Here is a 55,048-nt window from a genome sequence, read left to right on the forward strand (position 1 = left end):
GTAATTCTTTTGGTGTTCAAATTGCATAAAAAGTCCTTTCTCTGGCTACTTCTTTACAGAGGGTCTCTAAACGCGTGTTGGAACTAGGAGAGGCCTCAAAAGCCAGAATATAGCTCACTGCAATGTGGGAGGCTGTGTGACTGCAGAACTCGTATCACATCGTTTCCTTTTACATGATTTTTGAGGAATCGGAAGTTTTAGTTCTTGAAACCTAGGACAAAAGCCATTTAAGATTGGAAAGATTAAGCTTTGCCGACCCGGCGGAACCCTAACCTTCAATCTTTTGAAGTCCCACACTTCTCCATTGCGCCATCGGGGTTTTAGACTTAAAAAAAGATCATCACTTGATACATTTAGCTATTAGCTTAGAATATCCGTGGAAGATCTAGGCGTCAGTCAGTTTGAAAGTGCGAAAGATACGAAAGAAATAATACAACCCCAGGAAAAGTGAACATCCGAAATGGAGATTTCCTGCGGCTGCAGGAGATTCCTTGCACTTGTCTGGGGTGAATGCGGACACCTGACCAAGGCCCGAGAAGCCCATGTTTCTTATTCCGGCCTCCCCAACCCCATGCTCGGGAGCCTGGGCTTCGCAGACGGAATCTGAGCGTTGAGCGGCACCCAGCGTTTCCTTTCGGGTTTCCTTTCGGGTGAGAACTTCATACTGAGCCGGGGGCACCGCAGCCTTGCAGTCCCCACACCTCCTTCCTCACACAACACGCGGGATTTACTCTGCCTTGCAGACGGGGGGCAGCCCCTGCTCGGACCTTGCAGGGCGTCTGCACCTCGCCGAGGGCTGCGGGGCTCGCGGCTCCTTCCTCACCCCGTCTCCTCGGTCCGGCTGTGGCGCTGCTTTGAACCAACTGGAAACTAGTAGGTCATCACGTTACAAGTCATTGAAGAGAAATCTGCAATTTGCAATCCAGGAACCAGACATGCCTCTACAAAGGGGACGATTTGATTTTACTCACGACCGAAAATTCTGTTAAGTGCCTTCTCCACGGAGAAGCTGTGCCCAGCAACAGAACGAAAAATTTCTCCATACGTTTTCTGGCCCAAATCCGAAAAATTGAAATAGTGTGAAGTCTCTCTTTTTTTTATTATTAATTAAAAAAATTAACTAACACAACATTTAGAAATCATTCCATTCTACATATGCAATCAGTAATTCTTAATATCATCACATAGATGTATGATCATCATTTCTTAGTACATTTGCATCGATTTAGAAAAAGAAATAGCAAGACAACAGAAAAAGAAATAAAATGATAATATAGAGAAAAAAATAAAAAATACAAAAAATATATATAAAAAACAACCAAACAAGCAAACAAAAAAAAACTATAGCTCAGATGCAGCTTCATTCAGTGTTTTAACATAATTACATTACAATTAGGTAGTATTGTGCTGTCCATTTTTGAGTTTTTGTATCTAGTCCTGTTGCACAGTCTGTATCCCTTCAGCTCCAATTGTGAAGTCTCTTCTTGAAGGCTTTGAGTATGACTTAAATTTAGATTGCTTTTAGGGGAAGGGGAAGAGGAAACCCCTGTTAGGTAAACAGGACGAACTTATTTCTTTCTTAAACTCAGAACTAGTTTGCGGCCGACTAGTTAAGCTGCTTAGACTCGTTAACGGCGCCAAGGTCGCGGCATTTGATTCTCTTTGTTTGATTTCCAAAGTTTCCAACTCATGCGCCTGCAGCCCAAGATCGTCACTACTGAAAGTTAAGATTTAGGTTTCCATTTTTCTCCTTTTCAGAACGGGGTGTTTTTGTTTTGCTTTTAATTTTTAAATTTAAAAAAAAAGCAACAAACAAACGCAAACATTCTTAACTTATGATCATTCCATTCTACATATACAATCAGTAATTCACAATATCATCACATAGTTGTATATCATCATCATGATCATTTCTTAGAACATTTGCATCAATTCAGAAAAAGAAATAAAAAGAAAACAGAAAAAAAAACATACATACGATACCCCTTACCCCTCCCTTTCATTGACCACTAGCATTTCAATCTAAATTTATTTTAACATTCGTTCCCCTTATTATTTATTTTTATACCATATATTTTACTTGTCTGTTGATAAGGTAGATAAAAGGAACATCAGACACAAGGTTTTCACAATCACACAGTCACAATGCGAAAGCTATATCATTATACAATCATCTTCAAGAACATGGCTACTGGAACACAGCTCTACATTTTCAGGCAGTTCCCTCCAGCCTCTCTGTTACATCTTGAACAACAAGATGATATCTACTTAATGCTTAAGAATAACCTCCAGGATAACCTCTCAACTCTGAAATCTCTCAGCCACTGGCACTTTATTTTGTCTCATTTCACTCTTCTCCCTTTTGGTCAAGAAGATTTTCTCAATCCCTTGATGCTGAGTCCCAGCTCATTCTAGGATTTCTTCTCACATTGCCAGGAAGGTTTACACCCCTGGGAGTCAAGTCCCACGTAGACAGGGGGAGGGTGGTGAGTTTGCTTGCTGTGTTGGCTGAGAGAGAGAGGCCACATCTGAGCAACAGAAGAGGTTCTCTTGGGAGTGGCTCTTAGGCCTAATTTTAAGTAGGCTTAGCCTATCCTTTGCGGATATGGACAAACGCCAAGAGTGGAGGCTCCCGCCTATTGCTTTGGCTGTCCCCACTGCCTGTGAGAATATCAAGAATTCTCCACTTGGGGAAGTTGCATTTTCCCCCTTTCTCACCACAGAATGGGGGTTTGAAGAAATGTAATTTTGCTCTGTGCTTTTATTCTTTTTAATTAACATGTTAAGTGTTAGGAAGCAGTTACTGAAAATTGGTGGAGTCGTGTGGGGGCGAGGCGGGTGTTTTTTAGGGGAGTATTAAGAGTTAAGATTTGTCTGGTTAATTTTTAGTGAGACTTCAAGAGACGATATTATTTTGGCGCTGTAAGGGTTCCAGTGGAGAAAGGAAAGCAGGGTCAGCTGGTCCCGGGCTTGGTTGGAGGGCAACCAAGGGTTGGTTCTTACGCTTTTCCGTATCTCAGGCAAATTCACAGGTAAATGTCCTCTCCACGTGAGGTTGCCACTTGCCTGCTGTCACCGAAACTCTTCTCTTGCGGTCAAGGGAGTGTATACGAGGCTACACGAACCAAAATCTTCTCATTTCCAACAATTTCCAACAGACTTGGACGACTGGAGGCAGCGCCGCTGGTTTCGTTGGTTCCAGCGCAGCGCGCCTGGTAGGAGCCCGGGGAATCGCAGGAAAAGGGGGCCCGACCTGGCTGTCCAGAGACGCAGCCCCCAAAAGCTGCCTCATGTCGGGTCTACCGCCTCTCCTCGGATTTGCTCTCTCGTGTTTGCTCTTTCTTGCTTGTCTCTGATTCCTTTAGGTTCTCCGATCTCCTGAGAGCCGGTTTCTTGGCCCCTTCCTGTCTCCGGAAGCATATGTTCACTCCCTTGCTCATGACCACAAGAGAAGCGTTTCATTATCATTTTGAAAAAACTACTCAAAAATAGTTTTAAGGAAGAAAAACCGGACAGGTCGAGCCAGCCAGGAGTCGAACCTAGAATCTTCTGATCCGTAGTCAGACGCGTTATCCATTGCGCCACTGGCCCCATCCCTGTAGACAACTTCTCAATATTAGTATTTTATTACCATGAAGAGTTGAAGCTGAAAGAAGTGTTGGTTCTTTGTTCAGATGGAAACTGGAACCAATACTGATTCTGGAAAAGCATGGTCTTTTGATGTGATTTGCTTGCATATCATGCGTTCATGTAAATTGTTTTCACCTTCGAAAACTTTTGTGATAAAATGACTGTCCTTCCCTCAAAGCAATATTCATTCGTGTATATGTTTTATCTCTTTCATGTCTACTTTTGTGCGGTTTATTAATTTTTTCAGTCTATTTATTTGCCTCCACCTGAATTTCATTATGAAAGTACTTGCATTGGACTGAAATGTCTTTCATTTCACAGAGACTGAAATTGTTTGTAAAATATACAAATTCACAAAAAATAGATATATGTCATCTTCAAATCAGAATAAAATTGCACTGAGTAAAATTCATGCATAAGAGAAATTTGTTCTTAAAGAATACTGGATGATGTTGATTTTCAGTACCTACTGTTGCATACTGCTTTAAATTGTCTAAAATGAAATTTCTTAATGATTTAAATTGTTAGTATATTTAAAAACTGAGTCAGTGACTGCTTTTTGTAAAGTGCATGTTTTCAGTGAAATTAAATTTCTCCTGTTGAAAATTAAAAAAAAAATTTCCATTGGGCATTGATTTATGTGGATCAGTTACAAGCAATCGATATTATTTTGGATTTAGAAATAATAAAAAAATAAGTTCTCTGAAGTACATTTCTGGAGGTATTAATCATATTCTTTCCTTCTTGCTTTCTAAGTGAAATTTATTGAGGAAATTTCATTATGAAGAAGTTTATTGAAAATATTATAGCTTAGTGTAGTAGATAAAGGCATACAAGATTTTAAAAATTTTTTATTAATAAAACCAATCAACATGAACATTATCAACCAATATCAACATTCTTTTTTATCACATACTTGTATATTCATCATCGTGATCATTTCTGAGAACATTCGCTTCTATTCAGAAAAAGAAATAAAGAAAACAGAAAAGCAAATTTATACATACCATACTCCTTAACCCTCCCTTTCATTGATCACTAGCATTTCAATCTACTAAATTTATTTTAACATTTGTTCCCCCTATTGTTTATTTATTTTTAGTCCATATGTTTTACACATCTGTCCATAAGGTAGATAAAAGAAGCATCAGACACAAGGTTTTCACAATCACACAATCACGTTGCGAAAGCTATATCATTATACAGTTATCTTCAAGAAACACTGCTCATGTTTTTTTTACATACAACAAAGAGGTAAGAAGTCAATGAAAATACACCTGTTTTTGGAAGGGCACATCTTAAGAATCATATGTGAAAAGGAAAGTTAGAAACCAGGAACTCATTTACCAACAAATATGTAATTGCCTTGAAATTTATTTAGTTACTCAAAGTAGGCAAATAGTTGAAAATGCAAAACTGCTTATGAGAGAGGGGTCTTGTACCTTGAGAGGGAAACGAGGGTTCGTATGAGCTTAAAAATGCAAAGTCAGGAGTCAAAATGTATCATCTTAGTACGGCAATTTCCTTGTTCGGATAAAGCGTATCTAAGAGCATCTGGCAAATATGAGGGATTATTATCACCCTAAATCTTTACAGTTCCCATCACCCAGTGACCTCAGGACAATGCCTTAATCAGAAGGGGAATTTTTATATTTTTCTTTGTCGTTGAGATAACATGAGCTTATTCTCCACGTAACCATCATTTTAATATTTTATATTTTTATTTTTATACTTATTTACTTATTTGTAACCATCATTTTTGAGCGAGCTATGGATACTCACTGGACTTAGGGGTTTACGTGAGCCCAGGCATGAAAGAGCACAATGGAACCTGAAAAGGCAGAGATAACACAATACACTCCCGAATTTGGTTGTAAATTTGAAGAGCCATGATTCCTCCCGTATGAAACTTGGAGCAAGCATCAAGTAGAACCTAAACAGAAAAGGAGAACGCTGTGAACAGGATTTGAACCTGTGCGGGGACCCCCCATTGGATTTCGAGTCCAACGCCTTAACCACTCGGCCATCACAGCTTTCAAAGCAGCATTTGCCCTTTAAACTAAGGACAAATATGAGTCATTTGCCAAAGTGGGAGAGGAGATGGAGTCACATTCCATGCCATAAAGAAATTCTTCGCCAGGAAAGGGTCTCATTTGCGGGTCGGTGCCCAAATGCACACGTACCTCACATACAAGCAAAACTCTACCGGATTCCTCACACCAGCAAGGCAGTAGAACTTTCTCCACTTGCAATGTATGTTTGCTGCATACCTTATATTGTGCTGGGCCCTGTATACGATGCAGGCAAAACAGATATGGTTCCTTCTGTACTAGAACTCAATATCTAGTAGAAAATAAAACCAGTGACTCCTTGGGGCATTAACTACTAGCTAACCATTGCACAGTGGGAAACCTCCCTACAGAGTGAACTTCCCCAGTCTGCTGCAGACTCATGAGATCTTTGCTGCCCTTTCCACCCAGATAGGTAGACAAGTGAGAAAGTGATTGACACAAGCTCTCCAGTCAGCTAATGGTGATCTCCTTCATCTTCAAGAGATTTTCCTTCAAATCTGTCTTTAATCCCATGCCACCTCCCCAGTGACTCATGGAGACTCTGGCCTTCTGCTCATAAGAATTCCCCTTAGGGTCTTTATGTCTCTCTCCATCTTTAAGGCTCCCATAGCAGGTTTTGCCTCCATTTTTGCATTTGCGACTTTTTGTCATTTGTGTACTTACCTCTCCCTTAAAACCAGAAGCTCCTGGGACACGATAGTGTCTTAATTTTCACTTACTCTTTTGCATGTTATTCAACCTCTCCACTTATGCATCCATAAAGCAGGCAAACTATTTTAAATAACAATAGCACCATACTCTTCAGGTTTGCTTTTTAAATTTATATGTTAAAAATCATCCAAATATGTGCTTTAACTGCTAGTAATAAATGGTAGCTACTACTATTGTTGTTATCCTTATTCTAGCTATTTCTTTCTCATTATTAGTTTCAACAACATGACATGGAAATCTTTTGGGGGCTTTGAAAAAGGCATGCTAGTGCCCAATGGTGGATTAAAGAATCTGCATGTCCTGTAGAGTCAGACATAGCCGTGTTTGAATCATAACTTATGTATTCACTCCACACAAATAGGCAAAATAGGCGGTCACTACAAGCTTCAGTATCTCAACTAGAAATTGGGAAGATAACACACTTTCTTGGAAGATCATGAGAAGGGTTCAGTTTTATATTCACCAATATCCACTGAGTGTTGTGTAAGAGGCACTGTGCAAGATTAGTGTGATTCACTGATGAGCAAGAACAGACATTGCTCCCCACTCTCATACAACCTGCATTCCAAAGACAGACATTAAACAAGTTATCACACTAATGAATATAAAGTGTACAAGGAAAGAGAGCACAAGATATGACGAGTAATTCAAGAAAGTCTTCCTAGAGGAAGTAACAATTCAGCTGAAAATAACTTAGCTGAGATCTAAGCATGAGCAAGCGATAACTAGGCAAAGAGACAAGCACAGAGCTTCTCAGTTTGCGGGGGTCTCGCGTGTGCAGAGAGGCTGAGCACACCGAGGTGCCGACTACCCAGCACGACTGCGAAAGACAGCAAGCTGTGACCTGCAGGTGAAGCTCTGGAGCTTCGGACATGCAGGGAGGGCATTTCCGACAGTTGTAATGAGCATTGAGAATATAACATCTATTAAAGGTGTAGCATATATTAGACTCAAAATGCTGGTTTCTGCCTCCCCTTCCTTTTATTCCGTCAAAATACCCGGACAGGTATGGTGAGACACGACCTTTAAGGAAAAGCAAGTTAAATTTCCTTCTACAAGTCTGAGAGGATTCACACTCTAGGAAGGATCACGGGTGGCCTTAGTGGCCTGGGGGGATTTTGGCAAATTCTGACCGCGAACTCCGCATCTGGAGATCCCAGGCTCGGTTACCGTCACTGCACGTGAGGATGTTAACTGAGATTTAACACTAGGCGTCAAGGTGATGAACTAATTTCCTTGAACGTGGGTTAGAAAATGGGGAGTTTCCTCCAAACTGTCTTCACAAAGTTCGTGGTTAAAGGATAATATGTAACGAAACACGCACTAACAAGTCATCATCAAACTTTTAAATCCTTAAAAGTTAAGCTCTAAACTGATTTTCAGCAATGATCGGATCCTTCCTTCCTCTCGGGAAGGTCTCTACGCGCTGACGCCCACTTGGAGCAGAGCTGCGGGCCAGAGGGGAGTCCGGGGAGGAATTCTCGAGGATCCCAGTGAAAAAGCGGCTCCCCACAGCGAGTGAGCACCCGGATCAGCCCTGCCCCCGGCGCGGCACTGCCCAGCTCCCAGGGCGCTCCCGTCTGCCCGCAGAGGCGCAGCCCGCATTGCCCGCTGCGCGGGAGCGCACTCAAGTTAATGAGTCTAAGATCAAGTCCTGCAGAGAATCAAGTCCCAGTCTAGAGCCCCGGGACGATGGGGGCCAGGGAAAAAAGGGCGATGACGAAGATCAAAAGTGCGTGCTATGCCCAGGACAGACACACCAAGCAGTTTATGAGCACAACAATCTCTTCTTCATCCCTCCAGCCACCTCGTCTCCTCGCAACTCTTTCTCTTCCTCCACGCCTGATTTCTGTAAATATTTGTATAGAAACAGTAGCCACGCAATAATAATTGCAGAGACGACTGTTGGTTCTTTAGCCCACACATTCTATGGCTATCGCCGCTCAGTTTCCCAGGGTAGCCCTTTTCATTCCTAAGAGTTAATTGAAAAATCACTTTGCTGAAAACCCGCAAGCCGCCGCGCGCTCCCGGAACTTCGAGGGAGCGGCCCCACCCGCGCTGGGCAGGAAAGGACGCGGTCTTGGCCTCGCCCCGGCGCGGATGCGGGTAGGGTAGCCTTTCACTTTAAAGTCCCGTAGGACAAAAAGGGGCGCCAAGATCTGTGTTAGTTTTTAAATCCTGGACAACAAAACGACTATAATAGAGAAGTCAAACGGTGTGTTTCCGCCCGGTTTCGAACCGGGGACCTTTCGCGTGTTAGGCGAACGTGATAACCACTACACTACGGAAACGCCTGCCGGCAGTTTGCTCCCTCTGCAGATAGAAATAGATATTGCTTGATGCCCTAGGATTGGTCGCCTTTTTTTTTTAAACTGTTCACATAAGTTACATTAGAAAGTACACTAGCCAAAATATAAATTTTATACCAAATAAATTTTTGTCTTAGTCTCACACACAAGTTAAAGTTTTAAAATATGAATTACAATCTATTTTCAACACCCTTCTGACTGAAATGTTCTTTTCCTCACATTTTCCACTTACTAAATTCAACAATGTCACATACCGATGACTGATATTTACGGCAGAGAGGCGTTCACCAAATATGTCTGCTATAATGTTTACAGCAACCTATTCAGAACAGCCCCACACTGGGTCTCATCAAGAAAAGCTTCTTAGAGAAAATGACACCACATCTGAGACATATTGATGAAAAGAAGAACGATGGTTGTAAAAAAGTTAGGGGAGAGGGGATTTTGCCTTTGTGAAGGAAATGGAGTGATCGTGGTTCTTGGGGGAAATTCAAAGATTTTAAGAAGGAACTGGGAAAAATTAGATCAAATGGGAATGCATGGACAAGATCAGAGAGGAAGGGATGTACCTTCCAAAGAGGGAAATTTTATTTTAATCTGAATGTGATGAGAGAGACTGTAGCAACTGGAGGCTAATCTTTAATTCTTGGAACGTAGAAGTCATCCAGTGACAGTATTTTAGTTGCTATTGTAGTCAGGGTGTAATTTATATGAATTTAAAGTGCAAAAAATCTTAATGGAAGATTAAGAAGCTCAATGGGAAAAAATTATTGTCGTAGGACTGTAAAACACAGTAATTCTAATACACACCATGAACTGTAATCAGTGGTACAATTATTAAATCTTCTTTCATCAGTAGAAACAAATGTATCACACTAATCCAGGATGTTAATAGTGGGGAGTATATTGGAACTCTACATTTATGCATGATAGTTCTGTAAACCTACAGTTTCTCTAATTAAAATATATATGTGTGTGTGTGTTTTGGGGGTATGTATAATCTTTTTTTCTCTGTCATCGTTTTATTTCTTTTTCTGTTTTATTTTTATTTCTTTTTCTAAATCGATGCAAATGTTCTAAGAAATGATGAATATGCAACTATGTGATGATATTAAGAATTACTGATTGTATATGTAGAATGGAATGATATCTTAATGTTTTGTTTGTTAATTTTTTTTAATTAATAAAAAAGTTTAAAAAATGTAAATGAAACAAACACTATAATTAAAAGGCAGAGATTGTTAGGCAGAACAGTAACATAAATTTAAAAACAAAATAGGAAGTATTTGTACCTTGTTTACAAGAAATACATTATTTTTGTTTAATGTTTTTTATTACAAAAGTTGTAGATTTACAGAAAAATCAAGCATAAAATACAGAGTTCCCATATAACAACCTATTATTAATACCTTACATTAGTGTTGTACATTTGTTACAGTTCATGAAAGAACATTTTAATAATTGTACTACTAACTATAGTCCATCATTTACCATAAGGTACACCGTGTGGAACAGTCTATGTTTTGTTTTGTTTTTAACTTTTATTTTAGTAGTATATATGCAACCTTAAATTTTCCCTTTTAAAAACATTCACAAATATAGTTTTTTAATGCAGCCTTTTCAATTTGTTTAAAGTTTTAAAAAATGTAATAATCAAACTAATGCTCCAAACTTTTGATGTTCACATGGGAAACACTACATGAGAAGACACAATAGAGACTGCTTTATAACAAGAGGTATATATTTCTTCTACCGAGACACAGGAATAAAAGGACAAATCTAGTTTTCTGAAGGAAAACTTACTGTACACGTTTTATCTATAGTTTTGTACACTATCTCTTAATATGAATGGGACATTTTTAATCAAAACAAAATAACCCAAGTAATACAAGGTGTTAAAATACAACACAAAGATATAAAAACAGACATTCTAATTCTACTTAAGTATGTAATTATGATGTTAGTTTTTTTAAAAATCCATAATTATGTTAAGGAAATCACACCAAACATAGATCACTGATTTGAATGAAACACATAAATTTGTTGCAAACTTTATAGTTAACAAAAAAAATACCAAAGAATGCACAAAATTAATGTTTATTATACCTTATGTTATATTCTGGGATCCTTCATCAATGTTACATGAAGGAAAAACAAAAGCAATACAAAATTAATAACTGAAATCAGAATAGGACTCCGGCAAAGAATCAATTCTAGATTCTGACTCTATTAGTTTGCTTATTCCAATTATTTCATAATCATGGAGGTCCTACAATATTTGTCTTTTTGTGTCTTGCTTATTTCACTCAACATGAAATTTTCAAGGTTCATCCACGCTGTCACAGGTATCAGAACTTGAGACATGTTTTTTTCTAATTTTTTAATTTTATTTTTTTAAATACCAAAAACACGTAACAAATGCAAACATTCCTCTTTTGATCATTCTGTTCTACATATATAATCAGTAATTCACAATATCATCACATAGTTGCACATTCATCAGCACGATCATTTCTTGGAACATTTACATCTATTCAGAAAAAGAAATAAAATGAAAACAGAAAAATAAATGTATGCATACCACACCCCCTACCCCTCCCTTTCATTGATCACTAGCATTTCAAACTAAATTTATTTTAACATTTATTCCGCCTATTATTTATTTTTATTCCATATGTTCTACTTGTCTGTTCACAAGGTAGATAAAAGGAGCATCAGACACAAGGTTTTCACAATCACACAGTCACATTGCGAAAGCTATATCATTATACAATCATCCTCAAGAAACATGGCTACTGGAACACAGCTCTACACTTTCAGGCAGTTCCCTCCAGCCTCTCCATTACATCTTGAATAACAAGGTGATATCTACTTAATGCATAAGAATAACCTCTCGACTCTGCCCGGAATCTCCCAGCAATTGACACTTTGTCTCATTTCACTCTTACCCCTTTTGGTCAAGAAGATTTTTCTCAATCCGTTGATGCTGAGTATCAGCTCATTCTAGGGTTTTTAAGAGACATGTCTTTAAAATAAGAACACAGGTTGAAAGGAAACACTAACCATAAGAAACTGGTGTGGATATATCAGTAAGTGGCAAAGTAAATTTTAAGGCAAAAAGTAATAGCAGAGAAAAAGAGGAATATTTCATAACCTTAAAATGTTTAATTCTCAAGGAAGACATACTAATTCTTATACGAAGCAAAACCAAAAGAACTAAAGCAAGAAATAGAGAAATCCAAAATTATGGTTGGTGTTTTAAAGGCCTCTCAATAACTGTTAAGAGAAGCTGTCAGAAATGAAAAAGAGAGACAGACATAGAAAATTAGTGATTTAGAAGACTTGAACTATGCCTATTAACCAATTAACTTGACTTGATTGGCCTTTGTAAAATACCACAACCAACTATTGCAGAATACACATTATTTCCAAGAGCACGTGGAAAATTCCCCAAAATAGGACCACAAAGCAAGTCTCAATAAATAGTAAAGGCTTAAATCATAAAGAATATGTTTCCTGACTACAATTACACTAGTAGTCAGTAACAGAGGTAACTAGAAAAATCCCAGTTGTTGGGAAATTTAAGCATCACATGTCTAAATAACTCAGGTCAAAGAAAAAGTACCAATGGAAATTAGAAAATACTTTGAACTGAAAGAGCAAAAATGCAACATTGACCACAAATAAATAAGTCTTCAAGGCACTATCTACTGTTCCTTAAAGCCTTAAGCCATTCAATGGCCCATTCTAAAAAATTATTGAGTGCCAACTGTATTTCAGAGGTAGCAAAAATGATTAAATCTCACCTGAAAACATTTCTAAAGTTATTAAATCTCCCATCACTTGATCGCAAGTGGTTAAAAGTGATCAAAAGGAGCAACCTCACATATACCAGAATATATAAATCCACTGCTGATTTTATTACGTTAGGACAAATGTTTGCTTTTTATGACATCTTTGCACCTTCCACTTCTACTTACCTCTACAAAGAGTCCCAGCTTTCAGAAATTAATTTTATGAGGCCTGCGTATTAGTGGACTATCTGGTGTAAATTCAAATTGTCTCCAACTCTGGCAGTAACACATAGAATGGTATTTTATATAAGGTGTAGCTATAAAACATGGAACTCCAGAGAACACAAGGCCCTGCTGGGATTCGAACCCAGGATCTCCTGTTTACTAGACAGGCGCTTTAACCAGCTAAGCCACAGAGCCAGCTCAGGAGTTGCATTCATCTACATAATATTTAGACATGATTTCATATTTCTGTCAGTGCAATAATGCTAGTAATTGACTAGTCATGCGATTTTAAAAAAGAAAAATAGCCATCTGAGTTACAGTCAAAACAATGTTCTGTTGCAAGCATGAATACAAGGGCCTGGCTTTAGATGGCGGTCTCTGCGCCCTGGAAAATTGTTCCAAGGTCAACTACGCCACTTGATTTTAGACTGCAAGCTCTGGTGGCGGGGCAGGGCCCAAGTGAAGTTGGGAGATCCATTACATTCCCTATGCCTAACAATGCCTCAGCACAATCTCTCCTTTTATTTGTTTATTCAGGCAGAGGGGATATCAGGGGAATGTCACAGATTCTAATTAAATCCCTCTCTCGTGTTCTAATGTGGAAGCCTGCAATTCCATCCCATGGTGTAAGAGAAGACAAGTATTAAGCCATGGACACTTGACATAGACAGCCTGGTACAGCACAGGGAACAGGCAGTCATTTCATTTCCTGAGCCTTTCATAGCATTATGCTAATGCTGTTTCTCTATTTTCACATTTGTAATGTGGGAATACAAATGCCTCCTCACAAAATTTGTTGAGACAATGAAATTTGTTGTGAGGTTTACTGAGATTATGCAAAATGCCTGGCATAATGTAAGTGCAAAAAAGAGTTAGTTTTCTTCTTAGCAAAGCAGGCCATTGTTATTTATCTCAAGGGAAAGAAAGATTTTAAATTTTGTCTAAGGGTCTCAAAAATTTTAGTTTGCCCAATAAAACTCAGGACTATACCTACAAACACATAGTGATGGCTGTGATGTTATGAGAGATGCAGAAGACACAGGTTCTTGACTCTACCTGACCTTTATCCTCCCAACCTCCTAAGGGAAATTGAACCAACATAAGAAGTGTTTCAAAATACATTTTATAATGAGGTATTTTTGTTGTTTAGCACCAAAGTAATACATGCTCTGTTCATAAAAACTAGAAAATACCAAAAAAGCAAGCAGAAGTTTGGAAAACAACAACCCAGAAACCATGCATAATCCTACTTGTCTAGGAGGGAAATTATCACTGTTCACACTTTAGTGTAAGTATGTCCAAGCACTTTTCTGAATGTGTACATGTGTACTTCTTCAAAATGATGTTTCTAAACCAAAACTAATAGCTCTGCTTAGTTGGACATGAGAAAAAAGAAATGATGGACAACCATCATTCAACCACTGAGGCTACAATTCCCGGGTAATACCTTTTACTCCTCTACCTACTCCATTTCTGAGCTCTCTGGTTTTAGATTATGTTAAGAGCTTGCTGTGGAAGATTGGACAGGGAAGACAGTTTAGGGGTCCACAGAAGCTTGGCCTCACTAAGGAAAGACTGCCTCCCACCCGCTTTTCCTGAGACAATCTTGAACTTTTCTTCTTTTTCAAATATATGCATTTACACCCATAAATTTCCCTTGAAGCAATAGCTTAGCTTTTAGTATGTTGTATTTTTGCTCTTTCAGTTCAAAGCATTTTCTAATTTCCATTGTACTTTTCTTTGACTTGAGTTAGTTAAACATGTGATGCTTAAATTTCCCAACACCTGGGAATTTTCTAGCTCCCTCTTTGTTCTTGACTTCTAGTTTAATTGTAGTTAGGAAACATTATTTATGGTTTTAAGCCTTTATCATTTATTGAGACTTGTTTATGGACCTATTGTGCTTTTCCCATGTGCATTTGAAAATAATCTGTACTCTGCAATAGTTGGTTGTGGTGTTTTACAAATAGTCAAGTTGATTGGTTAATAGCCATAGTTCATTTTCTATATCCCTACTTCTTTTTCCCCCTCTCTTTCTGACCTTCTCGTATCATTCAGAAAGGTTCTCTTCTCTATTGTTATGGAGAAGCTGGAATTTCTGGTCAAAGGTTAGTACAGTCTAGCACATGGCTGCTGAAAGAAATTGGATCTCGTGTGCACCTACCAGATCTCCCCTTATCCTCCCTCCCGTGTGGCAGATGCTCAATCGTCACCTGCAGGAATGTTGGCTGCTGAGGGCCCACAGCTGAGCCCCTCTCTGGGTACTGCCCAGCAGTGGAAAGGAGTTTCTGTATTCAAGGCCACATGCAGCATCTGGGGACAGCTGAAACGCAATGACTGATTCTCTGATTGGTCGAGAAATACAAAGACCTGGCTCCATGCCTCATGCTACAGCACTTCTGATGGGCCATTTCAGGTTCAGACGTCTCCGTGAGATTGGCTGAGGGCTCTGTCGCAACTGCATCCCAGTTCAACCTCTGCCTCCTCCCCGCCTCCCTCACCCCTCCCAGGCGTTGATTCTGAGAGCATTCCCAACAAACCTCCTGCCCACAAGTCTCCATCTCAGCGTCCGTTTCCAGGGTAACTGGCCTGGAAGAAAAACAAATGACCGTGTCTACTTTGGTCTCTAGATATCAAAGTAAGTCTGAAATGTGGCCCAGGCGTTCCAAGATCATTTACCATATCATGTCATAACAATGATAACGATGATGATGATGATGATGATGATGGTACATGCTCTACAAACTTTCAGCATTTTTGCCACAGAACTAAATGAAGACACCTACTAGTTGATACAAAAGATGTTACAAAGTTTGTAGAAGATGCTGAAGACCAGAAAATAATTAATAATCTATGATATTAAAAGCAAAGAATTGAAATGGAAAATCAAGAAACAAAGGACAAATTTGGCTAGACGAAGTATATAATTCTCCTACTTCCGGGGGTGGGGGTGGGGAATGTACCTATCAAGTTTTAAATATTTCATATACTACTAGTGTTCATCCCAAAGTAGACTAGATAATACAGAGATATATGCACACCTATGCTTATTAATGGAGCGAGAGAGCATAAGGAAGTCTTTTAAAATGTATTTAGGCCAATTAACTTTCGAAAATATTACTGCTGGCTAGCAAAACGGTCATGGGGGAGAGGAGGGGAAAAGTAGAATCTAGCGAAAGAGCAGAGGGGCATGAGGAAGAAGCTGCTCTTCTGACCCTCCCTGGGTGACATGTGCCTGGAGGTGGATCCCGCCGGCGCTGGGAGGGGCACCTCGCAGCCGCAGGGGTTCCCGCCTCGGTCCTCGAAGTTGCGGGACCTGAGCCTCGGCGCCTAGCAGATCCCGACCTTTCTCCCTGGTCCAGATCACAGCCCTGACTGCGGACCCGGCTGTCCCCGACTTCCCCTTCACGTTGATTTGGGGTCTCGGTTCTTCCCCAGGACCGGGAGGGTCCGAGTTTGCGAGAGGGATTTCCGCCGCTGCGCGCCGGGTGGGTGGGATTTGGGTCGCGGTGTCGCGGATCACCAGAGTCCTCCGAAGCCCTGGGCGGCTCCGGACCAGTTCCGAGATGGCTCACCGCGACCTCGCCCTGGGCCTCTTCCCGGAAGGAGAAAGGAAGCTGAGGGGACATGATCTGAATTTTATCGGGTCAGAATTGCAGGTTTGAGGAAGAATACGTTTCCGCTCAAGAGGCAGAGTTCATTCAGCACGAATGTGAAACCTTTTCCTTTGCTTTTTCTTTTTAAAGTGGCGTGGAAGGGTAGGAGGAAGAGTGGAAAGAATTTTCTCTTCTTTGTAAAATAAAGTTCAAGAAAGCAATGTTATTTGAAGCATATTTTAAAATTCACAAGAGGACATTTGTAACGACTGGCCGGTTAGCTCAGTTGGTTAGAGCGTGGTGCTAATAACGCCAAGGTCGCGGGTTCGATCCCCGTACGGGCCAAGTCGGAGTGGGTGTTTTGTTCCCGCAGACCGAAAGCAACCCAGACTTGTCTGTTCTCTTCTGCTTACTTAAAAAGCAAAATCTGAACTTGACGCAGAGAACATGTTTCGGAATTGGGTCGAACGATCAAGTTTCCCCGCTAGCAAGCGAGCAGAAAGTTAGCTGGACTGAGTCAACTGCGTTCTACTCGAGGTTGCAGTGTTTCGTTTTCCTTCGCCTCGTACCTTCCCTCCCCTCTGGGCACTGCCCTATTCCCCCCTGGCACCTTTTATCTCCCAGTAGGAAACTTCCTTGGAGGGGGGGAAATGGGATTTTTCGGTTGCTGCCTCTGAAAACAAATGTAAAACTACCCACTCTTCATATCATTTCACTCTAAGTCATTCTGCTTTCTTCAGTTCAGTCTAAGAGAAAACAAGATTTAAAAAATGAGTAAGAAAAATTTTCAAACTCTTTGACAGCAAGAATGACTTCATGTTTTAAGATTTTTAAAATATTGAACACTTATTCTAAAAAATATATATAATTGAAATGTTTTCTTAGTTTTTTGCATAAATAATATATTCACATGGTTCAAAAAGCAGAAATTATAAAATGATACATCAAAAAGTTTCTGATTCGTACTTATCCTCCACCAGCCCAGTTCTCCCGGACATCTCACATAGGCCTTAATTTCTGATACATCCTTCGTGACTATCTGTATGCATATACATGTAAACATTTATATTGATTCTTATTTTTCTTCTTTTCCACATAAAATATAGCTATATTTACTCATTGCTTTGCACTTTTAATTTTTTCTTAGTATGTTTTCGATATTTCAAGTTGCACTTTCAATTATGCACAATAATTTTCAAATGAGTTTGTCTCGTCAGCCGGGAGTTGAGTGGGCAAACTTCCTACTCATTGTACAAAGTATAGGCTTTTTCCAACCCTGGGTAGTGGTGGCTGGAGATGATAGCCTTAATTTTTTTCTTTGTAATGTTAACAAAAGTCTTTCTTTTTAAAGACGTTTAATATTCAAAGAGCTCTGAAGCAGGATTCCCAAGCTGCTCTATAATCACTGGGAATTATGTATAATTCCAACAAATATTTATTGATCTCTTTCAATATTCAATATGACAGTATGTTGCCCCATATGAAAATATGTGAAGGAAATATTAAACGGACAAGTTAGGGCACAAAAGATGTGTACATGTGACCAAGATGGTGGTGCAAGGCATTCCCTAACAGAATCTTTGAACAATCAGCACAAGCTGCAAAGTCATCTACCTCAAAATTCTGGAAAACAGTTAAAAAGTTGCAGTAGCTGGCTGAGTAAAGGATCAAGAAAATGCAGCTTGAAAGAAAAGTTGAAGCCCATGGTGCCCTTGCTTTCCCTTCCAAGCACGATGTAATACAAATACTAATAAAGATAATAATAAAAAAATGTATTCATGAATAAGATCTCTCTTTTTTTTTAATGTTCACACATTGTCTGCAACTAACCCCAAAATTATTCAGGAAAAAATCAACTATATATGAAGGAAGAAAGAGAGCCCAAACAAATGAAGAAAAAATAATGTCTTCATATTGCTCAATTGGTGAAATTAGAAGACAAGTATACAGGGACCCTAGTTATTATTTTTGCACTTTCATATGTTCAACATCATGTCAAAATAAAGTCTTAAAAAGGTAAACTCAACGAGCATGTGTATAGACATATCTAGAAAGATATTCAACAAATGTGCTAAATAGTGATTCACTTTAAATGGTGGACTTATGGGCCATGGTTTTTTTTTTTTTTTCCATGTTCTACAATGAGCTCCTATATACTTGTACAATGTAGAAAAAAAAATCTTAAGAAAGAAAAAAGAATTGATCAATTTCTTAGGTGTCTGCGTTCAATATACCTCTTTCCTTATTGGGAAAATAAATAAAAGGAAATAAATTACTAAGTAATTAATGTAGAATCCCTAGAAAGTATCTCCCTGCTACAAAAGTTTAATGGAAGTGAGTGATCCTCAAAGTTCCTTATCCAGGCTTGGAGTTCTCAGACCCACAGTCCATTTACTGATGAGGAAAGAAGTATCAATTGAAAATGGTACAATTAACATCCTCAAGTATAAATCAGGATGCTGTGCATTTGGTTATTTGAATAGAAAGATGCCTCTGACCATAGTCATCTACTGGAAAATGATGACTATGTTTTTATGAAGCAATGTAGAGAGACAGTTAAAAGGAAATTCTCTAGAATTATACTATTAGCATGCTGACTCTGAACTCTGTCCTCAGTTTTTTATCTGCAAAATGAGCATGCTCCTAGTACCCACTTCCTATATTAGGTGTGTTTAAATATAATTGTTCATGTAAAACACATAAACAGTGCCTGGCACATAGTAATTGCTATGTAAGATTTTAACTACAGCTGTTATTTTCTAAATCTACAATATTTTTTTAAAAAACAGAGCTGCATTATTGTGTAACTATGCTGGGATCAGCCCAAAAGACTGGGTAATTTTATCACAACACCACCTTAATTTCCAATTTGAATTTATTTTCTTTTCTACCTACCCTAAGAATCAGCTGATTGTTTCACCTCAGATCTGACTTTCTCATTTGTCCATACAGGGTTTTGTCCATTACCATTTCGTTTTAGAGCTCTTTCAAGGTGAGCTTTTTTCCAGCTCGGTCTCATTATCAACCTCAGAGCTCTCATTTAACATTAACATTAGATTTTCCATTATTCCCTTGTGGAAACCATTTTGCCCAGATATACATTTATTTTTTCACTTTAAATCAATTGTTTCTTTGAAAATGCTGCTCAGCCAACACAACTAGCAGTCTCACCACCCTACCCCTCTCTACATGGGACATGACTCCCAGGGGTGTGGACCTTCCTGCCAACGTGGGACAGAGAATTTGGAATGAATAGAGACTCAGCATCAAGGGATTGAGAAAAACCCTAGAATGGGCTGAGACGTACCATCAAGGGATTGAGAAAACCTACTCGACCAAAAGGGGGAAGAGGGAAATGAGACAAAGTGTCAATGGCTGAGAGATTCCAAACAGAGTTGAGAGGTTATCCTGGAGGTTATTCTTATGCATTAAGTAGATATCCCCTTGTTATTCAAGATGTAGTGGAGAGGCTGGAGGGAACTGCCTGAAAATGTAGAGCTGTGTTCCAGTAGCCATGTTTCTTGAGGATGATTGAATAATGATACAGCTGTCACAATGTGACTGTGTGATTGTGAAAACCTTGTGTCTGATGCTCCTTTTATCTACCTTGTCAACAAAGGAGTAGAACATATGGAATAAAAATCAATAATAGGGGGAACAAATGTCAAAATACATTTAGTTTAAAATGCTAGTGATCAATGAAAGCAAGGGGTAAGGGTATAATCTTTTTTTTTTCTTTCCTGTGTTCGTTTTATTTCTTTTTCTGAATTAATGCAAATGTTCTAAGAAATGATGAATATGCAACTAAGTGATGATATTGTGAATTACTGATTATGTATGTTGTCTTATTTTATTTCTTTTTTTTTAATTAATAAATAAATTTTAAAAAAATACTACTCTTATCTCTTCCAACCACCTGTTCTCATCACTCCCAAGAGTTTGCAACTAAGAAGTCACTTTCCCCATCTCTTCTCATTCTTCAATGTGGCCTCCAAGTTACCAAGTTTATCACTATATATATATATGGCGTTCTAGGTCATGTTTGAGAATTTATATTTCAAATACACGTTATTTTATTTAAAATTACTTTCAATTATTTTCTAACAAGCATTCTCTTCTAACTTTCATTTATTTTCTGAAATTAAGTTTGAGCATTATGTTGATTTTTATTTTTCAAATCGTATGACTTTATCTATAGTTGTATTACTTAAAAGTGAAAGTTAAGACTTTTTTATAAAGTAGGAAGATCACTTTAGGATAATAAAGAGGGAACTACAAAATATTTGCCATAAAAAGAGGACATTGTGAAGGAGTTGAAAAATACCTGGTATAGAAGAGTATATTTATTTATAAAATATTATTTCATTTCTCTGTTACTTCCCACATTTGTTCAATGTTTGAAATTTTTTATCATTTCAATTTCCTCAAGCATTTATCAGATTCTTTTCTAGCTTTTTCTCACTCTTGATCCATTGGCTTATGCTAATGGTTGTTGCAAGAAGCCCTCTACTCTCTGGTCTTCTGCTTTAATTTTGCTAATGACATTTTTTATTTTTGCCATGCACAAAATTGTTGTCTACTTAAGTAGACAAATTTTTAAAATATTTCTTTTGTGGCTTCGGATTTCCTGTCTTTACTCTCCAAGAGCATTAAAAACAAACAAGCAAACAAACCAATCAACAGACAAACAACAATAACCTCTGTATGATTTCTTCTAAAATGTTTTAATTTCTTATATGTAAATTTTCTGTCCAGTTAGAATTTTTTTTTTCTTGCAGTATGTCAGGCATGGATCCAAATATGCATTGTTGTTGTTGTTTTTCCCACTCGGATACCCAGTTTTCCTAACACCATTTATCGGATAATCCATCTTCTCCTTCACTTATTTGAAATGCCAACTTTACCACATAGCCAAATTCTGACTACTTTAAAGTTAAGAGAAGAGTAGCCTGGCGTCTTTAAACGAGAAAAAGCGCATGCACCTGGAGTCCGAGGACCGTCTGAGCCAGTTCTCATTGTGGCTTTTTTATGGACTGTATCTGAACCTCAGTTTCCTCATTTATAAAATGCAGATGTTAATTCCCAGTTCATAGGGCAGAGGTGAGGATTAAAGTCAATGATATCAAGTTTCTAGCAAAGTTCCTGAAAATAGTAAATAAATGCTTGATAAACCTTCCTTTCCTTTAGGAGAAACACCCTCTTTCTTGAAGAGCCCTCTTCCTTATTAGAAACCCAGAAATCAGGTATCGTCCTGACAGTTCACTTGTCTGTGTTTTGAGGGTGTGCTGGTTTGAAAGGAAGTATGTCCCCTAGAAAAGCCATGTTTTAATCAAAATATCATTTAATAAAGGTAGACAATACTGTATGTTTCAAACTGTAATCAGATCATCTCCCTGGATGATGTGATTTAGTCAAGAATGGTTGCTAAACTGGATTAGGGGACGACATGTCTCCACCCATTTGGGTGGGTCTTGATTGGTTTATTGGAGTCCTATAAAGAGGAAATACTTCAGAGAATGAGAGATTCAGAGAGAGCAGAGAATGCTGCAGCACTACAAAGCAGAGTCCACAAGCCAGTGACCTTTGGAGATGAAGAAGGAAAATGCCTCCCGGGGAGCTTCATGAAACAGGAAGCCAGGAGAGAAAGTAGCAAATGATGCCTTGCTTGCCATGTACCCTTCCAACCGAGAGAGAAACTACGACTGTGTTCGCCATGTGCCTTTCCAGATGAGAGAGAAACCCTGAACTTCCTCGGCCTTCTTGAACCAAGGTATCTTTCCCCCGATGCCTCAAATTGGACATTTCTATAGACTTGTTTTGATTGGGACATTTTCTCGGCCTTAGAACTGTAAACTAGCAACTCATTAAATTCTCCTTTTTAAAAGCCATTCCGTTTCTGGAATATTGCATTCCGGCAGCTAGCAAACTAGAACAGAGGGCAAGTTAAAACCGAGAGTTCTTCAAGCCCCGTGGGCTGCAGAGGGGTCAGCCTCCCAGTCTGCCTCCTAAATCCGAAGCTTTGGAGCAGCTTCGCGTTTGTTTCGGGCTTTCTCAGCTAGGAAGAAGGAGCCCATCTCTGGGCCGCACGGGTTAAACATCTCAGGTTGGCAACTGTGCGGGAGGCTTAGAGCACAACCAACCCTGACTGGAGCAGGCTAGAGAACTCAGGAAAGAAGATTTCCCAGAGAGAAGGGGATCATGCAGAGTAGGTTTAATTGAGTGGATGGAAAATATTGATATCAGGATGCATTATTCAACTGCCAATAAAAGGGGGGGGAGGGGTATGGGGGGGCAGGAAGGAGTATGGTACCCCATTCAAATTGTCTGAGAAATATATCTTACTTAACAGGAAGTCCAGAAGTCAGGTAGGAGTTTGATCATAGCTCTGACTCTATTAGTCCATGACTGGCTCTGTTCTATGCCCCTCTGTTGTTGATGTCATCCTTAGACTGTCTAACCTAATATCTATAGCTAAAAGTCGCTGCCAGAAGCACCTGGGACAAAGTGCTTCTTTGTTCATAACTATAAGAAATGTCATAATCCCTCCACCCAATAATGAAACTGATGATGCCAATTCAGTTCAGTTCCCTTGCTCATCTCTGAACTGATAATAGCCAGCAGTGGATGCTTTATGATTATAGGCCTAAGCCTAAATTATTAAATCAATGTCTATAAGGGTGCAGGATTCACATACTTGTCTTACACTAATTAGGAAATAGCTTCTGGAATGGAAAATAGGAGCAGAATCTCCTGATTTATTTAGGTTGTGTGTAGTGAATATCTGAACAAAATCAGGCTTCTGTTAAGGAGGAAGAGTGGAGTGGATATCAGGTAGCAGTATTACTGATAATATAAATTGGCTCACTTTACATCTCTCCAACCCCTTTGTAGTGTGCCTTCCTGAACACTAGAGACTGGACAGGTGAAAGCTAAATTTTCTGGACCTTTGACACTAGGATTCCATATGGGACTTAGCTTAGGCGGGACAGATGCAACTATATGAGACTGGCAGAAATAACTAGTGTGAAGTGAATGCCCGCAGCTAGCTCTCTTGACAAGAATAGTTGTTGGGTATTTAGTTTACATACAACTTCTGTGGCAGAAAGGCAAGGGTTTTGTGGAATAGGCAGTGGCAGCAGTAGAATTTTTATGAAAACAGTTTTATAATGTGATTGGGCATTTCTTCTGGCTGGGTAATTCTAACTGTGTGGTGTCCATGCTTGGGTGTGGCCCTCCCAGAAATTCTGTGAACTTACAAGTTTCTTGATTTACATTAGTTAAAGTGGATTCTGTGTTTTCTGCAACTAAGAGTCATGAGTAGTTATTAACATTGTCTCCTGCAGATATGATAAAAATAAACAGTAGGAAATAAAGGCAAACTGTTTTAGTTAAAAGAAAAAAAAAGAATATATCAAAGCCGTGATCCAAATTTGAAGCAAAGTAAACTTTTAAAAAAGTTTAGGCAATTGATGGAGTATAAGATAATACCTTGACATTAGGAACATTGTAAATGACTCCTGTTTTGAATGACTTACTACTGTCTAATGAGGCTTCCCCACTATAAATCAGCCTGCAAATTTATGATTCTGTTCCACTAATGGTTTCTATTCCACCAGGGATATTGACCTTGTTACTCTTCTATCTGATTGACAACCACCATGTTTCCCTCTTTCCTTTCCTATTCTCCCCCCTCCCCAACCCAGGTGCAGCACAACCACAATGCCAGCATGTGTTAAACTTGCCCTGCCCTTCTTGCTTCCTCCTGGTGCTGGTTGGAGTGGTGGTCAAGGAAGGCACCTTGCTTAACTCAGGCCAGGGCAGAAAGAGAATCTTTGTTAACTAGTAGACAAAATGGGGATGCTCCTCTTAAGCAGGATTGCAGAAAAGGTCATGAACTTTGATTGCCATTTAAAGCAGCATTTTGGGAAAATCCTAAAGGAAAGAAATGATAAGCTAAGTGTAGATGCTGTCCTTAGTCAACACTTGGGAATACATATGAAGAAGAAACCTTATCAGCATAATGATATGGAAAGGCTTTCAATCAGAAGCCAGGGTTTACAGAGTATTCAAAATGGAGTAGGTTTTTACAAATGTAAATAAAATGGAAAAATGGCTTTTTACATAAAAACTATGTCTTGCTGTGCAAGAGGATCTGCTTTGGAAGAAATCTATTAAGTATAAATGAAAGTGGAAATCTTTTCAATCAGAGCTTACCCTCCTTTGACATCAGGGTCTGAAATGCAGAAATGTAACATACCTGTGTCATTTCTGAGAAGCCCAGTGTAACTTTTATACTTGTTTCTCTATCGGTAAGGTGCATCCACCTCCCACCCAATGGCTTCTTTTAAGATATTTCTCCTTCTTTTGGTTTTCTACATTTTGAATATGATTATGCCTAGGTGCAAATCTTTTACTGTTTATTTTGGTTGGTGTTCTTTGTGTTTTATGGTTTTGTGGCTTGGTGTTTGGCATTAATTTTGGACACTTCTCAGTAATAATTGCTTCTAGTATTTCTTCTGTCCCTTTCACTCTTTCTTTTCCTTCTGTTATTCCCATTACACATACGTTACACTTTTGTAATTGTCCTATAGTTCTTAGATATTGTTTCATTTCTTTTCATTTTTTTTCTCTTTGCTTTTCAGTTTGGGAAGTTTCTATTGACGTGTCTTTAAGCTCACTGATTCTTTCCTTGGCCATGTCCAGTCTAATGATGAGCCCATCAAGGGTATTCTTTTGTTACTATTAGCATTTTTTTTATTTTTAGCATCTCCGTTTGATTCTTTCTTAGTGCTTCCATCACTATACTTATGTTACTCCTCTGCACTTGTATGTCATGCACTTTTTCTATTAAAACTCTTAGCATATTAATCATACTAATTTTTTAAAGAAAAATCTATATTTTTTTGTAGTGCAAAAAAATTCCATAATCAAAGTCCAAAGACAAAGAACAACCAGGGAAAACTATTTGCAACACATTGAACAGATTAAAAGACTAAGTTTCTTAATTCATAAAGTGCTCCTATGACTCAATAATATTGGTATATATAAATCAATATAAAAACGAGCCAAGGATATAAACAGACAGTTTATAGAAAGGGATATATAAATAGCTCAGAAACACATTAAAATAGAAATGCAATATAAAATACAATAAGATATTATTTGGTTCAACTGTTGGAAAACTGACAGCTCGATAATTCCAAAATCTCTGTTATATCAGAGTCTGGTTCTGATGTTTGCTTTATCTTTTCAGGCTGCATTTTTTCTTGGCTTTTATTTTTTGGTTGCTGTTGAAAGCCAGAAAATACATTCGGTAATAAGGACTGAGGAAAGTAGGTTCTTGTTATGAGATTTTATGGTTATCTGGCTAGGAATCTGGATGTGTCTAATGTTTGCTGCAACTGTAGGTGTTGGAGGTTACTTTCCCCTCCCTCTGCCAGAAGAATTAGAGGATTTTTCTCCAAACTTCACAGTTGGAACCTAGCAGGGTTTCTGGAGGAAAAATTCACTAAAGGGGGGTGGGGACGGGGTGGACAGGAGTTTTAATGTTTCAAGCTTGTCCACACTCAGTCTCCAGGAATTAGTCAATTAACTTACGTTTTGGTTTGTTAATGCTGCCGAAAATGCAATATACCAGAATTGGGTTGACTTTTTTTGGGGGGGGGGGGGTTGACTTTTATAAACGGAATTTATTAAGTTACAAGTTTACAGTTCTAAGTCATAAAAATGTCCAAACTAAGTGTGCTGGTTTGAAAATATTATGGACCCCAGACAAGTCATGTTTTAATCCTGATTCAATCTTGTAGAGGCAGCCATTTCTTCTAATCCTGATTCAGCTTTGCAGGGTGGAAAGTTTTGATTAGATTATCTCCACGGAGACACTGGGCATGCTCTTTTAATTGGTAATCTAATCAAGACTCATTCTGGGTAGGTGATAACTAGATTACTAGACTCTTTAAAAGGAGAGACATTTGGAGAAACAGCAGAAGCAACAGACTCAACAGAATCAGAAATGACAGAAGCCTCAGAACCAACAGAGCCCAGAGCTGACACAAATGCCAACATTTGGAGAACAGAGACAAGGATGTTCAGAGATGCTTGGAGCCCAGCAGATGTTGCCATGAGACGTTAAGCAAGCCAGAACCTGGAGAGAGCCAAGGAAAAACAAGAGATGAAAGCCAGCACTGGAGAAGCAAAGTGAGGAACCTCCACAGGAACAGAAGCTGAAAGCAATGGAGCCCAGGAGCAAGAGACCAGCAGATGCCAGCCAGGTGGCTTCCAGTTGATAGAACTGTTCTGGACAGTGTCAGCCTTTCTTGAGTGAAGGTGGCCTCTTGTTGGTGCCTTACTTTAGATACTTTCACTTCCTTAGAAATGTAAACTTGTAGCTTATTAAATTCTCTTTCTGCAAAAGCCATTCCAGTTCGGATAAACAGCATTCAGGCAGCTTGCATACTAATATACTAAGGCATCAAGAGAAAGATACCATGACTCAAGAAAGGGCCAATGACATTCAGGGTTTCTCTGTCCACTGGGAAAGTACATGGCAATGTCTGCTAGCTTTCTCCCCTGGCTTCTCCTTTCAAACAGCTTCCCCAGGGGGCGTTTTCTTTCTGCATCTCCTAAGGTCTCTGTCAGTGTCAGCTCTGAAGTTTTTTCCAAAATGCTTCCCTCTTAAAGGACTCCAGTAAGTGACCCCACATTGAAAAGGTGGAGACACATGTCCATGGAAACCATGTAATCAAAAGGCCCCACCCACAACTGGGTGGGTCACATCTCCCTGGAAACAACTTAATGAAAAAGATCCCACCCTGGAATACTGAATCAGGATTAAAGAACAATTTTTCTGGGGTATACAATAGTTTCAAACCGGCACACCATATAAGTGTTGGCTCCAGGAGTTTCAACTCCTGGTAAGCTATGAGTCTCTGTTGTCACTTGTCTCTACAGATTTCAGGGTAGCAGTTTGCCCTTGATCTCAATTTATTGATAGATCTATGAAGAGTTGCTGATTTTCGATTTGTTTGGCCTTTTTTTTTCTGGTTGTGAGGATGAGAATAATGACTAACAAACTATGTGTTGACATGAAGACAGGAGAAGATAATGTTTTTTTGAAAGCAAAATTTCAAAACCAGATTATTTGTTATAGGAAGCTTCACTCTGTTTGGAAATCTTTTATGTCTACAATTTAGCTGCATAAATGGGCATTCGAGGCTTTCCTTCATTCTCTGCCTGTTCCTTCCCTGCAGGTTTTTTCTGGCCGCTGCCTTTGTGGGAGCAGAAGGAGAGACACTTGGCTTCTTTGCCTGTGTGTTGGTGCATAACATTCAGTCAAGTCCCAGAAGTAAATGTTTTCTTTCAAAACCAGCACGTGTAACAATTCTCCAAAGCCAGGGTGAAGTTGTGAACACTGGGGTATCTACCTTCATGCTTTTTTGTCTTCATCCACAGACTTCTTCCGGATGACCATACCTCCTGACTTCTTAAGGAATGTTAATCCTTCTTACCACTTGTACACATATATCAGACTGCCTTCCTATCAGAATTATGCAGGGCCCGGAGCTTGTCCATCGTCTTTGCTGAGGAAACTGAGACTTTCTACTGAGTATACTCATCAGCAAATTGGAAATAATATTTTCCTCCCCATAGAGTTGCTGTGTGGATTAAATGAGCTAATACATGCATGTAATAGTGCTGTCAAGTTGTATAAGAGCCTGAGGTCAAAGATATAATCCGTAATATTAGTCTTATTTTCATTTAAAAGTGTGATGTTTTGTTCTTTGTCAATTTCTTGCATGGATTTAAAAATATATATTCCATTAATGTAGTATTCGTCTCATTTACTAAGTTTTGTGACAGCTTGCTAAATTTTGTGCGTGAGGCAAGTACCTCACTCCCCTCACCCTGATCCCCACTGTATTTAATTTATGGATGATAGATGTGTCTAAGATATACTTCAAACAATGGAGGTAGGCCAAAGAATGAGAGATTAATAAATTGTCCATTAATGATTGTTGAAAGTGTGGGATACCAGATTCATTATAGTATTCTGTCTGCCTTTGTACATGTATATACTTTTGAAATTTTTCCATACAATTTCTCTGGCAAACCTGAACCCGTCGCAGTCATTCCCGTGTCGGAGCCGGGTTGCTGAGGTCTCGTTGAGGTTAGCCACGCACTGATCCCTAGAGCTCCCTTACCACAGAGAGGCAGGCCTCCGAGACTCCTAGAGCAGACCCGGAAGGGGCGTGTGCAGGCAACCATCCTGCTCTTTGCGACAGAGGCCTTCGTACTAGGGAGCTGCTTTTATACGGCCGTGGGCCTCTGCGGTCTTTGTAACCGTCACCCCGAAGCTCCGGAACCCCGGCAGGATCTTCGGGAACTTCGAGCCGATTGGGAGGGGCCGGGCCTCGGAGCCTCAGCCTGCTCGCGAGACTCGGGGAGTTATGGGACGTCTGCGCGGGGGCGGCGGCGACCCTCATTCTCGTCCGGAGACGCCCGTGGCGGGGGTCGGGAGCTGATGAGCCGACACGGAGACTGAGGCGGACACCGCTGGCGCTTTGCCTCTGGGCCGGGTTCGCCCGGCGCGGCGTGTGGGAGCGGAAAAGCCGCCGACCAGAAGCGCTGGCCAGGACACTGCCCGGCCGATGTTACCGGCCCTGTGGACGCGACAGGTCACAAGTGGGACGAAGGACCCGACGCAGAACCGGAGGGAGTCAGGTTCTCCAGCGACAGGTGCGGGGGAGTTTGCCTACCCCGGGGGACAAAATCTCATGGAAGACTGTCGGTGGAAGGCAGAAATATCGTGACTGTTTCTCTCTTTGAAACCCCGGGGTCTCAAGAATTGGTTTTTGAGCGCGTCGGGTGAAAGAATCCATGGCCTTTGTCAGGTAACATCAACAGCCGGATTCTACCTTAGAATCACGTGGAGAACTTTTTAAAATCCTGGGGAATGCTAATGTGCTACAAGATGATAACCACTGGGTCACAGGCAAATCCGAGGGGGTGCATCTCACCCTTTATTCTTCCGGGCGGAAAACATTCTTCTGACAATGTGTTCATTCGAGGCATTGTGGCCTAACTGACGCAGAATTAAAATGAAATTTACCAGCAGCCAACAAAACCTTGGATGATACAAGGAATGAGTGGAGGATAAGCGTTCTCATTACTTCTTTTTGACCCCCATCCACTCTAGCCTTTAATCAGAATCTGCCCTAGCATACGGATTGGCAGTGAACAAGACAGACATCATTCTTGCCCCTAGGGAAGTTACAATCCGGTTGGAGAAATGGGGATTAGAGACAGTTATGAATGCCAGGAGCAATACCAGCAGGGAAAAAAAATCCAGTAGAATCTTTCTAAAGAGCAGAGCAGAGGACAGCGTCAGATGGCCATCAGGAAACTCTTCTACGCCAGGCAGGCAGGAGGGCTGGGGTGCAGTCATCCACCAGTTATTCTTTGCCATCCACATCCCAGCTTGCTGTTTAAGTCCATGGGACAGTGAGGAGTGTTTAGGTTCATTGTGAAACTTCATGAAGGACAGTTTCAGTAGACTGATGAATTTCAGTGTTATTAGATGATGTGCCTGAACTCTGCTTAATAAATGCATTTGATGAGCTAAATGATAATCATCGCATTATTTGTAGTTGGTACCTTGTTAGTTTTTGTCAGAGAAAACTATTTTTGGCTAGTGCTCATCACTGTGAGAGGAGAAAGAATATTGACATGGATTTTTGTTAGTTCGTGGACCTTATTAGCTGAGCTGAGACTCCGTAAACTCTCCCAGCCTCGCTCAATCTCATCATTTGCCCAAAGAAAAGTCTGACTTAGAGGAATCTCAGCGGGTCAGTGTCTCCCTGAAATTATGTATAAAGGATTGTCTCTGTTAGATTCTAAAGTGCGTCCAAGTCATAACATTTATGACTTATTGGACTGCATTTGTAATGCTTCTTACATTGAGCTATACATTGGATTTGAAATGTGGAGATTTAAAATGCTGAGTTCTGACTCCAGATTCAGTTGATCTGAGGAGGGGGCTAAGCACCAGTACTTTTTTGAGCTCCCTAATGATAATGAGGTGCAGCTGGACTGAGAACCACTGCAAACCCCCAACCCCCACGTCCTTTCTGGCACTAATATACCCATTGTGACACCCTCTGCCCTTTAAATCAACGGTACCACAAAGCCGCCAAAATTATCAGCACCATGGCGGGGAGGCTTGTTTAGATCCCTGAGTGTTAAGATTTAAGATAATTGGGGTATGTATTTCAAGAAATTCCCTTTGGTCTTACTGCTGTGTAGGGGCAGGCAGTGGGCTCCTGAGCTTTCTTCCCCACTTCCTCGACCATTACTTGTCGAGCAGGAATCAGCACCCAGGAGTCACTGTAGGGCTTTCAAGACACTGGTAGGAGGGTGCAGCCCAGGAATCCTTCCAGGTGGGTGGGAGCAAGCAAAGGGAAAGGAGCGGCAGTGGGCAGCAGTGAGGTCCCCGACATCTAACGTGAATCTGAAGAGCGAGCCAGTTCACTCAGCTGCATATCCAGAGTCCGGGCCAAAATTGCCTTCTTAGTTGACTCAGCAGTTCACTTTTCAGGGAGTTTTTTTTTTTGTTTTATTTTTGTTTTTTCCTTAAGTGAGCTCCAAAGAATGGCTGCTGGCATGACATCTGTGGTTGCTCTGGCAGATAGCAAGGCACATGGCTGTTGTCTGCTGGTCCTTCACTCCTGGGATCATTGCTTTCAGGTTCTAGTTCTAGTGGTTCTTTCAATTTCTGTGGATCCTCACTTAGCATCTCCAGGGCTTTTTTCCTCAGCTCTCTCTCAGTGTTTGTCTCTGAGTTCTCTGGGATTTTTTTTTTTTTTTGCCTCATTTTATCTTTAAGGAATTCAGCAATATTTCTCCCTATTTAAGCAAATTTTTCTTCAACAAAAAATAAAATCCGTTCAAGGATTTTCTGTCGCTGTCAGGGGCTTAGAGATAAAATTCTTGTTTTTTTTCTGTCAGGAGTTAATGTTAAGATTCAGTGATGCTCTTTAAAGCTCTAATGTTTTGGAAAGTTCCCTCAGTGATATTTGTCCTGTGATCATAATGATTATAATAACATTTACTGAGGAATTATATGCCAGCTAAAATTAAATAACATACAAATGTTATTTATTTCTCACAACCCTAAGTAAGGGGTGCTATCGTTTATTTTTAGCATGGGCAGGCACCAGGAATCAAACCCGGGTTTCCAGCATGGCAGGCGAGAACACTGCCACTGAGCCACCATGGCCCACCCAGGGATGCTATTTTTATATCCATTTTTACAGTGGCAAAGCTGATCTTCAGAGTTAATCTGGTAGCAAGTCCAAGATCACACTGCTTGTAAGTGGCAGAACCAAGGGCTTGAATTCATATTGGTATGACATCAAAGCCTGTGCTTTTGGCTGCTAAGCCAATGAGGTGCTTCTTCCAAAGCTGCTTATCTTAACTTTTTATTACCACGTGAGAAAAGTAAAATTATAGCAAGAGCTGTGACCCAACCATTCCACAGATTCTTGGTTCGTCATTTTCCATTTCCTGCCCAGTGCCTTTAACAATCATTGCAAATGCAGATATCTGAATTTCTAAATTTATTATAAGGATAGGAGAGCTTCAGTGGCATCTGATTTCTAATTCCTACTGATCTAGAAAAGGAGAATGGGATATGATAACCAGATTGCACCAAATTGTCAGTTCATGATAAATATCAACTGGGAATACGATACTAATTTTTGACCAATTGCTTTTGAGTAGACTTGGCTTTAATAGAACAACGTATTCATTTAAACAAAATCGCTGCTCTTGTAGTTTCTCAGGTCGTGGTAAGTACTGTGGAGAAAAATAAAGTAGAGAAGGGCAGTATAGAGTGTGATGATAGGATGGGTTTTGCAGTTATATTTAGAATGTTCTGGGACAGCTTTACTGTTATTTGAGCAAAAACGTGAAGGAGTATCATAAAGAAATAACAAAAGGTGATCATTCCTTTGCCAGTTTGAAGCTATTATGTACCCCAGAAAAGCCATGTCCTTTAATCTTCATTCAGTATTACTGGATGGGATCTTTTAAATTTATTTTTTAACTTTTTAAAAATTGTGTAATATATAAACAGCAAAGAAAGAAAAAAGGAATAGTTTTCAGAGCACTCTTCAACAGGTAGTTACAGGACAGGTCCCAGAGTTTGTCATGGGCTACCATACCATCATATCAAGTTTTTCCTTCTAGCTGCTCCAGAATATAGGAGGCTAAAAGAAATAAATATTTTTTTAATCACAATTGACTTTTTTTCCTTTTTTGTGAAAAATAACATATATACAAAAAAGCAAGACATTTCGAAGCACAGTACAACAAATTAGTTGTAGAACAGATTTCAGAGGTTGACATAGGTTACAATTCCACAATTTTAGGTTTTTACTCCTAGCTGCTCTGAGATATTGAAAACTAAAAGAAATATCAATTTAATGATTCAGCAATCATATTCATTTGTTAAACCTTACCTTCTGTGTATAACTTCACCATCACCTTTGATCTCTCTGTACCACTCTTTAGGGGTATTTGGGCTATGGCCATTCTAACCCTTTCATGTTGAAAGGGGCTGTCAATAATATGGGATTGGGAGATGAAATTAACTAATGTTCTGGAGAGGCTGGGCTTTCTAGGTTTCAGGACTTATCTGGTCCAGGGACCCATTTGGAGGTTGTAGGTTTCTGGAAAGTTATCCTAGTACACGGAACCTTTGCAGAATCCTATATATTGCTCTAGGTATTCTTTAGGATTGGCTGGAAAGGTTTTGGTTGGGGTTTGTCAAGTTATGATAGGTAGCAATGTCTAACTGAAGTTTGCATAAGAGTGACCTCCAGAGTAGCCTCTCAACTCTGTTTGAACTCTCATACACTGATACTCTATTAGTTACACTTCTTTTCCCCTTTTTGGCCAGGATGGAATTGTGGATCCCATGGTGCCAGGGCTGGACTCATCCCTGGGAGTCATCTCTCACGCCACCAGGGAGACTTTCATCCCTGGATGTCATGTCTGGATGGGATCTTTTTTATTATTTCCATGGAGATGTGACCCACCCAATTGTGGATGGTAACTTTTGCTTAGATGGTTTTCATGGGGATCTGTCTCCACCCATTCAAGGTGGGGTTGCTTACTATAGTACTTTAAGAGGGAACCATAAATAAATATTGGGGGAAACAAATGTTAAAATATAGTAGAGGGAAATACTAGTGGTCAATGAGAGGAAGGGGTAAGGGGTATGGTATATATGAGTTTCTTCTTTTTTGTTTTTATTTCTTTTTCTGGAGTGAGGTAAATGTTCTGAAAAATGATCATGGTGATGAATATACAACTATTTTTTTTTTATGATACTGTGAGCCATTGATTGCACACCAAGTCTGCAATATTCATATGTTGAGAATGTTCATGTTGTATGTTGATTGATTTTATTAATTTAAAAAAAAAAAAAAAGGGAACCATTTTGGAAAGAGCCAACAGAACCAACAGAGTCCACACAGCCAGAGACCTCTGGAGATGAAGAGGGAAAATGCCCCCTGGGGGAGCTTCATGAAACAAGAAGCCGGGAGAGAAAGCTAGCAGACGTCACTATCTGCCTTTCCAGCTGACAGAGGTGTTCTGGACCCATTGGCCTTCTTGAGTCAAGGTATCTTTCCCTAGATGCCTTAATTTGGACATTTTTCACAGCCTTAGAATATTCTCTCCCACTCTGTGGTTGTCATTTCATTCTTTTAATGATGTCTTTTGATGGATAGAAATTCTTAATTATATAGTTGGCCTGGTGGATGGCAGAGTGGGAAGAGATCATTCCTCTGGGAAGAAAATGTATCAGGAGCTGGAAAGAGAGGCAGCTGGGTCTGCTCTTCTGGAAGCAGGACCTGGAAGGGGTTTGGCAGTGCCAACCAATTAGGTGGGAGTTCAAGAACACAGTCCCAAGATCAAAATGGATGAGAAAACAAGAAAAAGAGAAAGAGCTTAGCTTTAGAGTCAGACCCAGGACACTAAGGCTTAGCGGGAGGACAGGATTCCTAGGGAACCAGGCATTCCAGGCTCCAATAGGTGGAGAGTCTTGGGCAGCCAGACCCACTCCAGACCTGGCCCTCAGGTGGAGTTGAGCCACATTATGGCTGCCTTTCTTGGGTAGGACCAGTTTAAGTGCTGGTGAGGCTGATCTGCTGTTGAATCTCAGTGGCGCCTAGTTGAGAAGGACTGGGAAGCAGAACCAGAAGTAGATTCTAATAATGGGGTGAAGAGAGTTTCAGGCAAAAGGGAATTGAGTCTTTGAGCCTGGCTCAAGGCCTGAGGTGCAAAGAACAAGGACTCAGTGCCTCTCTTTGGTGAGGGAGGAGGTGTTCCAGATTCCGTTTCCCCAACTTCACTTACAGTTTTCTTCCTAAAAAAAGGTACTACTGAAGATGGAGTGGATTATGTGCCAAATGAGGTCCTGAGTCCCCAGCCGTTCTCTCAGAACTTGAGGCTGAGGGAGAAGGTGAAGTTAGGAGAAGTTAATTGGGGAGTGTTTGTATCTCAGGGAGGATCAGAGTCAGGGACTAGGAGACATGGAGAGGGAATCTCTGAGGGAATCTGACTTGGGATTCTCCAGTGACTTAGAAACTGCTTATTTCCTTTCTAAGGCATAGAATTCTTAGATGAGCCCAGGAAACTGCAAAGTCTGGATCTCCAGCAGACAGACAGCAGTCAGGCTACCAGCCTCCAAGTCCACCCCAGCCTCCTCCAAACCCTAACGACTCCTCCCCGCCAACCCCCACTATGATATCCCATCCAGCCCTGCAGACTGATGCTTACCACAACCAATATATACATGGATGTTTTTTAGATATTCCTTTATTTGCCCTTTATTCTTGTCAATCAGTGGGGTTGCTCCAGGCTCTTTTTCTCAATACGGGGCTATAACAGGGAAGAAAGAAAAAAACTATCAAATAGTCTTTATCTGGCTTTGATTTCCAAAAGCCTAAAACCATTGTGGGGTGGGAGGTGGGGTGCAGAGAGGTACAGAGAGTACAGAGGTACAGACCCAATGCCTTCACCTCAGGCTGTTCTTCAGGCTCATTGTTAGGCTGGTTAAACCCTGAAAAAGAGTAACAGCCAGTACAGAGCCAATCTGCAAAGACTGTGTGAAAGGTGTTTTTGTTTTGTTTTATGTTGTTTACTCCTGGCATTCGAGGAAATCTCTGTCATAATACTGACTGGATACAAGCTTAAAGAACAAACACCTCAGGTCCTCAAATCTAGAGTTAGCCCAATCAGATACCAAATTGTCAATTGTACAATTAAGGATTATAGAGAAATAGGAAGTGATGTCTCATCCAAAGGAGCAGGGTAGAATACCAGAAACCATCAATAAAGAGCCCTAGACTTTAGACACACTAGGCAAAGACTTTTTTTAAATGGTCTTCATAATGGGGACAACCAATTCAATAGACTGAGCCCTTGATCTTGGAGTTTGCCCCTATGAAATTTATTCCTGCAAAAGAGAACTGATGTTTTACAACTAATTATTGTTCTGTGCTTTGAAATTTATTGCTTTATTGTATATATGTCATTTGCCACACACACACAAAAAAAGTCAATTGTGGTGATAAAAAATATTTATTCCTTCTGGCTCTCTGTATTCTGGAGCAGCTACAAGGAAAAATCTGAGATGATGGTATGGTAGCCCATACTGTAGAGTGGAACCTTTTGATTAGATTATTTCCATGGGGATGTGACATGCTCAGTTGTGGGTGTGACCTTTTGATTAGAGGGAGAGGTGGCTCCACTCCTTCCAGGTAGGTCTTGATTAATTTACTGGAGTCATTTGAAAGGGGAAACATTTTGGAGGAAGCTTAGATGCTTAGAGGACAGTTGCTTGAGCACTAACAGACATGCAGACATTTGGAGATGCTTGGAGCACCAACAGAGAGCGCAGACACCTAGACAGGAAAATTTGGAGACGCAAAGCCCAGCAGACGTCAACATGCACCCTTCCATGAGATGCTAAGCAAGCCAGAACCCAGAGTTGTGTCCCAGGGGAGCTAAGTGAAGGCTCACAGACACTTAGAGAGGAAACCACTGTCATCAGAAACTGGAAACCGAACCAGGAACAAGGACCAGCAGATAGCAGCCACATGCCTTTCAATGTGACAGACATTGGCCTTTCTTCAGTCAAGGTATTTTTCTCTGGATGCTTAGGTTTGGACATTTTTATGGCCTTAGAACTGTAAACTTATAAATAATAATTTCCCTTTTTAAAAGCCATTCCAAGTAGATTGGTGAATGATGGTGTATAATTATGAATGAAGGTTGTGCTGCTATAAATAGGAACAAAGTCGTGAGGTCATGCAACAATGTGAATGAACATGTGGGACATTTGGTGAGACAAAATAAGCCAGAAACAAAAAAGCAATGGTATGGTCACCATTAGAAAATGCTTATAAGAAAGCAGGGGCCTAGGTTATAAACTTTTACAGCAGACACATTAAGTCTGGAGTAATGATTATTAATTCTGGATTTTGAGAGGCTGTTTTATATATATATCCTGATATTTAGAGGTAAGAATGGAGCCGAACAGGTTGGGGTTAAAGTAATTCAAAACGTAGGGGTAAGGAAGATAGTGTCTGTATTTTAGAACCACACATACTCTTTGAGACCAGAGGAAGAAAGATTTATTTGGTCTGAAACTGAAATTTTCTCTAGTGCATAATCTAATTCAACCTATGTGTATAGCTCATTTGAATAACTGAAACACAGGGAGCACACAAGAAAGTGGCCCCTTAGTTCTGTATAGATTATTGTAATGCCTGGATAATTCCTAGAGTATATTAAGCAAATAAACAAAAAGTATTGGCAAAGTCCTCTGAGGGATGGGAGAAAGAATATGGAACTATTAAACCTTACCAAAAGGGAATCCCCTGATGCTGTGTCAAACTTTATGGACACCCAAATCAATAGGCCATGCCCTCGATCATGAAGCTTACTTTGGTGAAGTTTATGTAGGTAGCGGAGAAGCTTAGACTACCTGTAGACATGCTTAGGTGTTACTTCCAGTGGACCTCTTTTGTTGCTCAAGTGTGGCCTCAGTCTCTCTAAACCCAACTCTGCAAGTGAAATCATTGCCCCTTCCACTATATGGGACATGACATTCAGGGTGAACATTTCCCTGGCGACGTGGGAGAGGACTCCCAGTGATGAATCCAGCCCTGGCACCATGGGATCAACAATTCTATCCTGACCAATTTACTGTGAGCAACCAGAGTCCTTACACACTTACAGGTTTCAGGGAAGCCTCTTGGGAAGTATTTGTTGATCTGGGTTTAAGAATGGACAAGGGGGAGAAGAGTTTCCCAAGAAGTGGAAATGGCATGTGCCAAAGCCCTGTGGTGGGAGATAACTCTGTAAACAAAAGGACAGAATACACTATGACCAGCATAGCTGGAGCACATAGAACAAGTGGCAGTGTGGTTTGAAACAATGCTAGAAAGTAGTTAGTTTGGGCATGAACAGCATGTCAGGCCATTTTAATAAGGGTTAAATGATTTAACATCTTTAGAATGAGTCATTTATATGAGATTCTCAGTAAATATCAGTTTCTACCTTCTCTGTTCTTCATTGTCTCAAAATCAGAATCTGATTTAATTCAAGGGACAATCAATGAATATCACTCCTATAACTATGAGAGAATTCACATAGTGAGAACAATTGTGTAAGTCCTCTTGGTTCTTTGAGGGGCAAAAACCAGTGTCCATGTAGGATTTCAAGCCCCTGACTCACCCCTCATGGTTTTCTTTTTCTGAAACAGCAGGTGTTAACCTTAACTGAAATGAACAACATTACGAGTAAAGATGAACAGTAGAACGATTCCCTGAATTACCTAAGGAGGTAGTAGCACCCGTATTGTATCCTTATGTTGAAAAGCAGAAGAAAATTAACTTCCTGACATTTGTGTTCTATAACAAATTTTAAGAGAAAAAGCACACTATCAAATAATTAAAATTATGAAATCTTTTCTTCCTCTCTTTCCTCAATTACAATAAATCTCCCACCGGCCACACCAGCACTTTAGCAACTCAAGGGACGGTGGGTCCCTCCTCCAGCTCCCGACGGTCTTGGCTGTCTGAGCCCACACCCCGGTCCCCCCTCGTGTGGCCACCCCGAGGGCTTCGGAGCCCGTGGATGCTGAGGGTTGGGGGATGACACGGGCCTCAGCGCGGCTGAGGACAACGGACTGAGTACACGAATTCTATCAGGTTCAGGGGGAGAACATCAGAAGCAAAATAAACCAGGAAGACGCCATGTTTCCGCCCAGTCTCGAACTGGGGATCTCTTGCGTGTTAGGCGAACATGATGACCACTACACTATGGAAACACCACAAGGACTAGCTTTGACATAAAATATACTGATTATATTTGGGGCTCCAGGTTCAGAAATTTGGGTGTTAGTTCTCTTACACTTTCCATTTATTAAAATTAATCATATCATACTCTGTTACTTGATATTTGCTTAACAGAAATCAGTACATAGGCTTATAAAATACATTTATCAGAATGTCCAGTATCCGATTCTTAATAGTCACAAAAATGGAAACTTCCCCACTTCCTATGAAATATGCTGCAATGAGAATGAACATTCTATTTTCATGTGAATGTAATAAGGGAAGTTTACATAATCCTTAATATAGGTAGGTATAATCTAAAATGTAGGCATCACCTAGAATATTTTTAATTATGATAAGTTAGAATATTTTCAATCATGATAATTTATATGTATTTATATATATATAATTTGCATGCAGTGTATTGAACAAATCTTCAGGGTACAGCTCTGTATTAGTTTCCTAGGGCTGCCATGACAAATTACCACAAAATGGGTGGCATAAAACAGCAGAAATCTATCCTCTCACAATTTTGGAAATCTGAAATCAGGGTGTTGGCAGGGCCACCCTCCCTCTAGAGGCTCTAGGGAGGAATCCTTCCCGGATTCAACAGCTTCTGTGTCCGCCCTAGCATTCCTGGGACTGTGCATTATTCCAATCTCTGCCTCCATCTTCAGAGATACTCCTTCTCCTCTGTGTGTGTTGTCTCCTTGTCTAAGGACACATATTGTATTTAGGGCCCACTTGGATAATCCAATATGGTCTCATCTCAAGATCCTTACCAATTATATCTGCAAAGGCCTTTTTCCCGAATTAGGTTGCATTTACACATTCTGGTGGTGAGGAAGCAGACCTGGTGGGGGTGTGTGTGGGTGGGGGAGGGGCAGCCATCATGCACCCCACTACAGATTAGATGTGTATTTAATGTGTGTGTGTCTTGATCCTAAGACCAAGAGGTAGAATATTTACATCACCTCAGAAAGTTTACCTGTCTCCTTTCCCATACTAGAGGCCTGACAAAATAAAGACCATATTTTCTCGGGGGAAAAGAATATTGAGCTCATATCTATGATTTTTATATACAATACTGACATGCAACAGGAAATTATGATGTGCAAAAACAAGCAAGCAATCACGTCAAGAAGTAGACATCAAGTCTGGTCAGTGTAAGATATTTGAGATTTTTCTGATTGTGGGCCTGATTTTACTATAAGGTTCAGAGAGAACTTAAATATTTAATTTCAGGGTGTTGGATGCTCCTAATCTCGGTATGGTGCTTGTTTGGGACCAATTTTAAAGTGCAACTGTTGACACTGACTCATAGCGTTGCTGAATAGAAGACTAATTTTAGGAATCAAGTCCTGATGAATACAAGAAACATAGCATAAATCTACTAGTTTTGCTTTCAAGTGAAAAGTTACTGTGTTGTAGTGTTGATCACATTTGCACATAAAAGAGATAAAAGATACCATGTTCAAAATTAGGTGGAGACAAAAAAAGAAAAAAAAAGATGATTGTGATGATAAAAAAATATTTACTCCTCCTAGCCTCCAGTGTTCTGGAGCAGCTAGAAGGAAAAATATGAAAAGATCATATGGTAGCCCTTGACAAACTCTGGGATCTGTCCTGTAACTACTTGTTGAGGAGTGCTTTGAAAACTATTGTTTGTTTTCTTTCTTTGCTTGGTACATATATTATATTGTACAATTAAAAAAAAGTTTTAAAAAATTAGGTGGAGAACACCTGTGGGCAATTTCCTATTTTTCCCTTTCAAGGTTTACATGGACATCTTTTTTTTTACTTTTTCTATCCAGTTGGAATAATACCTGGTCTCTCCCCACACAGAATATAGAAAAGGTAGCTGAGCAAGCCCCTAAGCCAACAAGAGGCAAGAACATAACGGAGGAGTGTTCTATTCCATGCTAGAGCATCCCAGGCCAAGTGAGATTTCATGGGACCTGGAAGGAAAAGGAGCCATTTGAGAAAAGAATGACTTGGGTCAGGAAGGAAATGGTATTTCAGTTGCCAGAAGCCTCTAGCAAAGCCATAATTTCAAGAATAATTTTGATAGTGTAACATTTTCTTATTTAATACTTTTAAGTTCTCACATCTTTTCTGTTTAAAGTATCAGATATAACTGACCATCACTTTAGATTCCATTCCATTTAAAGGTGTCCTTTAAAATCTTCTGGCACATAATTGCACTCCCTAATAGGGCTGCCTTCATGGGCTTGTGACCAATACATCCGCCTGGGGCTCCGTGCGTGATTTAACACTCTGCTATCAGTGATCTAAAACTCTACATAGTTTATCAAGGGACCCCATATACTCATTTTTCACTGGGCCCCACAAATTATGTAACCAACTTTTCTGCCCCAAATGCTCACAAGAGAAGCAACCGTCTAGCTGAACCATTCACCTCAGGTAGAAGCAAGGATCAATGCCATCCTTTGTTTAGCAAGGAATGCCTTGCACATTACTAAAGATAAGGGCAGGCACTTGGAGAATATGTTAAATAGAACAGCTATATCATGAAAACTTTAGTTCAAAGTCTGATAAAGATTTTTTCAGACATTTATTTTTATTTATTTATTTTTATTTAATTTATTTTAATCTGTCTAAAAAATCGTCCAAGACTTCACGTCTCATTTACCTCAGTCTCATGTTAGGTGTTTTTGTATGCGTAGTGGCTAATTTTTCTTCTCACCTTTTTCAAGATGTCTTTTTACACTATTTTTCAAAATATTCCGTGATGTCCTGGAGACCAGAATCATGCAAAACCTACACAATATACATGTCCAATCTGTTTTTCTTATCTTCTTTTTAAATTGATTCAGAGCAAAAATGTGAAGGGCCACTGCAAGTTTCTTGGAACATCTGGAAAGTAGCCACAAAAGTTTAAAAGTGGAAAGTTTAATTTCAAATAATTGGTCTCTGGTATAGATTTTTGGTAATTCATACGTGAATAATTTAATAAGATGTAAAAACCTATATGAGAAGCCACAAGGGACTCGAACCCGGTATCTCTTGTTTACTAGACACACGCTTTAACCAACTAAGCGTTAGTAAGGACATTTCCCTAGTTTCTGCCAGGGTTTCACGTTTGAAATCTCTCCTGAAGGATTTTTTCTCACTCTCATGAGGTTTCCTGTTCCCTTTGTGTAGACAGTGACCTATCCTTGACCTGTTCCAGGCTTGAGGAAAACTCCTAAAGCAGCTTTCCAGAAAAGGCTGGATTTAGAGACTTTCTCTCTGTTACAGCCACCTTGCAAAGATCCCACCGCAGGGAAATTCCGCAAAAAGCCTGACACTTGATTCCGGGGTCTTGGCTATTTGCAGAATGTTGTTTTGCTTATAGTCCACGAGAGGGCGCTGTGGTTGACGCCCGCCGCGGGCCTCGCTCACAATCAGAAATCGGGAAAGGCAGCCTCGATCCGCAGACCAGGAAACTCAGCCTTTCCTAGGCCGGCTCCCTCTGGCTTTGGTAAAATCCCCCCATAATGTGTCCGCAAAACGCCAGGTACCACCCCGAGGTAAAGACGATTTTCATGAAAGCAGAATGAAGCGCAATGCAGCATCTCCAGTGTCTGCCGCAATTTCCTCGCCTGTAAAGTAGCCATCATGGTCCCCACCTCACAGGGTTGCTGCGAGCCCTCGGTGAGACACTGACTATAAAACACTTGTCACAAAACTGACACACGGCTCAGTCTGGGTCACCGATCTCACTCGTTTTTCAATTAAGAAACAGGAGCGGGGCACCAAGTTCCTGAACCACCTGGAAAAAAGGCCTGGCCACGGGACAGAAGGGATTCCTGACGTTTGGAACTCATGGTTCACCATTAAGGATGGAAAAGTTGCTCTAAATGATGTTGGGTGCAGGCTTGTGATAGGCAAATTTCTGTGACTTACTACTAGAGTAGAAGAAGCAGAATCACAGGGACTAGTGGGGCTGGGTAAGGAGAATTAGATCATTAAGGATACAGGGAAAACATTCCTTATCTGGGCCCCATGGTGTAATGGTTAGCACTCTGGACTCTGAATCCAGCGATCCGAGTTCAAATCTCGGTGGGACCTTGGGTTGTTTTTTCCATCTGCTTACACTATGATGCTAATTGCGAGCTAGTTTTTACACAACCCATTTCGTTCCATCCTCCACATGTTTTCATTTACCAATCAAACAAACAAATTGGAAGAAAACGTCCCGTACCGTTCGTCAAGCAATGCATTTTTAACAGAACTTTTTAATATTAAGTGTATACTACTATGACATTAAAGGTAACTCAAACGGAGGAAAAACGCTTAAAAACTTCATGGTCACTAAAAATATTTCAATTTTCATATACATTTTTTGTTGCAGTGATGTGTCAGGGTGGTTGATGATAGCCTTTCAGCATAAAATGAACTATATTGGATTAAAAGTCTGTGACAATTATTTGTTTCCCATTTTTCTCATAACATTCCCACAAATCTAATTTATGTAAGTGTGCAGGTGGAGTACAAAAAGATTTTTGTAACATAGATTGCTTAGGAGAAGAATAGAAGTCTGTTACCATAAACTTGTTCTGAAGTTAGCATTCATGATAGAAATGGATAAAGAAGAGTACCAGCAGGAGATTTCACCCGAATAAAAACACAATATACATTTACAGTAACCAACAATCTAGTAACAATGTTTTTCCTTTAGTGAAATAAGATGTGCACAAAAACATAAAACCATAACTTACTGCAAGGTTGATTCTATTCACTGGAAGATAGTCACAGGGAATTTGTCACCTCCTCTTCCAAAGTAAAAAAGATTTGCCTCTTTTGAAATGAATGAGAAGGGTTTTTGCAAACATTTGCGACTGGGGTGGAGGTTGGAAATCGCCAAAGATTTCTAGAAATTAGATGCATTCTCAGGAAAACTATTTTTGAGGTCCAATAAACCCTCCCGTCACTCTTTTATTGTAGGGGACAGTCAAGAACAAATACCAAGCATAGCAGAGGATGGTTTCGATCCATCGACCTCTGGGTTATGGGCTCAGCACGCTTCCGCTGCGCCACTCTGCTACCACTAGACGGTCTTGCCAGATACCTTTTATCATGTGGAAGGAGTAGAAGTCGCGGCTCCCTGCCCTGGCATTAAAGTAGTGAAGGACGCTACCTGGACTGCTGAGGTACTGCGTATCCCCTGTGCCTGAGAGGCGCCGATCTGACACACTAGGGACCACGCAGCATCGAGTGTGCAGGGTACCCGGAGGTCCGCTCTTTCCGAGCGGCTGAATCCCACCCGCCTACAAACCATTGCGTGCCTCGCCTCGGGCTACGTCTGCTAACCAATTTCCCCATGGCACTTGCTCGATCAAGCAGGGACCCGCGTGGCTGTCCCCAGCCCGGGCATGTACGGAACTGCCGGAAAGACCTGCACGCCGCCGGCTGCCCAGCACTGAGCGCATCCGCAGGTCCACCGCGCACACCGGGTCCCGCTGCTCCCACGCTTCAGGGGGCCTCCAGATGGGGATCCCTCCAGTCCCGTGGCGTGGGTGCTCACCGAGGCTTAGAGGCGCTTTCCCAGACTTCCTTCGTGGAGCTGATCTTTTCTGACTGGTGATTAAGTTATTTGAAGCTGAGGATTTGATCTCTTGACGTCGCATTGTGGAACCCAGTGACCATCAAAATCGCCCTCCGCAGCAGAGAGCCCCCACTCCGCATCCTCTCCGCAGTATCCCCACACTCTGCGGAGCCCCCAGGCCCTTGTGACAGTGCTGAGGGACATCGGAGAGTGCAGAAAAGGGAGAGTAAAGGTGGAGCTCTCCAATATTCCCCAAGAATAAGTCAAGGAGCCAGAAGACCACACCAACTACATTTTTACAACTCCCCATCCCACCCCATCCCCACGAAAAAATGAAGCCCTGACTTCCTTTGAGCCCAGGCCTGAGCCCCTGATGCGAAGCCTCCATTCCTGGAGCACAGAACACAGCTTGACTGAGAGAAACCATCCCTCCCTCCTCCACCAGCTCCTTGACAAGATCAAAAATAATTACCATTATGAGCAAATACTGCTCTGCTGGAGATTTCTCAGAGGCACAGAAGAGAAAGGGTCCCACGTCATCACCCCAGCCAGTGGACTGGCCACCAGAGAAAAGGAGTCCCACTGTTCTCAGACAAGGAGTCCCCTAGAGAATCTAGCAGTTCTGAGTTGGAAAATCAGAAATTCTGCTGCTGCCATCCAGGTCTGGGAAGCAGCTCCCCTTGACCCACCTCCTGAGCTTGGCTATGCAGTCCTTGATGAGGACCTGACCTTGGGGTAGAAATCGATGCTTCAATGGTGCAACAATATTAGAGAGAAATGAGAATGAGACCACCATCCACCCTGAGACCAAGCCTGATAGCTCTCTCTGTCACACACCTTGCTTCTGCAGGTACAGCTACAGCCCAAGACACAAATCCTTGTCCGGAAAGCGTAAAGAAACTGCAGAACTCTCCAAGTCCACTAACTTCCCCCAGTCTACTGGAGGCAACTAGTGTGGCCTGCTCACTTCTAAGGATACCCACCTGGGTTCTCACAGTCAGAGCCCCTTCCAGGCACGACTTCAGACTCAAAGTCCACAACTACTTTCCTCCTGCTGAACCCAGCTTCTCCCACATCAACGGTCAGTGATACCCGGTCACCTCTGACCTCTAAATTTGACAAGCCTTTCAAATCTCCAGGCCCTCCTGTCCTTATCCCTTACACTATGCCATATATTTTATTTGAATGATAAATATATTACCCAAGTTCTCATCCTCTTGCATCTGCACCTTCTGCTGCAACTTCTCCCTCCCCTCTCCCATGTTGAGTGACCTGGGAGGAGAGAGAGGTTTTTGATACATAGTCTCTCCAGCATCAGTTGCAGAACTTTCATATTAAAGAGATGTTGAAATGAAATTTGGATATATTGGATTATAGAAAATATTTCATTACAATTAATTTCCTCTATTTGTTTTTACTCTTTTTAATATGGCTACTGTGTGACTTGCATTATGCCTTGAATTATATTTGATTGGTCTACATCTGTGTTAGATGATTTGCATATTGCCTATCATGAATTTCATTAATGAGCTTATTGCCAATATCTATTGTTAACCCCCTACCACTAATTCACCTATGAAAACTGATTTCTGAAATTCTTTTGACTAATTAGCAAAGCCTCTGATATAGATGAGTTAGGGAGAGTTGAGGCAGTTGGGCCACCCCTATATTGTGTGAACTCCTGATTAATGAAAATGCCTTCCCTCAGGATTTCAGATTGAAAATAACTAAGCTGCATTTACATAACATTTGCTGCACTGATATAAGTTAAGACATCATGGCTGCTGGAATGGAGAAATAAGGCTAAGTACTAAGAGTTACAGGTATTGCCTCCTGACTGTGTGCCAGGCACTAATCTAAGAGCAACACAGGCCTAATTCTCCTTCTAGCTCTGGAAGTTTTCCCTGTTATCATCTTCATCCCCGTGCAGGTGAGGCTAGAGTATGCAGAGAAATTTAGTATTTTGCCTTAACCAGGTGGCCTAACTGTCAGAGTCTAGATTTGAACCCATTGCCCATTATCCCTGAACCTCCTCCCCTCTGTGACTGGGTTGCAATGGTGCCCAGTAAGGACAAAAGAGAAAATATACAGAGGTGGCCAATAGTAGAAAATCCTGACTGGTGACAGGTAACTCTCTCCACCCCGACCTGGGGTTGCCTAAGTCCCTGACATGCATATGGACAATATCACTGTCTACACACAAGGCCATAGATAGGAATCAAATGGATTAAGCTGTGGAGAAAACATTCTTTCCATATGTATGAATCCTGATGTGCAGAAGAACGGGAAGATGGTACTGAAGGCCAAACTCTGGGACGAAACCCTGGGAGACCTCTGCTCCAGGCGGCGGTGGAACATAGAAAGAAGGAACAAGGAGTTCCCGGGAACCCCAGAGGCTGAGCCCACCGTGATGACAACTGGGTGGTAGATTTCAGCATTGCCTTCTAATGATTAAAGGCAGAAAGGCTTGAATGTATTGTTTCAAAACTTGGATCTCCAAGATAAGAAACTATGATGATTGGGTCAATTCAGTTCTAAATGAAAGAGAAAAATCTTTTAGTTGATAAAACCCTGGGGAAAATTTTAAGTTGTATTAAGCTCTAAAATCACAGAATGTCACCTTCCCCTCATTTGTTCCTCAACAATACAGTCTGTAATTTTAAAGTTGCACCAGGTGATCCTAACATTTACACAGTTTGAGAAACCCTACTCTAGAAAATAACTGATTCCTTGCCTCATTATTTCCATTTTAACTTGCTCACACCCAAGAGAAGACTATGGATCAGCTGAAGGCAGATCTACTATTGAAAGATGCATTATTTTAACTCCCAGCACCCCTCACAGGGTGTCTTGGCCGATGTCAATACATTTTCATGAGAGAAAGAGTATGTACTTTTCATAATATCAACTCACAAATTCATGGGCTGTTTTAATTTTGTTTGTGGCTTTTCCATACGACTGTCCTTTCTGTCCCCAGGTCAGGAGTCAAGGAATCCTAGACAGAAACACAGAGAAAGCAGGCCCATCTGTTTAGAGTGACACTGTCCCAAAGCTGCTAATTCCCATCTGTTATTTCCATTCCTGCCCATTCCTTGAGTGTTTAATTTTTGCCAGGGACACTATCAGTTTGAGACAATTTCTCACCCTCTCACTGATGCCCTGAAACTGCTGGGATCTCCTATGGAAGTTCCTAGGTCTGAGTGGAGGAATCAAGGTTGAATCACATCCTTGAGATGAGAGCCAGGCAACGCGAAGGGCCAACAGGGACCCTCTGACCAAGGACTATACCTCTCTTGATTCTACATTTTCATCAGGAAACTTCTTTTCTCTATGCTGCAGGAGCTACTGCGGTGGAGCTGGGGGACGGGGGGGGGGAGGGGGGAGGACTGTGCAGGACAGAGACACCAGTAAGAGGCTTACCAAGTAGGAAAATACTAGTGGAGAAGACAATGGTAACTTTTTATTTCTTAAAAAAACTTTGACTTTAACACTGTCTTCCTAAGGGTGTTTTTCAGCCAACCAGCCTCCCACGAGCAATAAGAATACAGAGATAAAAGGGGGAAATCTCAGAAGGTGGTTCTTTACTGTCTCTTTAGACCCATTTGGACTTAAATGACAGGCAGGATTGCAGTGTGGGACAGCAGCACGTGAGGAGGAAATGATAACCCCCTCCTTGTGTGAATTCTTTTCTTTCTGTGAGATCTTCTCATCTTCTACAAAATCATCACCATCCTAAATCCACAGATGTGCGATGAGACTGCGAGTCGTTGATTATCCGTTGATTATCCACCTGGGTGGGATGCACTGGTGTCAATGTTTATGACTGAAATAAAAACTCTGTGTGTCGTAGAGATTTTATTAATTCACTCAACAATTATACTGAATGTCTGTCTTCTCTGTTGCCTGTATTCTTGGCCCTGGGTACACAGTCAAAAGAAACAAATGTCTCCATCTCCAAGGAATTAAAATTCTAGTGAAGGTCAAAAGACAATTTAAAACACATGTATTGGAGAAGATGGCGGCTTAGTAAGACGCGCGGGTCTTAGTTCCTCCTCCAGAAAAGCAACTAAAGAAACAGAAACAATACGAAACAGCTCCCGGAGCCACGACAGAGACCAAAAACACAGCGTACCCATTCTGGAACGGCTGAACGGGCAGGGAGAATCCGCTGCGGTGAGATACCCAAGGGGCGCACGTTTTCCCGGCCAGGGCAGCTGGCGACTGGGGTCCCCTCCACGCACGTGGCTCCCCAGTCTGACTGGGAACGTTGGATAGCGGGGCCCTCCCGCCACGCTTGGCGTCTCAGCCCAGCTGGGCAATTTGGACCAGCACTCCCCCAAGCTGCTGCGGCTGGCGACCCCCCCTCCACGCGCGGTTTCCCGGGCCGACTGCGAGATTCGGATTGGCAAGTTAAAGGAGCCACAGCATCTTTTACTGGTGAGCCCCGCAGACAGACGAGCGCCATGAGCGCCACCTACTGGGCAGGAAAAGAAAAACAGAGCCCAGAGATTTCACAGAAAAACCTTTCAACCAGCCGGGTCCCACACCCAGGGAAATCTGATCAAATGCCCAGACACCAGCAGAAAATAATGGATGACGCTCGGAAAATTGAAGATATGGCCCAGTCAAAGGAACAAACCAATAGTTTAAATGAGATACAGGAGCTGAGACAACTAATGCTGAATATACGAACAGAAATGGAAAAACTCTTCAAAAACCAAATCAATAAATTGAGGGAGGACATGAAGAAGACATGGGCTGAACAAAAAGAAGAAATAGAAAATCTGAAAAAACAAATCACAGAACTTATGGGAGTGAAGGACAAAGAAGAAAAAATGGAAAAAACAATGGATACCTACAATGGTAGATCTAAAGAGACAGAAGCTACAATTAGTGAACTGGAGGATGGAACATCTGAATTCCAAAAAGAAACAGAAACTATAGGGAAAAGAATGGAAAAACTTGAGCAGGGGATCAGGGAACTGAATGACAACATGAAGCGCACAAATATACGTGTTGTGGGTGTCCCAGAAGGAGAAGAGAAAGGAAAAGGAGGAGAAAAACTAATGGAAGAAATTATCACTGAAAATTTCCCAACTCTTATGAAAGACCTAAATTTACAGATCCAAGAAGTGCAGTGCACCCCAAAGAGAATAGACCCAAATAGGCGTTCTCCAAGACACTTACTAGTTAGAATGTCAGAGGTCAAAGAGAAAGAGAGGATCTTGAAAGCAGCAAGAGAAAAACAATCCATCACATACAAGGGAAACCCAATAAGACTATGTGTAGATTTCTCAGCAGAAACCATGGAAGCTAGAAGACAGTGGGATGATATATTTAAATTACTAAAAGAGAAAAACTGCCAACCAAGACTTCTATATCCAGCAAAATTGTCCTTCAAAAATGAAGGAGAAATTAAAACATTTATAGACAAAAAGTCACTGAGAGAATTTGTGACCAAGAGACCAGCTCTGCAAGAAATACTAAAGGGAGCACTAGAGTCAGATACGAAAAGACAGAAGAGAGAGGTATGGAGTAAAGTGTAGAAAGAAGGAAAATCAGATATGATATATATAATACAAAAGCCAAAATGGCAGAGGAAAATATTATCCAAACAGTAATAACACTAAAAGTTAATGGACTGAATTTCCCAATCAAAAGACATAGACTGGCAGAATGGATTACGACCCAGCAATACCACTGCTAGGTATCTACTTAAAGGACTTAAGGGCAAAGACACAGACGGACATTTGCACACCAGTGTTTATAGCAGCATTATCTACAATTGCAAAGAGATGGAAACAGCCAAAATGTCCATCAACAGACGAGTGGCTAAACAAACTGTGGCGTATACCTATGATGGAATATTATGCAGCTTTAAGACAGACTAAACTTATGAAGCATGTAATAACATGGATGGACCTAGAGAACATTATGCTGAGTGAGTCTAGCCAAAAACTAAAGGACAAATACTGTATGGTCCCACTGATGTGAACCGACATTCAAGAATCAGCTTGGAATATATCATTGGTAACAGAGACCAGCAGGAGTTAGAAACAGGGTAAGATAATGGGTAATTGGAGCTGAAGGGATACAGACTGTGCAACAGGACTAGATACAAAAACTCAAAAATGGACAGCACAATAATACCTAAGTGTAATGTAACTAGGTTGGAACACTGAATGAAGCTGCACCTGAAATATCGTTTTTTGTTTGTTTGTTTGTTTATATCTTTTGTTTTTTTTTCTTTTTCCTTTATATATATATATTTTTTTTATTAGTATTATTATCTTAATTCTCTTCTCTATATTAACATTCTATATCTTTTTCTGCTGTTTTGCTAGTTCTTTTCCTAAATCGATGCAAATGTACTAAGAAATGATCATACATCTATGTGATGATACTAAGAATTACTGAGTGCATGTGTAGAATGGAATGATTTCTAAATGTTGTGTTAATTTCTTTTCTTTTTTTTGATTAATAAAAAAATTAAAAAAAAAAAACACATGTATCTATTGTTAAATGAATTGGCTAGGGCCTGGAGATAACCTGTCCACAGTGTCTAAAGCAAAGGTCAACTTATTTATACATGACAGAAATAAAACCTAACTTGTCTGTACATCTTGAAATCATCCACACAGGCCTAAGGCAAATTACCTGTGAAACAAGTTATCTGAGACTCTCTGATGCTGCACAACTGCTGGGACATTCTGACATTCTTTAAACCTGGGTCTTCATTTCCCTGAAACCAGGACTTTTGTCAGGGTCAATAAATTTTGTTAGTTAGCACTCCCCTTATTGGGATGCTTTTCTTATTGCTTTTCTTAACCAATCATATTTTTCTCTGTGTTCTCTCATTGTATTTACCATATAAGCTGCCTCTTTCTCAGGGGAAAATGGAGAGTTTTGTCTTAGCATACAGTGTTCCCAAATGTGCAAATTGTCACCTTTTGATAAATAAAGTTTCTATTTTCTAAACTCTTAAAATTTTTCTTATCTTTGACTATATATATATATATATCTCAAAATATATTTAGTGCCCAGTTGTGAGTAATTTAAAAGAAGAGAGCCAGATCAATTTTAACTGATGGGACTGAGTTGAAGGGCAGTGTAGCAGAGGGGGTAGATAAGCAAAGAGGAAGCCCAACATCGCACTTCAATCACTGGGCCAGATCCTGCCTGTGGAGGGTTCAATTATGTGCCCCAGGAAAAGGTGTGCATAATCTTAGTCTATTTCTGTGGGTGTGAATCCACTGTAAACACAACCTTTTTAAGATGTCATTTTTAGTTAAGGTGTAGCCAACTGAATATAAGGTTGTGTCTTAATCCTATTACTGTAGGCCTTATAGACAATGCCACAGAGAGAAAGCCACAGAAAGGACAGGAAGTTAGAAGTCAAAGGAACTTGGAAGAGAAAAGAGAAGACATCACCATGTGCACTGCCATGTGACAGAAAAGCCAAGGACCTAAGCATCCCCAGGGGCAAGCACCAGTCTTGGGGAGAAAAGACAACCTGTTGACAGCTCCATTTTGGATTTCTAGCATCAAAACCATGAGCCAAAAACAAATTCCCATTGTTTAAGCCCATCCACTGCATAGAACATATTTAGCAGGCAGGAAACTAAGATAATGCATAAGGGACAGGGAGAAGGAGGTGCTCAGATGAACAGTAACTGTCACATACATCCACCCCTTAAGTAAACATATTTTCTTCAGTAAAATTTCTATCCCAACGTTTTATGCCACTTGTTCAAATAAATTCCGTAGCTGTTATGGATCAGAGTTGGAGAAATCCAGTGAATCTGAGAGCACACAAATGTAACACAAAGTTGATCTATATCTTTTCAAGGAGCAGCTAAGACTTCCAACTTATAAGCCAGACCTGAGGTAGATACTCCAAGTCCAGGTCACTAGCACCTATGGGGGCCACCCAGACACCTCTTTAGATTAGTCCCAACTAGACGTGAACTGAAGACCTTGGGGCTGCTTGGACAAGGTAGCCCACCCCGCTGCTTCTCTGATTTAAAAACTTTGACCTATGTCTTCAGATTGCTTGCAGAGAATGTTAAAGAAGGGTCTCGTCTATTCTTTCCATTTCTCCCTTTCCCAGCTCCCATGAAAAACAAGAGGAAAGAAGAAAATCTTACCTGGGGAAGGAATGAACCTTGCCATTCTGCTTCTCTGGTGAACTTAGACTCTCTCAAATCTAATCACCCCAAGCGGAGAAAACAAAGGGGAACATTCCAAAGTGAGGTTCCCTTCTTCTACCTCAGGAAGCCACCAGGAAAGATCCAGAGATCCCTGGAAAATCCAGAACTAGAAGCTGGTAGTTTGGAGCTTGATGGGCAGTGTGAAATTAAGTCACCACCCCCCCCCCCCCACCCCTCCATCCACCCCCTCCCCCGACCCAGAAGGGCTTGGTAGATTTGGTTCCCATTCTCAGCCTAAGGATCCCTTTCCATCCGGGAGGGAAGGAAATCCCGGGTCCATCTGTCCTGAAGCTTTACTTGGACCGCGGAGACGCACTTCTCTGCGCTCGCGTGGGAACGCTCCACCGTGTGCATGTCTGCACCTTCACTTTGCGGTTTTGTTAAAATTAAGGCCTTATGTTCCTCTTTCCTGTCCTGTTGTCTTGTTTTTCGTTTGTCTTGTACCTGCTGTGCCAGCACAGGGCCTGGCATCTGGCATATTATGCAGTAATTTATGTTAACGAGTGTGGAATAAATGTCCTTACGACATTATTTTTATGCTGATCTAATCATGGTTAAAAAAAGATACATAAAGCTAAAAATTGATAACCAAGTGGGACCTGGAAAGTATCTCTTCACACTCACTAGCATCGCTGTAATTTAAAAGGAAAAGGAAGATAACAAGTGTTGAGGATGTGGAGAAATTGGAATCCTTGTACATTGATTGCTGGTGGGAATGTAAAATGGTTCAGATGCTGTGGAAAACAGTTGATGTTCCTAAAATTGTTAAATACGGAATTACCATATGACCCTGCAATTTCACTCCTAGGTATATTACTACAAGAATTCAAAACTGGTACTCAAACAAACACTTATATACAAATGTTCATGGCAGCACTGTTCACAATAACCAAAAGATGGAAATAACCCAAATATCCATCAAGCGATGAATGGCCAACCAGATTGTGATATATCCATGTGGAATATCATTTGGCCATAAAGAGCATGAAGTATTGAAACATGCTACAACCTGATGAAGGTCTTAAGCATTATGACATGTCCCTACGGAGACAAACAAATCCACGTTTAAATTATAATTGTATTATTTACTAGATCTGCAGCTTGGGAAAATTAATCAACCCATCTGAGCCTTAGGGCCTCCTCTTGAAGTTGGTATAATAATACATATCTATAGAATTATGGTGTGGGTCTGAGTAGGTATGTCTTTCCTAATATTTATTGACTGCTTATTATAAACTAGGCAGTGGGGATTCACTGATAGAAGAACAGCTACTATTCCTGCTCTAATGGAACTTGCATTTCACCGAGGGAGACAGGCATAATTCAAGTTATCAAACAAAATAATGTAAAAATGACTAAGAAGAGAGAGACCTTTTACTAAAAGCAATTCAGAGTCCTTACACTCATGGTTTCAGGGAAGCCTCTTGGGAAGTATTTGTTCAACTGGGTTTAAGAATGGACAAGGGGGAGAAGAGTTTCCCAAGAAGTAGAAATGACATGCGCCAAAGCCCTGTGGTGGGAGGTAACTCTGTAAACAAAAGGACAGAATACACTATGACCAGCATAGCTGGAGTGCACAGAGCAAGAGGCAGTGTGGTCTGAAACAATGCTAGAAAGTAGTTACAGTTTGGGCATGAACAGCATGTCAGGCCATTTTAATAAGGGCTAAATGATTTTACATCTTTAGAATGAGTCATTTATATCAGATTCTCAGTAAATATCAGTTTCTGCCTTCTCTGTTCTTTATTGTCTCAAAATCAGATTCTGATTTAATTCAAGGGATAACCAATGAAATTCACTCCTATAACTATGAGAGAATCCACACAGAACAATTGTGTAAGTCCTCTTGGCCTTCAAGGGACAAAAAACAGTGTCCATGTGGGATTTCAAGTCCCTGACTCCTCCCTCATGGTTTTCTTTTCCTGAAACAGCAGGTGTTAACCTTAACTGAAATGAACATTACAAGTCACGATGAAAAGTAGAACGATTTCCCTGAAGTAACTAAGGAGGTAGTAGCACCCATATTCTATCTTACGTTGAAAAGGAGAAGAAAATTAACTTCCCGACACTTGTGTTCTTTAACAAAATTTGAGAGAAAAAGCAAAGTACTAAGTAGTTAAAATTTTGAAATCTTTTCTTCCTGTTTTTCCTCAATTACAATAAATCTCCCACTGGCCACACCAGCACTTTAGTGACTCAAGGGCCAAGCAGTTTCCTGCAGAAAGCAAGCGTGGTCTCCAAAGTCCGTTACTGGGTACCTGGTTTCTAAACGGTTATTGTTCATCATCAATAGATAAAAATCGGGGCGTGCTGGACGGACAGAGAAATGGGTACAGTACAAAGTAAGGTCTTGAAATCAAATTCCTCCTGGGTCCTGCCTGAGCTTTCTTGGCCGTTTGTGAAAATTTGGGGTCACTGGGGCCCTCCTCCAACTCCCGCCGGTCTTGGCTGTCTGCGCCCCCACCTCAGACGGAGCCGGATTCAGAGTTGTGGGGGGACTTCCCAGTAGACCCACTGAAGAACAGTTTTCTGGTTCCCCGC

General features: G+C 40.7%; 6 non-coding genes across 6 annotated transcripts; 2 read left to right on the forward strand and 4 right to left on the reverse strand.

Annotated features, from left to right (window-relative positions):
- Window positions 1–3,518: 3,518 nt before the first annotated feature.
- Window positions 3,519–3,591, reverse strand: TRNAR-ACG (transfer RNA arginine (anticodon ACG)). The gene has a single exon. It is a non-coding gene; the product is annotated as a tRNA-Arg (tRNA).
- Window positions 3,592–5,581: 1,990 nt separating this feature from the next.
- On the reverse strand, window positions 5,582–5,663 carry TRNAS-CGA (transfer RNA serine (anticodon CGA)). Its single transcript has one exon. It is a non-coding gene; the product is annotated as a tRNA-Ser (tRNA).
- Window positions 5,664–8,631: 2,968 nt separating this feature from the next.
- TRNAV-AAC (transfer RNA valine (anticodon AAC)) lies at window positions 8,632–8,704 on the reverse strand. Its single transcript has one exon. It is a non-coding gene; the product is annotated as a tRNA-Val (tRNA).
- A 4,158-nt stretch (window positions 8,705–12,862) lies between these two features.
- Window positions 12,863–12,936, reverse strand: TRNAT-AGU (transfer RNA threonine (anticodon AGU)). Its single transcript has one exon. It is a non-coding gene; the product is annotated as a tRNA-Thr (tRNA).
- Window positions 12,937–16,608: 3,672 nt separating this feature from the next.
- On the forward strand, window positions 16,609–16,682 carry TRNAI-AAU (transfer RNA isoleucine (anticodon AAU)). Its single transcript has one exon. It is a non-coding gene; the product is annotated as a tRNA-Ile (tRNA).
- A 26,066-nt stretch (window positions 16,683–42,748) lies between these two features.
- Window positions 42,749–42,820, forward strand: TRNAQ-CUG (transfer RNA glutamine (anticodon CUG)). Its single transcript has one exon. It is a non-coding gene; the product is annotated as a tRNA-Gln (tRNA).
- Window positions 42,821–55,048: the final 12,228 nt, after the last annotated feature.

This window comes from Tamandua tetradactyla, chromosome 25 (genome assembly GCF_023851605.1).
Source record: "Tamandua tetradactyla isolate mTamTet1 chromosome 25, mTamTet1.pri, whole genome shotgun sequence".
Classification (NCBI taxonomy): Eukaryota; Metazoa; Chordata; class Mammalia; order Pilosa; family Myrmecophagidae; genus Tamandua; species Tamandua tetradactyla.